We start from the raw sequence: 72,089 nt of genomic DNA on the forward strand, positions 1-72,089 counted from the left end.
GAAGACTATGATCTAAAAGATAATGGCATGAATGCTAAAACGTTTCCATGATCACTAAATCACTGACTTATTGTGACAGTCAATTGTTGACAATATTCTGTTCATCCACTTTCGAGCCACTCTGTTCGTCAGTTGTCCCTCATCACACCTGCTGTGTATATATGCCGCTGTTCGGGTCGAAATATATTGCTCTTTCTGTGAGTCAGTATGTGTGTATGCATGTGTTGAACATGGTATCAGAGTGATGTTGAGATGGCTTGAGAGAAGTCCAGATCTATCTGTATAATCTATTGCACAAGTCGAGCAATCATGACAAAGGATAGTATTGTTCCAGATGAGGCCAAGCTTCCAGGATCATCAAACATTCACCTGTGGAGGTACTTGATTACTTGTATTGCAAAATGAGAAAAACTTTGGATTCTTCTATTTGAGTCTCCAAGTGCCTTTTCATCTTCCAAGGAAGTTGATAAAGGCAAAAAACAAGAGTTGATAGAAGAGGAGTTGGATGACAATAAGATAGAACACATGACATATATCTTCACAATGTCAATTAAGTCCAGTTTCTTAGAAGAGATCACTAAATATTAGGATCCAATGAGTCTTTGAGGTTTTCTATGTCAATCTTTTGAGATCAATAACAATTGTAGAAAGTTTGACTTAAAAAATAGATTGTTGTCCATTTCTTTCTTTGAGAGCACATGTGTTGAAGAATACTTTCTTGTCATATCTATCTATAATAGATCTTGTCATAACTATCTATAATAGATGTCAAGATCAATGATGCAGATCTAGTTTAAATTGTTGTAAAAGTACTTCCTGAGAGTTTTGACTACTTTGTGCAAAACTTTACTAATGTAGGGAGATATCCAACTTTGGAATAACTCCATAAAAGGTTACTATTAGAAGGGAGTCACCAACAAAACAAAAGAAGAGGAAAGTCAATTAATAACAAAGTCTTATACTTTTGTGGAAGAAATTAACATCATTGTAATAGAGGCCTCCAAACTTATTATGGAAGAATAAATTCTCAACAAGAATATTCACTACAGAGCTTCTCATCTCAAAATTATTCACTATAAGAAAATATAGTGTAGTGCTTTTATTGTGGCAAATACGATCATCCTCTTCACATGTGTTTAAAATATTTACTTGATATTTGGAGATTTGAAGTAGATAGGAGAACCAAACTTGGAATCAAATCAATCAATCCATTTGATTCAATCAATGAAGTATAAGAAGAGTGATCTCAGCTTAAAATAAACAATTATGTCATTGTAGTCACTATTGAGAGTCTAATCAATAGTAACCTTCAAATCTTTAAAGCTCTCTATGAAGTAAAATAAACCCCCACTAGTTAGAAGTCTATTCTAATCCACAATGATTTAATTATCTAACTATTTGAACAATTGTGATTAGCATTTGATTTAATGTCCAAGAAGTCTTATAACATTCCAATTGTGATTTAAAATAAACCACTCTAGTAAGTAATTTATTCCACTTCACAACTATTAATTAGCTTCTAATTTAATTGCTTAAGTTGCCTTTCACTTTGTCTTAAATTCTTAATTCACCGGCCAATTACACTTTACATTCAAACCTCCACAACAACATCACACAAGCCACTTAAACAACTCAAAAACCACACACTTAAAAGAGAAATTTTAAAAATGTATTAATTAATTTTTAAATTAATTTTTATTTTATTTTTTATATGATATTGATTATCATCAAAAACTAAAAATTCATCCAATTATAATTTCTCATCCGTGAATGAATTTTCATCTAGAAATAAGAAATCATCCAACTTTAAGCAACCTTCATCTACAACTTATCATCTAATCGATTGAAGTTTATCTTTGATTAAAGTTCATCCGATATTTTTCATCCAAATTAACCTAATCCAAACCTAACCTAATTTAACTTCCTACTCAAGATCACACAAAGATGATTTGTGGATGAAGATAGGTTGTCGTTGTTGCCACAGGGATTGTCGCAGCAGATCAGAGCTTCAGGGTAAATGCTTCATGCGACCAACTCCAAGGCAGCACTGGTTTCTTCCATTTTCTTCCCGTGATGAGAGCTTCAGCAACAAATTTTGGTTCACTGCAATTGAGAATCCACCAACCAAATTCCTCTTCAACTTAGTTGGTAACAACCTCAATCTTTTTAGTCTTGCACTTTGACAGTGGATCAAGGAGGACAACAATGTCGCGACCTTTTGATCAGCACCGCTGCAAGAATTGATAATAATGCTAATTACAATTCATTAGTTCCTACCCCCTCGCTGCATCGCAAGCTCACTCTGTACTTCGACGATTGTCGGACTCACCACTTAATCTTCTTTGAATGTAGCACCCAGTTTGTGTACTTCACCGCAGCCACTAGGTTCAAGCACCACCAGAATTCGCCACTTGAGCGGAGAAGAGATCGATCCCAGTCGCCGCTGCCTCCTTACTTTTGTTGCAAATCCACAAGTCTTTGATTTGATTGTTGTGGAAGTCCGCAACCACACTAGTAGGCCGCTAACGTCAGCAGGTCCAAGATCAATCCCAATTCTGATCAAAAAGACTTGTGAATGTTAATATGGGAAATGGAACCACGCTCACTTGAACTCTTTACATGTGCGCTACTTCCCTTCACTTCTCCAGTCGAACTATATTATAGGCGCCACAACGTAAAGCTATATGACACCTTACGGCTAAAGTAGAGCCCCACTTTCATACCATAATCTCCTATGGCGGCTGACTTTGCGACGATGGCAAAGACGCACCCGATGTCAAGACACAAGCGGTTCAAGAACCGCCTCTCAACGACCGGATGTCGATAGCTTGGCCTCCACCCGAATCCGGATAACCGTATGGCATAGTATCTAGTGCTGTATTGTATATTGTATTTCAGTTGTATTTTCTACTATAGGGCTATTATATTTTTTACTATGTAGCTAACATATATAGAACGGTATACTATCTGTATAACTATTATATTTTGATCCGTACACTATGGTATTTTGATTATATCCCATATAAAATCTACTATTATGTCTACTACATATTTAAGTTATATTTATATCATATATGGCCATCTAATATTATAATTTAGAATATTCTAGATTCTTTTGAGATGCCCTTAAGATACTAAAAATATATTCAATTAATGCTCTCTAAGATCTTTTTAAAAATTAGAATTTTTTGCTAGAATGTCTATATATAGCTATATTTCATCAACTAACTCTATTTTGCTTATATTTAGAATTTTTCTACTTTTCTTTAATTAACACTTGACAATTGATCCTTCTATTATAAGTTTTTGTTCTAATACAACACGTGAGTTGATTTAATAACCTATATTCTCATTTCATTCTTAAATTTGAAAAATTTGAATTCAAGTTGGTATCATAGACATAAATATTTACTTCAATAATTATTTATATAATTAGATAGAAGTAGATAAATATGGATTGATTTCATAATATTTTTTAGAAAAGCTTCTTAAAAGTTTTATCTACACGGTTTTGACTTTACACATATTTATAATTGATTGATAAGTTTGAAACTTGGTCAACAAATTAACCACATACTATATATATTGGTAGCTTGTAGAATAAATTAACTATGTGGCACACATATAGATAACTTACCTTGCAAGTTAAGACATATGTCTTGCAAAGTAAATACATGTTGGAAGTCCTATAGAAGATCACCACATAGCTTTTAATTAAAGAGTATATATAGAGGCAAAAATGAAGCATTCTTCATTCTTGTTAATATCTTTCTAGTCCTAAGTCTTGTTTTAAGACTTTCTAATCTTTTTATCTTTGGAAATAGCCATTCTAATTTAATACTATATCATCTATAAGTGATTTTTAAATCTTTTTGAGTGACATAAGAATGTATTGAAGATTTCTTTCTTTGAGATTCATATCTTTAATAGTTTGATAAAAATGCTAATTCATTATTCTTGTCTTGTTTTAGAAGTGAGTGGATTATTCCACTTCTATTGTTGTATTTTGAAGGTTACGAATTATCTACCTTTAAATAAATTATTTAATTTTCTAACATTGATTTTTTTATCTTAAAGAAAGCAAGTTATTCCTCTTTTGACATTAGAGGTTACGGATTATCTTCCTCTAATTTGACTTGTGGATTTGTTAAGTTGCTTGAAATGAAAGAAAAAATTATAGATACTTCACTTGATGGAAGTAAGAATAGATTTGCAACTTTTGCAGATCTTCAAGAACTTGTCAATACTTCTAGGGTAGAAATTTCATGCATCACTAATGCTAACCATGGAAACACTAATTCTATGCCTATGAAAGAAGTTCAGAGTTTGTATCAAGAAATTGTGCAATTGAAAGAAATAAGTAGATTAACCTTACAACCAAATCTAGGAAATTTTGCTTCTACAAGTATAACTAAGATAAGAATTAATATGCCCAAAAAATTTGATGGAACAAATTCAAAATTTTGAGGATTTCTACGACAAGTCAAGCTCTAATTAATGTTGAATTCCTTCTAATATCTTAATAGATTTACTCAAGTTGGATTCATAAATGCATTTCTATTTGAAAGTGCTTTCTTTTGATTTATACTTTTGATGAAAAAAGATTCATAACTCCTTTATGATTTGAATTCTTTCCTAGAAAAGTTTATAGCCACATTTGAAGAAAGTGATGAAGAAAGAGTAACAAATATTAAGCTCTTATTTTTTTAAAAAAAATCACAATCAACCACCATATATGTTGCTAAATTCTAAAACTTTGCTTGTAATGTAGACTAGAATGACAAAGTCCTTATCAATCAATGTGGATATGGATTGAAGGACAACATCAAAGTTTTATTATTGATAATGTCAAAAGTAAAAACTTTGAAAGAATTTATTGCTCAAGCCATATCATATAATAATTGATTATTTGAAAGGTATCTAGAACAAAGATTTGGTTGTAGAGGAACAAATCAAGTAATGATGGTAGCTCCTATGTTTTCAAAAACTTATTTATCAATGTCAAAATCAATAAAAATTAATATAGTATATTTTAAACGTCTTATTGAGCAAAAAATGACTCATCATCATCAAAAAGGTTTGTACCTATATTGTGGAGAATCCAAGCATATTGCTTAATATTGTCTAAAGAAACAATGCAATCACAAAATAAGGAATATGGTTACCAAAGAAGATAATGTGTCAAAAAACAAGTTTTTCTAGCTATAATAGAGAATGTATAGTTAAAATCTTATATAATTCTTAATACAGGTCCTATTCTATCTTTAAATTCCTCATCTTGTTTTATAATAGAAGTTTGTTTAGAACTAAAAAATTACAAAGTCTTAGCTTTGTTGGATTCAAGAGTCTCAATTTTTTTTTATAAACAAAGATTTTATCAAAAAATAAGATATATCCTTTGTTAAAAAAAATCAAATTTATACATATAAAAGAAATAATTGATCATTTATTATCTTTTGGAGATGTAATACGTACTTTTTTTTGCAAAAATATCAATTAATGGTTATAAAATTTTAATAATATTTAATGTGATTAGATCTCTTTTTAATCCAATTATTTTAGGATTATCATGGTTAAGAGGATATAATCTTCAAGTAGACTAGATTTCTTGAAATCTTGATTTTTTCTATAGTTTAGCTCAAGATTCTGCTAGGCAAGTAGAAATCCATAAGACTAGTACATCCAAACTATTATTGTTCGGTGCAAGAGCTTTTATGCATGTTGCAAAAGAAAGACCAACTTTTGTTATATATGCCACACCTATTGTTAATAGAGAAAAGATTTTAAGTAGCATTTAAAAGCAATACCAAGATTATTGAGATGTTTTTGAAAAAAAAAATAGATATTCTTTTAGAGTATTGTTTTTATGTTTATTCCATCGATCTTTAAGAAAAAGCTCAACTACCATATGGACCAATCTATAGCCTATTACAAAATATATTGGCTATATTTAAGAAATATATTGATGAAAATTTGGCTAAGAACTTCATATGCCATTCTAAATCTCTAGCTAAGGCTAATATTTTTTTTTGTGAAGGAAATAATTAGATCTCTATGGATGTGTGTGAAGTATTAAGAACTCCACAAGTTCACCATCAAGAATGAATACCTTCTATTCTTGATTTTAGGACTTTTTGATCAATAAAGTTAAGCAAACATCTATACAAAAATAAATCTATGAAGAATATATAATCTAATATTATTAAAAAAAAGAGATAAATAAAAAATTATATTTTGAACCAAGTATGGATATTTTGAATATAATATCATCTATTTTGGACTCATAAATGCATCAACTATTTTTCAACATCTAATAAATGATATTTTTTATAAGTTTCTTGATGATTTTTTCATCTATTATTTAAACAATATCTTGATTTACTCTAATAATATAGAAGAGCATGAATTTCATAGTTTTCATGACTTATAATATTAAAAAAAGCTTTGTGAAGAAGTCAATCCTATTACTTATTGATTATATCTATTAAAGTCTATGTAAATTCATCTTGTATTTTACATATCTTTTTTAAAGCCAAATAAGACATTAAATATCTCAAGAAGAAGACAAATGTCATATTCTTCTATAGAAGTAGATAATAATTAAGAATTTGAGATAGAAGAAGTTTTAGATTCAAGAAAATACCAAAATAAGTTAAAATATCTTATTTATTGGCTCAAATATGATAACAGTAAATGCACATAGGAGCCAACAAAGAATCTTGGAAATGTAGCAAAGAAGGTTGAGGCTTTTCATCAAAAACATCCATCTAAATGAAGATGAAGAATTACAAGATCGATGAAAGATGATGACCACTCGTAATAAAACTTATGCCTGAAAGAGAGATAATATCACAAATATAAATATTTATTCCAATAATTATTTATATGATTAAAAAGAAGTAAATAAATGTAGATTAATTTCATAGTATCTTTTAAAAAAACTTCTTAGAAGCTATATAGATATGATTTTGACTTTATACATGTTTGTAGTTGATTGATAGGTTAAAAACTTAGTCAACAAATTAACCACGTACCACATGTATTAGTAGTTTGTGGAATAAGCTAATTATATAGTACACATATAGTTAACTTGCCTTAAAAGTGAAAACATATATTTAGCAAAGTCAACACATGTTGGAGGTCCTATAAAAGATTGTCTTATAGCTTTTAATTAGAGAGTATATATGGAGGCAAGAGTGAAGTCTTTTTTACTCTTATCAATGCCTTTCTAGTCCTTAGTCTTGTTATAAGACTTTCTAGTCTTCTTATCTTTGACAATAGTCATTTTAGTTTTATATTATATCATCTTTGAGTGATTTTAAAGTCATTTTGAGTGACATAAGAGTGTATTGAAGATTTCATTCTTTAAGATTCATGTTCTTGACAATTAGTACTTAGATTTGGGAGCTATTGAGAATATTAGTTGACATCATCATAGTTTTTTTATTTTTGACAATTGCAACAAAAATATTAAAATTATAAGTGGTAAAAGTCATTCAATCTCAAGTTGAAAGATTATGCATTTTATTCTTTTTTTTGGTGAATTAAAGAATATTCTTGATTTTATGTATGTCTTTAGATTATAAAAGAATCTATTATGAATATGTTTATTTACAAATAAAAGATTTATAGCTGATTTCAATAACAAAAAATATATTTTCTACAACAAAGAATAAAAATACATAATAGGTGAGGAAGTTTGAAACAAGAAAAATGGCATGTACTAATTATTAGCTTAAAATCTAAATATTTTGGTAAGCTTGGCTCAAACCAATATTAATACCAGAAGACTTTGGCATCAAAGACTTAGACATATCAATTATAATAGATTACAAGAATTCTATGCTATAGGGATGGTAATAGGAATTCTATTTATTGCCATGCACAAGAAAATATGTAACCAATGACAAGCAATAAAATAATGCAAAGAATCTCTTCTACAATCTAATAATTTTAGGGCAACCAAATTTCTTGAGTTACTTCACTTGGATTTGTAGAGATCTTTTCTAGTTGTATCTTTAAGAGATTCATAAAATTTCTTTACTATAGTTAATGACTATAATTGATGCATTTGATACAATTAAAACCTTTAGGATTATAATTGAATTATAAATGAAGAAAAATATTGAATTTTTAAAAGTGACTAGGAAGGTAATTTTTTATCAAATAAATTTATTGACATATGTGAAGATATTATAATGAAAAAAAATTTAAAAATTTAAAAATATCAAAATAAAATGGTATTATAGAGAGATCAAATAGAAAGTTATTAAAAACATTAAAAAATATAATGGCACAAGCTATAGTACTGAAATTCTTATAAAAAAAGTCAATTAATACCATAATTTTCTTATTAAATAGATTATCTATAAGTTCCAATTTAAAAATAATACCTTTTGAATATTTCTTTAAAAAAATCAAATATATATTTATTTTTAATATTTATATATATATAAATATTAAAAATAATAAATATTTAAATAGATATAGATAAATAGAACAAATTGATGCCATATATAAAGATTAGCATGTTTGTAGGATATGATGATGTAATAAAGAGATTTAGAATATGGATATTTAGTGATCATAAGTTGGAAATAATTAGAAATATTAAATTTAATAAATCAAGTGCCTTACACAAAATAGCTCTATTAAATCACATTTTCACACCTATTTTGTCTTCACCTAAGGCATTATTGCTACAAAATCCACCAAAATCCTCATAGTTGTGTCAAAGTCCATCATTACTTACTCATCCTTCAAATGAAAGAATACACTAAGATCTTCCAATATCAAATTTTTTAAACTTGTTACTTTTATTGCCTTTCATTATATTACCTTCTAGCATATTCAAAAGAATATAAACTCAACTATAGCCTAGTGTACTTCAAAAAAGGTTTTAAGAATCTTCAATGTATTTAAAAGATAGTATCACATTTGCTACAAAATCATATGAAGATCAAATAATTATTGCATCAATAGATTGTTTAGACTTTTTTCATCTAATTGAACTTGATTACTTTTTATGGAATCACAAATGAACCGTCAAAGCATATATTATTTTATAAAGCTAATTTACATCCTAGGTAGTTTGAAGCAATGCAATCAAAAAAAGATTTTATTTTCAAAAATAATACATGAAAATTATATGAAGCACTTTTAAAAATTGTATAAGTGATAATATAATGGATCTACAAGACAAAAAAAGGGATTGGTAGAAAACCTACAAAATTAAAAGCTAGACTTATGGCAAGAGGTTTTTTAATAAACTAAAGGCATTGACTTTAATGAATTATTTGTCCTAGTAATAAAATCAAAAGTTATACAATCTATAGAAGCACTTTTTGTAAGCAATAACTAGCCATTGATGCATCTTAATATAAAAATAATATTTTTAAATAAAGATTTAAAAAGAATTGGTTTATATGAAAGTATCAAAAGGATTTTGTAATTCTATTTCAATGAATAAAGTATGTTGCCTCAAAAAATCATTGTATAGGTTCTAAGAAGCTCTATAAGCATGGTTTGAAAAAATAAATGAAATTTTTTAGTGAACACAAATTTTCTTGTATAAAAACAAATTAAAACTTATTTTATATTAAAAATATTGTGAGAATTATAATATTATTACTTTATATGGATGAATAATTATTAATAGGCTTAAATAAAAAATACCTAAGATATATTAAAAGCTAATTTATATAAAGATTTGATATAATAGATCTTAAAAATGTAATGTTCTACTAAGGTGTGGAGTTCCTTTGAACCAAAAAATAGATATTTTTTTTATATAGAACTTATGCTCTATAAATTCTTAAGGAATTTAGAATGAAATAATGCATTCTTGCATCAATAAAAAAAAAAGATTGAAGTTAAGCTTGGAAGAAGATTCTTCTATAATAGATACAAAAAGATTTCATTGACTAATTGGAATGCTCATTTATCTAATCAATATCAAAATTAAAATCCTGTTTTTCACAAGATTACTTAGTCATTTCATGTATAGTTCAAAAATACTAGATTTGAAAGCTGGAGAATAAGTTTTGAGATATATCAAAAGATCATTTGACTTTAGAATTTTCTATAGAAGCAATAAAAGTTTTACTATTATTGAATATACAAATACAAATTAGGCTACTTGTAGGATTAATAGAAAATCAATTATAAGATAGGTATTTAAATTTTTAGAATGAACAATTTCTTAGTCTTTTAAAAATCAAGACTCAATTGTAATATCACCAATAGATGTAGAAACAAATGCCATAAAAAATGGAATTTGAGAGGCTATTTGGTTGAAAACCTTATTAACAAGGATTCATAGAATAATTTCTAATCTTATTACCTTCTTTTGTGACAACTAAAGTTTATTGAAAGCTGCCAAAATCAAGTATGTCATGAATAAATGAGACACACTAAATTATGATTGCATTACATCCATGAAAATACTCTCATAAGGATTGTAGATATTCTTCACATTCCCACACTAGGTTATGTCATAGACCTTCCTACAAAAAGTTTAAAAAAACTTAGATTTATAAAACTCTAAGAAATTGGAATACAACATTTAAATATTTTAAAAGAGAATTAAGTTAGTAATATACTTTGATATTCTTCATATTTCTTAACTTCTCTAAAAATATTGCTTTATTTCTTCTAATACCTTAAAACTTCTAAATTAAATATTACTAAATTCTTGAATTTGAATCTTATAATTTAGCCAATTGAAATATAAGCTTATATGGTATGGTAGCTTCATATCACAATATAGAACTTTCTTATCCTAAAACTTGAAATAGCCTTATAATTAAGCCAATTGAAATAAAATCTTGGATGATAGCTTTGTCTCACAATATAGAAATTTCTTCTCCTAAAACTTGAAATATGTAGTGAAGGTTCTTATACAACATATGATGAAGGTTCTCTTCCACTCTCAATCTCAGTGATAAGTTGATAAAGTTCATTGCATTGAATTGGTTGATAAATTTGAACAATTCAAATCCTTGCAAAGATATTACAAAGCCATATAAATAAAGAATCAAGTAAAAAATTAAGTATGTGCTATAAAACCATCACAAATAAAGCCAACAAGAAGACATTCACCTACAAGGAAAACTAGAATAAGGTACAAATAGTCGTTTTTTTGAATATGCCTTATTAGTTGTTTAATACAAATAGATCATATGCTAGAAAATAGATCACTAATCAATTGAGTCATCGAACCTCAGATAGATTCTAAAAACTGTAAGCACTTGTAGTCTTTGAGTATAGAATGTGATAGGTTTATGATAGTCTCTCAGGGGGGGGGGGGAGGGGGGGGAGTGTTGATAATATTCTATTCATTAGCCACTCTGTTTGTCAGTTATTTCTCATCACACTTGTTGTGTATATATGTCGTTGTTCACATTGGAATAAATTACTTTTTTTGTGAGTTAGTATATGTATATGTATGTGTTGAACATCAACTGTGCTACTAACCAAAGCTTCAATACCTACTTTCTATCTATAATGTTCTTGATCTCTATAATAACTCTCTTCTAAGAGATTCTATATTATGATTCTTTTCAAAAAAAAAAAAAATTAACATAATGAAGTTTATCCCCTAGACAAAAAATGGTGAAAAGAAACCAAAGGTAGAAATTTGACAGCAAGATTACAGAGTGCAAAGACTTGATTACAAAATGATCAACAAGATAATTACTACATCTCCAGTTTTCATATATTTTAGTAATTCATGTGCCACATGACATATGTCTCTCACAATACTAGTCAAACTTACGAACTTGGAGTGATTTTGCAAATTAAAATACGATTTACTTTTTGATAATGTAGGAGTTGCAGATCTCAATCCACATTCAATAGTTTATTATGCTTCCGAGACATCGTACCTTGTTCAACTAAGATTGCATGAGCTAGAAATGAAAGCAAAGAAAAATTTCTTGTTAGTACTTATCCAACTGACAAAAATAGTCTAGACATGCCAATTCTCATTGAACTCGAAACAAAATTTACCTTTCAAGTACTCTTGACTTTGTTCAATGGTATCACATTCTTAATCAATGGAAACAAAATATGAAAAAACTCTAATCCAGATTTCATTTTTGCATTCAAGAAGGATTGTGATCAAGGGCAAAAATAGTCAATGAAAAGCATGTGATTTTGTGCAACTTAATGAGCTTGATACTGTAACTTTATATGTCATATAAATCAACAACCTAAGAGGCATAATTGATTACCTTGATAATACAAAATGTCACAAAAGCAAGCCAAAGACAATGTACCAACATCACTAAAATGCCTCTAAAATGAGGGGCAAATTCATAGAAGTAGTCGAAGTAAACAAACTATTTCAACCAACAGCTCCAACCAATTTTATAAATCATTAGACCATATGGTGGCTTGGTTATTTACATGTACTATAAAATATCAAATTTTTGCTACACGGATGAAACTTTTGAGTAGGTAAAGAAGGCACGCTTTGTAGTTTCTAGGGCTTGATTCGGACAAAGGTTATATTATCTCAAATATTGTATCTTATGTCTTTATTCATCAATAGGAAGTCCTCTTGCAATTATTAGCTATATCATAGTTGAAATTTTTTGTGGCATCCATCGGTGCCAAAGTTGGGCGAAATATTAATTTCTTTATACTCTAGAGAAACCTTTGAGCTTTATAGTCTTGTCAAAGCTCATTTGTTTGGTTTGTTGCTAGAAGATGATTCTGTACTCTCATTTCGTTGTGTAGTTATAGAAGGAGGTCTCTGGCATTGTTCTCTATTTTTGCCATTTTGACTCTTGTGCATCTACCTCCATATATTGTATGTCACCCTTTGTTGTTGTCAAGATTATCTACGTAGAGTCCGGATTTTTAGGGAGGTTGAAGCTGATTACTTTTTCAAGGACGCATTTGTACTTCATGAAGTGCATCGAGGGGTATTGATATCTGAGTGTTTGTTTTAGAAAGGTGGTTGGAGCCCTTTGTATGTTGGTACTAATAGCCAATTCATCCCTATGGTGCATTTCTTGTGATGAAAGAAAGCGGGGCTTGCTTATTTGTGGTAGTCCAATCTCCAATGGTAGATTCGTTAGTTTGGATGAGATTCCACTTCATAGTGTTCTATACTGTGGCAAAAAGATGTCCAACCTGCCATGGTTTTGTCATTTATCATATGTTATGATTGAATATGAATTGCTATTGTATTTGTTTATAGAAAACATCCACTTGGTTGGTTCTTTTGTTGGATTAGTTCTTGAATCTTAAGTTCTTCTTTGGTCTAATATTGATATTATTATTTGTTATAATTTTGGTATTTAGGTACAAAGGTTGGTGCATCTTTTGAGCCGATGAAGAGGCGGGGCTTTTAGTGAGTCCATTTTGGATTGCTATCTATGTTGTTCAAATAGCCTTCCAGAAGTTTGATTCTTAAGGTTTGATTTTTGTTGCAGCAAATAACCATCTTAAATCTCGGCTCCAATTGCCATCTTTATAAAGTTGGATATTGCAAACTCTATAGAGAAGGAGTGTTTTCCATGGCTTTAGTCCTAGCACAAGGGCATAAAAGAGCATCTTTATAAGAAATACTTGTGTTTGAGCCATTGGATCAAATATTTTGAGCTTGTTTCTAAATATAGGTATATTTGATTGCAGTGTTCTATCCAATCCTAGCTCTTGTCTTTTTGTCTAGGTCGTTGGATTAGATAAAGTTCCAAATAAGTGCTTTGATACAAATTAGTACTTGTTATTGGACATCATTGTATAAAATGAGGTACCAAATGGTTTTCAATATAATCTTGTTAGAAATTAATACTTGAGCGGATAATAATAGTTTCTTATTTGTGTAAGTAGTACAATTCTTATGAATTTGATGCATAATAGCCTTGTCGTTGGCTGGTTGGGCAATGTCATTGCCAAATAAAAAGCTGAGATATTTTATGGATGTTCTTCAAGAGAGCCATATGAGCCCTTTGTCTTTTCTCCACTGCCATTGTCTTGAATCTTTGCTAATCCATATTGCTCTTATTTTATTCTATTTGATGAGGGATCTCGAGACTTCACAAAATAGTTTCAAGACTTTGAAGGTACACTAGAAGTTTTCTAGAGGTGCTTCTAAGGTGAAGGGCTATTTCATCAATAAAACATTGGTCTTAAAACATGATGTTAGAGAGTAAGAGGCCTTTGATCTTATAGCAAAGATTGTTGATCATGTAAGAGAGTATATTACATATGAATAGGCAGAGGTAAGGTACTAATGGACACCCTTGCGTCATGGACTATTGGAGAGAGAATTTTTGGCTTTTGTATCCATTGATTAAAATTGTAGAATGAGCTTCTTGATACAATGATACCATTTACTTGATCCATTCTAATGAAAACCTCATTTTGACATTGTTTGTTGTAAGAATATCTAGTTCACATAGTCATATGCCTTTTTTAAGTCAAAGAGTAATATTACAAGATTATGGTTGGTTTTTTGAGTCCAGTGGATTGATTTTTGTGTTAATAGAATATTACCTAATATGTATCTGTCTTTTACAGATCCTATTTGTGTGGATCTGATATAATTGAATAAGATTGGTTGTAGACACTTAGCTAGTACTTTTGCAGTTAACATGTAGGTTGCAGAGAATATCGCGATCAAGTGGTAATTGCAAATGTTGGAAGTTGAGCCCTCTTTAGAGATTAAGCTGATAAAGCCTTGTTTCAAGGAGTTATGAAGATGGTTGTCTTGCTAAGATATGTTGATCAAGTAGGTGATGTCATTGCCTACAATGTCCCACATTTTGGTAAAGAATTTGGTGAATATAGTGTCCTCTCTTTTTGCCTTGAATTTTGGTAAGAATTTTGTGGTCTAATGGATTTCTTCTTTTGTAATTGTGATTGTCAGTGAGTAGTTTTGTGGGTGTTTGACCCAAGTCAAAACACTGAGTATGCATAGGTTTCAATGTTCTTAGTTGTTTTTTACTATTAGATCATATGTGTAGAGTATCTTGTAAAAGTTGCGGACGTGCTAAGCTATGTTAGCATGAGTTGATAAGTAGTGGCCTCTCTCAAAGAGTTTATTAATGCTTGACTAATTCTTTTTATTAGTATGGAATTCAAAAAATTCTTTGGAGTACCTATCGCCTACTAGGGTCTATTTGGCCATGATCTTATTTTTGGTGGCTTCAAGTTTGTTTCTTCTAAGTTTTTCTAGTGTAGCATATGCTTTGTTGAGTCAGTTTCACGTATGTAGGTTTGACCAATTTGTGATGTAGCGCTCTTTTTGCTTTTTTAATTTTTTAAAATTGCTCTTAATATGTGGTTTGATTTTTTTGTTTCCCCTCTTCGCGGATTAATACGCTCATGCAATGTACTTATTCTAATATTGTGGCTATCTTATCCTTGGATGTAGCAAGCATTATATCGTTGATACTACCTAGCCATGCTATTGTAAATCTCTACTTGGCCTCAAAGTTGTATATATATTTTTTTGTCAAAGTGGAAGTTCAGCTTCTGTCATATTAATAGGAATCATATAATTAGGAAGGTAGCAGAGTGATCCAATATGTGCGATATGGGTGGCTAAATGTCATGGATGCCATTGCGATTGTGGAGAGCTTGACTAATGTAGAAGCAATCTATCTTTGACCAACTGAGAGTTAAATTTTGACCTTGCCATGTGAAGCGTTTATATCCCATACTTGGCAATGTTGAATCTAGCATTGCAATCAACAAAGTCTTCAATCTTGTTTAAGTCTCTCATCATTATCTAGGAGATAGAGGGGAATGGGTGGTAGTATATTCTAAAATTGGATGCTTTGACTAATGAAATTTGGTAAGTAAAGGTTTAGAATGCTCATGGAGTTACTGTTGAGTTCTAAGATCAAAAAATTAAACAGTGAATTTGACGATGACTCCATAAGCGAGGATGTAGGATGCTAGCTTGGAGAAGATTAATATGGCTATTCCTCTCAAGTATCAACCTCTTGTTGTAAATGTAGCTTTGTTCCAATAGCTCTTGCTTTTCTTGAATTATAGTTTGTTTGTTTGTTTGTTTGTTTGTTTTTTTTTTTGGAGACAATCATCAATGTTTTTGTAATAAAATAGCTTCTAATTATGGATGTATCTTCAAAAATAAGTAGCATATTTTGGAAATTTTTCTTACTCCTTGGATGTCCTATCCAAAGAATCGGACATTCAATGAGGCTACGGCCATTGATTCTAGTATAATTTAAGAAGTAGAGAAAGAAAGAAAGTCCGATTAATATACTTCTTTGAGATATGATGTCTTTATGGTTGGAATAGTTTAGCATTGTATTTGAATTGGCTTTGGTTTTTTTTTTCATTAAATTTGAAGGAGGATAGATCTTCATTATATATGCTTTTATTTAATAGTAATTGTAGTGTAAAATTTGCATATATTGCGAGTTATTGTAGAGTCTTCTTACATGGTGAAGAGACAAATTCTTTGATGGTAGTGATGAATAGGATTTAGATATGGTAATTGGATTTTTAGAGTTTGATGTTGTTTAGTGGGAGGGAGATGAAGGCCATGCATATGTAATAGGTGATCTTGTTGTTGGTTTCCTCCCATTGATAGCACCATGTCTTATCATCCCATTGTTTTATTGGATTTTTATTGTTGTTGGTATTTACTATTACTTTCAATAGAGCAAGTGCCATCTCTTAGAAAAGGAGTATCTTGGCTTAGAGGTCTAACCATTCTATTTGGTCTTTAAAGACTAAAATTTGGCAAAATCCACTTGATTGATAACTTGTCAAGCTAAGTTTGGTGAGTTCACAATGGTAGCTGATTTTTGAAGAGTCTTTTATTTTTGTATAAAGTATTGGAAATACCATGCATCTCTATGTTAATATAGGAATTGAAAAAAATGGCTTGGATGAATACCTTAAGAAGCAATGTAGTTTGATATCTACAATTATTGGAGTCACTATCTTAAAAACTTATTCTTTATATGGATAGAATTGTATGTTGGAGATAATTTCTTAAGGATTGCTTTTGCCATACAAATTAAAATTCTTCTTCTTATGTGGATTGGTCAATAATCTCTATGTTCATGTATAATATGATGTCTTATGTTGTTTCCATATGTCGAAATTAGATCTCTTGTTGCAATAGATTGAGGAGCTTCATATTGGTGTCTTTGTAATGACTTAATTTTATAGAAGTTGGAGTATTTTCTTGTCCTTGTGATATTATTAGGAGATGTATTGTTGATGCAGGTTGTTTGGCCCTAAATATCATAGGTTGTAATGATGGTTGTAAGAGCTCAGATTGTAGAGAAGATAGCACTTGAGTTATAATCAACTTTAGCTTCAATAGAATCAATATATATTAAATGTGTAAAGGTTCTCTATTTTCTTATATTTGTTATATGATCTATTGTCTTTGTTGGCAAGGGGAGTTGTATTGAGAGATTATTTTGAAGTAATTGGAGTTGTATTTTGAGATTTTTCAAATGTTTTTGATTTGAATCTATTTTTTTGGGCTTTGGTGGCTTTGTCTTCATTGTTGTAGGTGGTGATTGTTTTTTGATGTATCAACATTATATTTGGCTTGTATTAATTGTCTTGCGTGTTGATTGTAAGGTGTTAGAGCCTCATATGTCCTTGTATTGCATCAATAAATAAGTAATAGTTTATCTTTTAGGGGTACGTATCTAAATCCACGATATTTGGTGCATTGATTTATATGTCTAGTTACAATAATCTTATGAACAAGAGATAAGTCTAGTATTGGTCCTAAGAGATTAATTTTATTTAGTAGTTTGGTAATGTCTTAAATCCTAAGTTTTATTCTAAATATAGCTATTTTAGTAACATATGATATAACTTCTTTATTAAATAGGACTTCATTAAGTGGTGAGGCAATTATTCAGAGGCAACTTTCGTATTAGAGATATTGGCTCAAACTCAAGAATTGGATTTAGATCGAGCATGAGAGAAATCTATATGAATCTTTATTTTCAACCAAAAAAAAGGTTCTCAGAGATAAATAATATTTCTTTACCATTGAATTTGAGAGACAAGTGGAGGGCATTGTTGTCATAGAAAGTAGAATAATATGTAAAAATAAGGTAAAATATTATGAAAATTTGGATTATGATTAAAAAATAAAAATAAAAAGATAAAATAAAATACTTATCTAATATATTTAAATTTATAGTTTAAATTTAGTAATTAAAGATAAGAATTGTAGAATTTATTAGTAAGAAGTTAAAAGGGGCTTTGGAATCAAAGATATAGTATTTTGACTCCTAGATCATCCCATGTAAGTTGATAAGATATGTGACAAAGGACTTCATTCCTATTGGTTGGAAGACATGTACAATGGACTTTGAGATGTTAACTGAGACCATATTAGAATTTAAGACCACTTTAGTGCGATCCATTCTAGGCAAGGCAGACCATTCAAAGAAAGACAATTCATTCAAAATGTGGAGGCTAGATTTGAAAAGCTTGTATTTAGGACTAGAGTTTGGATAAAAAAAAAATATATAATTTGGAGTGGTAATGAGAGAGTTATGGTTGTTTGAAGTTAGGATGTGTTGTTGGTACCTATTGTTATTCTTTTAAGAATCTAGAGAGTTATAGGAAAGCTTTGAGGAATTGAAAAAAGAGATTAGAAAACTAACTTAAAGAGCTATATTTTATATAAAAACATTGATATATTCCAATCCAAAAAAAAATGAAAGAGAGTTTTTGGAAGTTAGTATTAAAAATTGGAGTTTGTAAGTGAGTTGTTTTTAATAGAGGTTTTGATTTTTTCCATATCTTGAGTTTTTAGACGAATTTTTAGCTAAAAATTTCTACAAATATAGATGATAATGTTAAAAAGTTTTATATGAAAAATTCATAGTATTTGAACTTTGGGCTTTTGACATATGAAGGAATTAGTGTATAGGTGCTTAGAAATTGATATGTTTAGTACTTACTAGACATTAGGCGATATCCAAAGACTTGTAATGAATTATAGTTGATTTTTTGTGTAGAGGTAGTCATAGATACAAGTTAACTTGTGAAAAATTTTAAATCCAATTGGATGGTTAGATTACAAGTTATTGAGTGATATATATACAGAAGGGATTTTCATTGGAGTAGAAGTGATTTTAGGATATCTAGTCACATCTTAGATACTCTTGTGCATTCTAAACTTATGTATTTGATGTAATTATCTTCTTGAAGATAAGTTATAAATTATATTTTTGTTTTATAATCTTGCAACTTTTTTGAGTATTTAATGGTAGCCAGAGGCCCAACGCTTTCTTGAGGCAACTCTGTCTACTATGATAGCTTATTATACTTCTTCTAGTGTTGAAAATGCGATCTGAAAGAAGCTACTGCCTACTAGTGAATATGTCTCCATCGATTGGTATAAGTAGGTGACTATCCATTCATTTAGGGCTAGTTGGCATGGATTCTTGCTCACAATATATCCAATCATTGTAAATTACATGGCTTTATTTTGGATGTTTTCAATAATGGTGAGCTTCTTGTTGAAATATATCATATATAAAGTATCAAATTTATCTTTCAACTATACTACATTATCTTTTGCCAAAGAACTTTTGGTTTTTAAGTGCACAAGCATTTGGCCAATGGCACTAGCTTCTAGACCATACCTATTGGAAAAGAAAACTCATGTTTGTTTTGAATCTCTGAGAGTGTGGAGATTAGACTAGTGACTCGGGTGCTATTCCCACAAAGGGAGAGCATTACTTAGTTTTGGATTTATTTGAGATTCTAGATCTCAATTTTAGAGGCTTGAGCTTATTATTGTTTCTTGAAGTGTTGATCTTATGTACTAGCCAAAAAAATAGTCCAAAAAACTAAGCTTCTTCAAGTGACAACAAAATCTAATAGTAGGTAAAAGAAATTTAAGTTATATAATGTGACATACTAAACCCGACTTAATTAAAAACATATTATTACCATCACTCATACTCTCATTGCTTATGCTCTAAAGCTTTGCTCTACCTTATTCTTATTCTTCTATTCTATCAATTGCTAATTGTGGTAGCGCAATAGACGTATCTTATAGGTGTGTTATTATTGTTCAAATTGTATTTTGATTCAAAAAAATGGTAAATTAAGTAGATAGTTGAGTTGGAAGTTCTTAAGGGACAAACTAAACAAACATTCAAACACATGGAATGCTCCTTCTAAAAATATGAAATGTATCATAGATAGCAAAACAAATACCAGGTTGTAGAATATATAAGGTGATTAAATAGAATCTTTATATTATCTTAACTGGTCTAATAATACATAAAAGTGTAGTGCTTTAAGAATTATTTTTACTTACTTTAGTTTGTACACTTAATTTTGCCTAATTGGGTATTAGGTGTTAAGGTGTCTTATATAACACTTTATTATGTCAATGCACTTGGTACACCTTTTTTTTGTGTCAAAAAAAGAATAAAAAAGAAGAGGATGATAGACATAGAGCTTTACAAAATGGAATCACCTTATCTTCACGTTCATAATTGTATCAAGATAAGAAAAGTAACTTTGGTATTATCTGGTTCTCCTCCAATTATATCAAAATTATTTAAATCTTGAAAATTTCAATAATTGAATAACTAAAATTTACTTGTGAAAATTTAAACTTAATAAAAAAATCATTATGTAATCCACATGAATAATCTGGATTTTTTTATTTCCAAGGATAAGCGATTTTAATTTAATTTTTAATTTTTAATTTTTAAATTCAAGTCAGAAATATTGAAATAATTTACACGATGTATGTAATAAATTTTGAGCTGAATCGTTCGATACAGAACTCTGGTGGTTCACGTAATGATGTTCTCCAGCGCGGGAACGTATTCCTCTTTCGTTTCAAGGGAAATTAGTCATGGGCTGACGTGTTCAATATTTAATTCGGCTCTCAAAATGGCCAGCTGCCCAAATGAACTACGCTGATGAATGAATAGATGGATGGATGATAGTTCGTTAAGTCTGTCTTTGCGATCGGAACCGAAAGCCCTAATCCCAAGCCCTAGAACCTCGTCGTTCAGTTGGGGTGAGCGTCAATGGATCCATCGAACGTCTCCGCCTCGGGAGGCGTTTGAATTCCTTGATCGCGCCACTAACAGACTAGCGGGATTTCTTTTGTAATTCCTCCTTTGCTAGGGTTTAGATAGTCGGACATAGTCATGCTGAGTCCCGCGCTTTGTCCGTCAATTGTTATCGCACTGCTCGCCATTCCGTCTCGCTGGATTGCAGATCGTGGAGAGTGGAGATTATGGGGATGTTTTTATGGTTGGCGGTCGAGTTAAGGTTTTACGAGGGTAGAAATGTAGCGTGGTGGAATCGATGTCTATATTTGCTGGTGCCGGGCACAGAAGGTATTTTTTCGGGTGTTTGAGGTGCTGCCGTCAATGGTAACGGTACGGTAATGGAAGGAGGTATGCCGTCGATGGCGAAAAATGTAGGGGTAGGTGGTATTCATGTGGAGCAGGTTGGAGGATATGAAGCATTGGACAATGTGGATGGCAGGAACGATAGGAACGAGTTAAATGAACGTCAGTTGGCGGAGAAGCTTGGGAAGAGCGAGGCTGGAAGGAAGAAGCTGCGGCAGGCGATTGTATTGCTCAAGGAAAAATTGGAAGCTACCTCCGCGACTTTGGGAGTCAATGACGTTCTCCGCCAGGAGGTGGAGAGAGAGCGGTTGAATGTAGACGCGGAACGGAAGAGGGCAGGAGCGGAGAAATTGTTGCGAGAGAAAGTTGAGAAGGAGAATTTGACAATCAAAGAGCAGTTTTTGGACGTTTTACACAGGTTGGATTTTCTGGAGAGTAGTTATAAGGTAGACCGGAATGAATTTAGTCGGATCCATTCTGAGGTAAAGGAGGTAGTAGGTGGCATTGGTGCTGCTTTACAAGCTGTTGAAGCAACTAAGAGTCTATATCAGTCATTGGAGCGGAGTATTCACGCCAAGATTAATGGAGTCGTTCAATCCTCATCGAGAGCTTTGGCAATTGCTCAGAGTGGGCGAGCGACCGCGTCTAGAGCACAAGCTACGGCTGAGGCAGCTCAATCTTTGTCCAAAGCTGTGCAGATGGAGGTGCGGTTGGTATCGTCTCAAGTTTCCACGTTACAAAAGCAGACCTCAAATCTTGTGGCAGTAGAGGCTTCATTGCAACAAGAATCGCAACTTAAAGGTCCAGGGACTCCTCTGAATAGTCCGGACTCTGGGGAAACCAATATTTGTCTATCTGTTCTGAAACAGAAGGTTTCAGCTGACGTTTTTTCTCCGAGTAGCTCAGGTTTTCCTGCTCAAGTGACTGTAGCTTCAAAGAATCAAACTCAGGAACGGAAAAGCTCACAGGAAAAAGTTGATCCTACCAAAGTAGATATACTTAACATGCTGGTTGCTTCTAAAGAGAAGTCTCGGAATAATCAGTTGTCTTCTAACGCTACATTACCTCGAGGGGGAATGATTCTGAGTAGGAGCCAGCTTCCTGATGGAGGGTCGAAGTCGCAGACTGTAATCCCACAGGTTCTTTCAGGGGTTAGCAATCCCAGAAAAGGTCAATCAGAATCGGTGAACAGGGAGGAATTCACTCCAATCGTTCCCTTCAAGAAATGCTCAGTGTCAATAATTACAGGAGTTGATTCTGTTTTGAGTCCTGCCGTACGTGTTCCCGCTCCGTTGGACTCTGCTACAAAATCCGCTCAATCGTTATACATTACTCCGTTAAATGCAAGCGCTAATCCCGTGGAGAAAGTAAACGAATTACAGTCTCAATTGGTTTCAAGCGTTTCTAAAGGATGTTCTAACAAGCGTCCTGCTGTGAAGAGAGGCGGAAGGGATCTCAATGATACAAGACCTGTTAAGGCGATGAATCTGAGCGAGGGTAACCTTTTGAGAGGTGCGCTACGGAGTAAAAGTGCCGCTGATGTGATTAGAAAGAAAACTACCACTGCATCCAATCCTGCTGTATGCAATGAAATTAAGGGTGATGGTATATCCTCTGAAGGCGTGTCCCAGTCAAACGATAAGCCTTATCCCAACACAGCAACTAAACTGCTGAAGTCTATAATGAAGACATTAGAGAAGGAGAGTAAGAGTCGTAGAATCGTCGAGGACAAGCTTATGGCTTTGCGGGAGACATTGGAGAGTGGTGGTAGGTCTGAACCGATGGCGCAAATAGGTTCGAAGCGGAAACGAGAATCGAAGAAAGATAACCGTGATGGAACTTCAGAAGATAAGGAGAAGAAACGGAATCGTCAGAGGGAAGAATCTAGGAAAAAAATAATCAATTCAAGCCGTAATGACATTGTGACATCACCGGTTGAGCGACGCTGTACCATTGAGGACAAGTGTATTCTGCAGGAAGAGACACAGCAACGTGATAACCTGATAACCGGAGATCGTCAACCTATTGAGGACAGGCTTTCGGAGATGATGTCCACTCTCCTAGACAGATGCAGAAGGGAAGGATTTTTCAAGACTCCTGGAGATTGCCAGGGAAGGCGAGATGTACCTGGTGCCGAGGAATGCAAGGATGTTTCTGGTGTAGATATTTGCTATGAAGATGTATCTGGAGAAGGAACGGACACGAATACAGACCTGGAGAGTACTGATGATGACTTGGGAGACGACTGGTGGACCGGAATAGAGCTGTTATCACCACTTTCGGGAAATGATATTGCTTCTTAATCAGCCTTATTATAAGATTTGGGAACAACATGCTGATATGTTCACAAGCCCGTAGTGGTGAAAGCAATCAGATCGTAAGTCCAGACTAGATGTGCTCTGAGAGGATCATTCTACAGACGAAGCACACAGGGTTATGGATATCAAGTTTCTATCCTGCTGGAAACCTGGCATTCAGTAGACACTACTGGACACATACAATGAATCTCTCTTCGACTCTCTATGGATCTGGTTGTAATCCTTTGGAAAGTTTTGTGTCTATCACATCACTAACTCTAGAGAGCGTCCCATGAAAATTTATGCTTGTGCGACATTCAATCATCAGGTCCGTCTTTTCAGACCCTCCATGTACGGACATTTCGTGCTGTAGAGACGGATATTTGTCCAGGTTGTACTCATTTTTCAGTGACAAGATTTGCATATGCATATTTTATTTCTGCTGGTTGCAGTTACAAGTTTTCCTCTTTTTTCTGTTAGTTTGAACATTTTAGTGGTTAAGTAGGATAATTTTGCTTCTACTTCTGGCGCGGTAGACATGTTTTCATATTTTGGGAATGAACATGGGCCACTAGTTTAATGCTGTTTCGTGTTGGCTTGTCCCTGCTTTGCATCAGTTTTTTTCCACGAAATAGATGTAAGATGTCAAATTGGCTCGAGTGTATGGAATAGTGCAGCAAATCTACAATGGGTAGTAATGAATTACTAATCTCTTATCGTTTTTCAGGCCGTGCGGCACATGAGACTTAAAGATATATGACCGAGTTGACATTGGGGTAGAGAATTTCACACGTAGAACGAGATTCTTTGCTGTGAATCTTTTTCAAAAAATGAATGAAGATTTGCAGTCCTTTCGACAGACCACAGGGCCGCTGGTAATTCTCTTAACTAAAGTTTGAAATGTAGCTCAAGCCTAGAAAATGCGTAGGTTGAGTTCATTAGGGAGTAGGTATATGTGGAAGATAAACATCTATTCTACCTCTATCATTAATCAATCGCGTATACTTTTGATCATGATGCAGGTTGAGAATGAAAGAGCCAGAAATAATGTGAGCATAGATAAAAATCATACCATCAGCTGTGCTTCAGTAAAAAGACTCAATTGCAATTTGCCTTCGGGTACGCATATTTACTTTAACAGGTACCAAGGAGACGGTGTCAATCAGCTTGGTAGCTGGTTTCGTAAAGAGACACTATCCATTGCCCTGGAAGTCAGCATCAACCGATAGACTATATCAGAAATCGGCGATTGAGATACTAGCTTTGCTGCACATAGTATCTGTTTGAATTACAACGCGCGGTCTGTTTGTCTCAGCTAGAGCTGTCGTGTGAAGTGATCGAGTGTCAGCTTCACGATTCCATATGCGCCTATCAAGATTCAAGTCCATTTATTCACATTCTGCCCTCTTGCAATACAGAATGACATCCGATTAGCGTTTCGACCTGTTTGCCCAGTCTCGGATCCGAACTATGCTAACACTGTGGAACAAAATATAGAGATGCGAGTTGTAGCGACCATCTGACAAGTTCTGCAGCACTTCTAATTGAAGTTGTTCTGCTTGTGATTGTGTCGCAGCAGCGGACAGCCTGCATGTCCCCTGCTTATTTTTGTTCCGCAAATGGTGTGTGACCCAATTGGATTTCGAATAGCCTAATCTTGGGGCCAAATAACCTTGAGACTCGAAATTTTCAAATGGAGAACACACATTTCAAAGATCCACAGGTAGGATATAATTTTCACCAAGGAGTATTATCAATGTTAATAAATACCCCACATGCATCAATGGTTTCAATCGACGTAAGAAAATATAATCACTAACATCGTAATGGTTTGATATTACAGAGTTCTAGAAAATAAACCCCGATGCGGATCAGTAGAAACTCTGATTCGTCCAGTTTCTCAATCTGATAATCGGTATCGAATGAACCATCCAAGGAACTCTGGTTTCTTCTCTCACCCGAATCATTGAACGAAATTGTTACGCCCAAGCCTATCTCAAATGACAGACAAAGGAACGGTTTGCTGTTTAGTTGGACTTGTGAGTACGGTTATCAGTGAAGGCAACGCCCGCACCCACGGTCGTTAAGTGAACAGAGTGCACGAATGCATGAACTGCTGTAGCTGTGTTAGACGTTGTGCTCCGCTGGAGTACGGCGAAGTTTCTTTCTTCGTGGAGATATGGAAAGTGAACTCAACTTGCGATTACCAGTTGCAAGTAGTCACACCCTTCAATTCCTGTGGGACGTACCTACACCGCTAGCACTTCAACACGCATCAAGCGATTCATATTTTGGATCAACCACTTGGAAACGTGCATTGTGCAATGCGTAAAAACTCAGAAATTTAAATTTCTGTATAAAAAGTACATGAATTAGATTATTATGTAACAGAGTGTTCTGAAAACCACTGGGTCCACTTCCATTGAATTTCATGGAAGACATGTCAGAGTTTTATCCTAGAACAATCGATCAGGCTTCTAGCACTTGCCGGTGTACATGGCCAAGAGCTGCCCATCTTCCACCAGATTGTTGGGCAGCTGCTTGTGCGCCTGCACATCTAGCAACCACCACCCGTCGCCGAGAACATCCTCCGCCATGATCACACCCGATGACTCCTCATCAGTCGTCTTTACAGCGGGAAAAGAGAAGAACGCGGGGTTGTGTTGTCCGATCGGAATCAAGCTCTCAGTCTTCAAGTTGTATTCCCAGACGCGGCCCAAGTGTCTCTGATTCCCAACGTCCTCCTGAATGATCATGATATCGCCTTTCTCGTTCATGCCCACGTTGTCCATCATCTTGGGTCCCGAGATGTCAGCTCCGTCGGGGCCGTTGATGAGGACAGTAGCTTGTCCATGGTTGGACGTGGTGAGGGTGGGATCCTCAAAATTCAACTTCCAGATCCGTGAGTGTCGCCCGGGGACGCTGAAGGCGGCGGTCACAGCGAAGTAGAAGATGTGAGGATTCTTGGGATCCCAGGCACCGTCCTCGGGACGGTCGAACTTGGTGTTCTTGGGGTCGGCGGGTGGGTTTGGGTTGTTCACAGGAAGGAAGCGACTCCTCAATGCAGCGCCTGATCCGTCGGCACCAGAGAGATCCTCACCCAGAAGCACGGCCGTGAAGGGCACTGTGTCACCTGCAACCAGGCTACCACCGTTGTTGATTTCATCGCTGATGTTCTCGAGGTAGATCACGTACAGCTTGCCACCGAAGAGTCCAGCCTTCTCCACTGGCGTGCCAGTTGTGCTCTTGTCGCCCACGTAGACGAACACGCGGTTGTGGCCATTGTCGTCGAGCGCCATCACCACTGTTTTATCGGCCGCACCCTCTTCATTCAAAAAATTTGCACAAATGCTTGTTCATGTCAGCTGAATTGTGATTGATGTCATGCGATGGTATCACCAGAGGTTCAAAGCAAAGACACGTACCGATATCTTCCAGCTTTTTCAAGTTGGGATGAGGGACAATATTCTCGAATCCAGCATTGCTGAAATGCGGAAGCTCGAAGGTGTTACCGGCGTAAGGACCCGTGACGATGTGGGCGAAGGCGCGGCCATCGGTGCCATCTTCCTCGCCGTTGAGGAAAATCATGTCCTTCGTACCTTTTCCAGACTCGCGATTATACAATGCGGACTGCTCGGCCAAAGTGGCACTGCAGAAACGTGCCATAGCCACGGGTGTGCTGCCGGCGGCGTTGGGGTCGCGGTACGACTTGGAGGTACGATTCCAAGCCCATACCTTCTTTATCAAATCCTCTCCCTTGAGTACAGCCAGCGTGCTCCTTTCAGTGGTCCACTTGGAAACGAAAGCTCCTGGCGCTCCATGAGATCTCACAGCTCCAACTGTATCACCATTTTCGTGGTTCATGAGCAGGTTGAAGGTGTTCTGGTCTGCATCCTCGTCGACGTAGGCGCCAAGTCCATCGGGAATGCCCACCAACTGGTAGCCATTGGCTGCAGTGTCGCCCACGGAGAGGATCGCCACAAAGGACGCATCGCTGGTATTAGGATAAGGCAGCAAGTATGCATCTTGGGTGCTGCTCGGACCACGCCTGCTGCCGGCTGCGAGATTCCAAAAAAAGGGTCTTAGTTCAATGTCAATCGACACGCAAGAATTACAAACTAGCAGATCGGTCGGTAATCATTGCTGAGGATTTATGAACTAAACAGTGAACCATTTCTAATTCGTTTTACATCGCTCAAATCAGACACAGACACATGACAATTTTATAAGAAAGCTTGGAGGAACTGAACACGGTCAGTACAAACACAGTTGTACTCCCCGTACGGGAAGACACTAGAACTGTGGGCAAGGTCGTTACCGGCGCAAGGAGGTTGCAAGCCGCTTTGATCGAGTCTACGAGCCTCAGCAGGGATCACACTGGAGGCAAGTACAACGCAGAGGAAGAGTACCACGCTGAGACGGTTCATCGTGGCCATTTTGTCGGGTGATATCTATGGGCACGTTCTGCATGCTTTAATCCTCCTTGACTCGGAGAATATGCCGATGGACATTCGACCAGCAGCTCTATCCAGTTAAAATTAGGAGGCCACATGCTTAAAACAATCTGACAACAGACCTCGGATCTGCTTTTTGGTCACTGCACTGAAACTATGCTTGCATCCATGGGGTTGTGCAAAGATCCTGGGATCATTCCTCCCCAAAATCGGGTCTCACTCTGTATGGCACCACCTTTGGGGCCTAAATCATCAACCCCGCGCTCGAAGCCAACACAACAAAAAGAATCACCCTTACACTGACGTGCATGTGAGAGTTGGCGTATCTTCTAAACTCCGGAGCTAATACAGCGTTTGGACGGAGCGAGAACCGAAGCGCACCGCGACCAGTGATTAACTTAATTGGCTGGTGACGCAGCGCAGGGTTTGGCCCTCGTCTAGCGTGGCGACGTCGCGGCGTCAATGTCACACGTCATCTGCCCTTGTCGCCCCCGCCGCCAAGCCTGCGTGCAGGATTTGCGCAGGTCCAGACCCTCACATCGATAGGGTTCTAGAAGGGCATGATGTGCAAAGGAAGCAACACACAGCCCTCTGGAGCATCACTGAAGCATCTTTGGTGCTGACTTTTTCTTCGAGATTGTCGGAGCCAGGATCTCAGGTTTGTCTTCGTTCCGGTTCGTCGTGGAGCCCTTCTGAGTTGTGAGTGTCGGCACTCTCACACACACACACACCCACACATCAATATGGATGCTGCTTTAGAAAAAGTAGAAGCAGAACCCACATCCTGCACATTCCTGTGAAACGGCCAAACTTTGTCTAAAACAGAATGTGATCTCGCCTTCCACATCGTGGGCATCCACTTCTCATGCGGCAACTTCTCATTGTGCATCTGCTTGTCGGTACAGGAGTTGAATTTATATATGTACACACCAGTAATGCCTATTGCTTTGTTTTGGGAGTAACATGTTATAATTAATCAACAAGGTGTAACAAGGAACAATATAAATTGGATGAACGTATGGATGGATGTTTGAAGATATTCATATATATATATATATATATATAGCAAATGTTGTTTTTGTGTTTTTTTTCTAATGCGGGATGTGAATTTATTTACACACTATTGTTTGAAGAAACACTATGTGTATTATTTTATTATTATTATTTTATGTGTATTATTTACAAAACAACATTTTTATTGTATACAATTCTATTTTGGATTTTGTCATTTCTATAAATTTTGAATTAATAAATCAAATAATGTCTCCATTCACATATTAAAGTATCCTTTCACATGTTCTGTATTGATTCTACAAATTAAAATAAGATCGAATCTACAATAATATTTGTTTAATTTTCATTTAATAGCACATGTTTCAATAATTATTTCTTGTAGTTTTAGAATTTATATATTCATTTTAGCTCAAAACTTACTTCTGCATGTTTTAGTTTTATTGATTTTTTTTATTTTTTATTTTCCAAAAAACAAATAAAAATAGTGAAAGATTCTTAAAACACTTGGTTTGATTTTTAGATGAAAAACGTATATGATAATTTAAAGAATTTAAGAATATAATAAATATCAATCTCTCATTTAGGAATGAATCCCTCTCTTAAATAGATAGTGAGGGATTTGAAACTCCATAGAAACTATTTACATTTGAAGCTACTCTTAATTGGGCTATAACATTCTATTAGCTCTAAAGTTAGAAGTTATTTTTTATTTTTAGTATAAATAATACTACAAATAAAAAATAAACACACTTCTTTTCATAAATAAAAAGATTACTTCTAACTTTAGAGCTAATAGAAGTTATTGTTTATAATTTGCCATAGTTTTTTATGTTTCATCATTGCAAAAAAAAACTGTGGCAAATTTTGTATGAAAAGAAGTGTATTTAAAATGGAAAGTGTCGAGGGTGAGGAAAAATTACCAATGGATATTAAAGATGTGATTTGTTTGGAGTTGTCATAATCAAAGATTTGATTGATAGATGAATATTTAGGTGCATGAATAGATGTAATTTTTTTTGAATAAATACATAGAGATAAATACTATTTTTAATATATAATTTTTTTGACAGTAAAATATTGTAAGTAGGAAAGAACTTGATAGTCTGACGTCAGAGACAAACATCACATTAGTATAAAAATCAAATGGGTTTTTATTGTTTAAACATAAAGTACATATTTTGTTGTTCAATAAAAAATTGAGTACAATATATGAGCGGAATATGTGGCTCTAACTTTAGCTAGGTCATATATATATATATATATATATCTCTCTTTGAAGGTAGGATATTGTTTCATGTTTTATTCTTTTGAAATTTGGCAATTTAAACCTACTTTCTATAACACAAGTTTTTTAAAAAAATTTAGATGATTTATTATATTTTAATTTTTTTTAACATGTAGTATCTTTTTTCAAAAGAACTCTTTTAAAACCTATTGGTCTAAACTATATCTTTATTTAATTTTTATGTCTACATTTATTGTCTAAAAATAAACAAATAAAAAAATAAAAATTCTTATATTTTGTAAAAATAGATGCTATTATTAGAAGCCATAATACATTTATAACTTCAATGTAACTCAAGTTTTTGCTAAGTTTAACCTAATAGAAGTTTATATCACATAATGTAGATTTTGTTTATTAAGACAATATATATATATATATATATATATATTTATATTTCAGTTCAAAATCTAATATTTTAAATATTTATTTATTTATTTATTTTATTTAATAGTGCTAAAGCAAAAATCCACAAAAAATTAAATCACATGTTGAAGTTAAGAGAAAATATTCTATTCTATTTAATGATTTGGATAAGAATAGGATAGTTTTTGAAAGAGTTACTTCCTATTTTTGTCATTAAATAATTTGAAGAGATAATCATCACTCTACAAACTGTCTTTAGAATCAAATTCTAATTTATCTACAAGTCCAAAAGCAAATGGAAGAGTTTTGTTAAATTTAATAGAAGAATTGTTCTTTTATTATCTTGTAAGATAATATGTAAGCACATTCTACTTAATTCAAGTCCAATGGTCTTTAACAAATGTTAAATTAGTTTAATATTAAGACTTAATTTAAAAATAAGTATATATATATATATATATATATATATATAATTTTAAAATATTTTACTAATTATTAAAAATTAATCACCATCTATGCTTCTTGCTTTGATTTAAGAAAACCCAACAATTAAAGATCAGCCAATTGATATTATTATGTATACGGTGTATTTTAATTGTTTATTTGAACTTCTTCACGATCTTGTAGTAATGTTTGAATGTAATGTGGAAGGACGTGGAGTAAAATAAATTCCAAATTTAGCTTAATAGAAATAACATTTTAAATTTGGTGTTGGTTGATTTCTATTATAATCAGTAATTAAATTCTTAATACTAAAGATTTATGACTTAGTGCATGCCAAATTTAAATAAAAAAAATAGTGGTTGCTTATGGAATAATGGTATTTATTAAATTAAAATATAGTTTTGTTTCAAAGAAGAAAATTAAATATGCAATAATTTTTTTGAGTAATATATATTTAAGATCTTTTGTTATGACTTTCTTAGCCACATATATTCTTTTCTATATCTTTGAATTTACAAAGTATTCTAAGAAATATTAATCATCTAGTGGATATTGAAAGTCTATCTGTTAATATCATTAATAATTTTACAGGTTATAATTTGTTTTATAATTTTTAGTAGGAAGCAGTTTATGAGAAAGATAATTCTTAGCATCCACCTTACTGTCAAAGAATTTCAAAGCTAATTTAAGATTGAGTAAATTGAGGCCCCTATTATAGATTCACCATCAATCTTCTATGAAACTTTAGCTATAGTATTGGTCTCATTTTTTCCCTATAGAAAAGTTTTGGCCAATTTATTTATAAAATTTTATTGCATGAAAATTTTCTTTCTATTTTATTAAAAAAAATACATAATAGACTTCATAAGACATAATTGAAAATTAAAATTCTACCAAAAAATTGATTATAAAATAATATCTCTGTTTTAATTCTTTTTGAGATATAAAATCGAATAAATTAGATTAAAATATTAATTAATTTTATAAAATTAGAATAAATTAAAATAATAAATATAAGAAGTAAATATTAAAAAACTATTCTTTTAAATTTAATGTACAATTTTTTTTATAGTTTCTTTTAAATAAGAAACTACTTAATATTATTAGTTTTTTATTTAAATTTTTTTTTAATATTTTGTATTCTAAAAAAATTATTATTTGAATATAAGATTTAAATTAAAATAAATCTCATTATATTCCAATTAAATTATATAAAATTATACTATTCTATTAATTGGAAATTTATATTACAAACTTTAGAGATTTTTTTTGATGTATCTCAATTTACTTTTATATATTTCTTTTGATTTAATATATTAAATTACATGTACATATTGATAGATACATGTTTTAAAAATTTCTCATCCAACTAAAAATTTGGCAAGGATGGTTAGTAATTTTACAATTTATTTTATAGGTAATATATTTAAACTTAATATCACAATTCAATTAATTCAAAAAAATATTATACGACTTATGTAATTTTTGAAATAAAATAATAAATCTTTAAATAATTCTTTGATAAATTTATGAATTAACAAAATAATTTTTTATCAAAGAATCTTAAAGGAATTGTAGATAGAAGATATTGATAATGTATAAGTAGATTCCAAAATAATTCAATGCTAACTCCATTATACCAAAATGTTTTTTATTTAGCTAATTCTTTAATTTATTTGTATAATTTTGATAATAAAATATAAAACATAAAATTCCTAAAGATATATTTTCTTAAACTTTTTGAAATCAAAGGTGAGTAATAACATCAATGTGAATTTGAAAGAACATATTTCATTTATGTAAACTACAAAAATTCTGTTATCTTTTTTGGATCAAATTTCTTTCTTTTTTCCTTAAATTTTTTATACTTATTTTTATGATGTAAATTAGTATTTATTCCTTATTTTCTCTCAAAATCCAAAAACTTTTGTAAGAATTTTTTTTAATATCAATTTATTTAATCTTAATTCTTATTTATTAAAATCTAGCTTTATAAATTTCATAATTAAAAAAGAATAAAATTTTATATTTAGAAAATTATATGAGTTTTATAGCAAATCTATAAAAAAAAAATTAAATTTTTGTTTATATACTTGTGTTGAAATTTCGTCATAAATTTGAGCTCAATTGATTGGTTAAATTTAAAATCTATAGAATTAAGGTAGATTAGAATATTAATAATTGGTAGTTTTAAGGTTATTAAAGATTTTAAGGATTTGCAGCAATCCGCTCATTTGATTCAAGTGAATTTTGGTTGAATAGTAATCAAATGAATTCTAATATCTACAAAAAAATTTGGAGAAAACTAAAAAATGGAAACAAGAGATTATATTACTAGAAGATCCATATTAAGGTTGAAAAAAGTTGTCACCTGTCATCCAAGCAAATGATGTGTCTTTTTTTAAAAAAATTAATTACAATTTTTTTTCAATATTCTTAAGCATGTTATTGATCTGGAAGTTGATAGATGTCCAAACTTTAAAATAACATCAATAATTAATTTAAAAATTATAAAGCTTTTAATATGCCATTATATTTAAGAATAATTAAAATTTGATTAAAATTTCATTAGGATTTGGTTAGAATTTTTTGAAGTTAGTTTAAGTTTGTTTATAATTGATGAAAGTTTAATTAGGATCTTATAGGATTTAATTAAATTTTGGTTATGATTTGATTAGAATAGTTTTAATATTAAATTAAAATTATTTAATAATTTATTAAAATTTGATGGAATTATTTTAGGATTTTATTCAAATTATTTAAAATAGATTAGAATTTTCTTAAAGATTGTTTGAAATTAGATTAAGCTTTGATAAGATGTATCTAGAGTTTTTGTAGGATTTAAAGGATATACTTAAAGTATTTCAAAACTTACTTTGGGCCTTATTTAGATTCTTTATGATTGTATCAAATATAATTTAAAATTGATAGAAGTTAGAATTGATGGAAGTTAAAATTAAGGATTCTAAGAGGATCAATATTATAAAGACAAGTGTATCATAGATATATATAATTATTTCAATAAGAAGTGTTAGTTAGAAGATAAATATAGGTGGATTCGATAATCTTGTAGAAAATCTTCTTAGAGGTTTTATAAACACATATTTGACTTTGTTTGTATTTGTAGTTGATTAATAGGTTAAAAACTTGGCCAAAAAGTTGACCATGTATTGTACATGTTGACAACTTGTAATATAAGTTAGTCATGTGGTACACATGTAAGAAACTTATTTTACAAGTCATATGTCTTGCAAGTTAGACATGTATTGAAGATCCTATAGAATATCGTCACATACCTTCTAATTAAATAGTATATATGGAGGCAAGAATAAAGATGTCTTCACTCTTGATAATATCTTTCTTGTTCTTGATCTTGCTTCAAGAATTTGTAGTCTTTTTATCATTATTAATAACCATTATAGTTTAATATTATATCATTTTTAAGTGATTATCTATTTATTTTTATTGACATAAGAGAATATTGAGGATTTAATTATTTATGATTTATGTCCTTGATAGTTTCAAAAGAATTCTAATTTATTATTCTTACTTTTGTTTTAGAAGTGAGTGGATCACTTTATTTTTTTTATTATATTTTAAAGTTGTTTGTTTTAGAGTTGGAAGAAAAAATTATGGATGCTATACTTAACAAAAATAAAAATAGATTTGAAACTACTATGGATCTTCACAACCTTATCAATTTTCTTAGAATAAAAATCATATGTATTTCTAATGTCAACTATAAAGATACTATTCCTACACCTATGAAAGAAATTAATAATGAAGTATAATATCTGTACTAAGAAGTTGTATAATTGAGAGAAGAAAATACATCTATCTAATAATTGAATCCAAAAAATCTTATTACTAGAAGAATGAGAGAGACAAAGATTAATATATCAAAGAATTTTGATAGAAGAAGATCAAAATTTCAAAAATTTCTACAATAAGTTATTTTATTTAAGATGGCATATTTTTTAATATTCTTACGGATTTACTCATGTTGAATTAATAAGTGTACTTCTATCTAAAAGTATTCTATCTTGATTTGTACCTTTAATTAAAAAAAAAGACTTTATAACTCTTATATGATTTCATTTCATTTTTAGAAGTGTTTATAATCAGATTTGAACAAAGTGATCCAAAAAAGATATTAGAGATCAAATTCTTATCTTTACAACAAAGATCATATTTAATAACTACATATGTTGCTAAATTCTATTTTTTAATTTTAAAATATCAATTGGAATAATAAAGCCCTTATTAATCAATTTTGATATATATTAAAATATAATATTAAAGATTTATTATTAATAATACTAAAAATAGAATCTTTAAAATAATTTATTTTAAAAGTTATTACATAAAATAATTAACTTTTTGAAAGATACTAAGAATAATTATCTAATTAAAGAAGTACAAATCAAGTCATGACTAGAATTTTTAAGCTTTCAAATTCTTATTTAATAAGGTCAAAACTTATGCAAATTGATATAGTATATTTCAAATTTTTTATTGAATAAAAAAAAAATTGAGATTTTCAATAAGGTTGTACTTATATTATAGAGAACCTAAACATGCTTAATTTTTTTGTAGGCTTGATCTACTTAATTCTTTCAATTGCACAACTTCTTAGCATAGACTTTGTACTTTACAATTAATTTCTTTAATGGATGTAGGAATAGTACTTCCATGATTTATATTAAAAATATATGAGATTTTTATTCTAAGAATGTTGATAAGCTTGTGAAGATTTGCAATAGTTGCAAATTGATTTCTCACTTCTATCAATAGCTGCTTTTATAATTTTTCTTTCTATAAATATTTTGAAGAAATTCAAAAGTCAAATTAAAAAAGAATAATCTTCAATCTTAAATATCAATTAAAAATTTTCTTAAAGAGGGATAATCTTTTTTATTTAAAATAAATAAATAAACAAAATATTAAAAAACTAAATATTAGTTGAAAGGTAGATAGTTTACAACCTTTAAAATACAACAATAGAAGAGGAGTAATCTATTCACTTCTAAAAAAAAATTAAAAATAATGAGTTAATATTCTTGTCAAATTATCAAGGACATAAATCTCAAAGAACTAATAGTTTAATAAATTCTTTTGTCACTTAAAAAAACTAGAAAATTACTCAAAGATGATACAATATTAATTAAAATAGCTATTGCCAAAAATAAGAAGTTTAGAAAGACTTGAAATAAAACTAAGGACAAGAAAGGCATTGACAATAGAAAAGAAGGCTTCATTCTTGTCTCTATATATGTATTATATAAGTAGGAGCTATGTAACAACACGTCACGGATATACACATATAAGCCAATAATTACCTATACAAATAGGTAGAAATAAGTAGAAGTAGATAAAAGTAAGTTAATTCTATAATATCTTTTATAGGAGCTTCATAGAGGTTGTTTTGACTTTATAGATGTCTTTAATTGACTTTTTGGATTAGAAACGTAGTTAATAAGTTGACCATGTGCCACGCATGTTATTAGCTTGAAGACCAAGCTAACTTTGTAGCCCACATATAGAAAAACTTGCCTTATAAGTCAAGGCATGTATCTTACAAAGTCAACATATATTAGATGTCCTATAGAATATTGCCACATAGCCCCTACTTAGATAATATATATAGAGACAAGAGTGAAGTCCTCTTCACTCTTGTCAACTCATTTATTGCTTCTAGTCTAGTTTCAAGAGTCTCAAGTTTTCTTATCTTTTGGTAATAAGCCATTTCAGTTTCTTTTTAATGTATGCATTTACTTATTTCTATTTTGTCACTCTTTCTTTGACACAGATTTCATTCATTTATACATCATCTTTGAGTTCATATCCTTGATAGATTGACAAGAATACACTTACAATATCAGAGCTTTGTCTTGTCTTGATTAAGAGTGGATTACTCCTTTCTCATGATAAGACATAAGCATATTAGAATTTATGGATTATCCTCTTCTAAACTGATATTGTTATAAGTATTTTTTTTGTCCTCAAGTCCTTTCCTCTACTTGTCTTGAGTGGTATTAGATATTTTTTTGAGTGTTATTATGGCAAAACTTGTTGAAATGAAGAGTGCAATGGCACAAATATAAGAGCAAATGAAGGAGTTAATACTTACAATACATCAACTTAGATTACTGCCACAAGGATCAATAAGAATGGCAAAAAATGAGGATATAGAGATGATTAGAGCTGCTTCAACATCTACACCAAATCATGTCCTTCTACCTATAGTGGAACATCCTTCAAGTGTTAGAGAACCAAGAGTTATCCTGCTTGAGAAGTTTGATGGTATAAGATCCAAATTTTGAGGATTTATCAATCAAGTACAACTTGTGATTGAACTTCAACCTCAAAGCTATTCAACTCCAGGATCACAAGTTAGATTCATTAGTACACTTCTTTCAGGTTTAGCTCTATCATAGTTTTCATCTTTTTTTGAATGACGAGATCCAATACTGGATAATCTAGAGGTATTTTTGGCAGAATTTTGGTCCATGTATGGAAAACATGATGCAACTCATGTTGCAACCAACAAGATCCATATTTTGTGACAAGGCAATTGATCTGTAATGTTATATGCTTTACAATTTTGACAACTTGCAATTGATATCAAGTGTGATGATATTGCACTTATTAGCCAATTTTTCTATAGATTACAATATGAAGTAAAGAAATTGATGTTCAACTTACCTGATCCTCAAACATTGAGTCAAACAATTGACTTTGCTATGAAATACAACAATCAAATTTTTAAATTTCAATTTGAGAGTCGTACTAATGAGCCTTAATATTACTATAATATGATAGCAATACTAACATCTCTTCAATACAAACATTTAGAAGCAAAGGATATGCAAATTAATGCGGTACATTTTAAAACACTTACCGAGCAAGAAAAGACTCGTTGTCGTTAAGAAGAATTATACTTATATTGTATAGAACCTAAACATACTATTCAACATTATCCAAAGAAGCAACAAAATCACAAAATGAGGAGTACATTTGTCAAAGGAGACAATGTGTCAGAAAATGAATTTATCCAACTACAATAGGAAACGTGCCGCTAGAATCTTGTACAATTTTTTAATGAAGGTCCTATCTTCTCCTCAAAACCCTCTCTTTGTTTTATAATAGATTTCCATTTAAGATCTAATAATTATAAAGCCTCTGCCTTGATAGATTCACGAGCCTCAGCTTATTTCTTAGACGTAGAATTTGTTAAAAGTCATAAAATATTGTTAGTACAAAAAACCAAACCTATTCATGTAGAAGTCATAGATGGTCGTCTATTATCTTCTGAAGATATTATTCATGAAACACTTCCTATAGATGTAGCAATGAATGGTCATAGTAGTTGCATAATCTTTAATATAATTAGATCTATTTCTCTAATCCAATCATTTTAGATTTATCATGGTTAGAAAAGTATAATCCTTACATAGATTGGATTTTTTGTATCCTTAACTTTTCTAAAAGCATAATTAAGAGTGAAATTAATCCAATAGAAAGTCATAAGTTTAGTGCAATTAAACCTATGTTTATAGGTGTAAGAGCTTTCTTGCATATTGTAAAAGAAGGATCACCTTGTGTCATTTATACCACACCTGTTTCTAATGATGCGAAGACTTCAAGTGGCATTCTTAGTCAATATCAAGAATTTCAAGATATATTTGAGAAGAAAAATGTAAATACTCTTTCAAAACATTGTCCCTATGACTGCTCAATTGACCTTCAAGAAGGAGCACAACTACCATTTGGACCAATCTATAGTTTAACAAAAAATAAATTGGTTTAACTCAAGGAATATATTGAAGAGAATCTCGCCAAGAATTTCATACGCCATTTCAAATCACCAATAGGAGCTCCAATCTTATTCATGAAGAAGAAAGATGGATTATTACGGATGTGTCTTGATTATCAAGGATTCAACAAGATTACCATCAAGAATAGGTATCCTCTACCTTTGATATCTGGACTTCTTGATCAATTGAATCAAGCTAAGATCTACACAAAAATAGATCTATGGAGAGTATACAATCTACTATACATTAAAGAAAGAGATAAATGGATGACTACATTTTGAACTAGATATGGATATTTTGAATACAATGTCATGCCTTTTGGACTTACAAATACATCGACAGCTTTTCAACATCTAATGAATGATATTTTTTGAGAGTTTTTGGACAATTTTATTGAATGTTATCTGAATGACAACTTGATCTATTCTAAGAACATAGATGAATATGAACTTCATATTTGTGGTGTGTTACAAAAATTAAGAGATGCAGGACTCTATGCCAACATAAAAATAAAATAAAATAAAATAAAATAAAATGTATATTCTATACTACTCAAGTCGACTTTTTAGTATATATCATTTCAAATGATGGACTTATAATGGATCCTAAAAAAGTTCAAATGATTTTAGATTGAAAGATTCTAAAAACAATAAAAGATATTCAATACTTTTTGAGCTTTGCAAACTATTATCGGATCTTCATCAAAGACTTCTTTTGAATTGTAGCTCCACTTATACGTTTGACTTGCAAAGAAAAACTTAAGTAGAATAAAGAAGTTGAAGCATCTTTTGAAACTTTGAAGTCAACCTTTATTTTTGCACCAATCTTGTATCGCGTCAACTTTTCTAAAGCATTTTTTATGGAAACAGGCGCATTAAACTTTGCTTTAGGTATCGTATTATCAAAAATGAGAACTTATAATAAACTTTATCTATTAGCTTTTCATTCCAAATAAAGTTTAGCAGCCGAGATTAACTATGAAATCCACAATAAAGAACTTTTTGCAATCGTGGATTCATTTCAAGAATGGCATCATCATCTAGAAGGCACTTCTAATCCAATCACCATGTACATGGATCACAAGAATCTCAAGTACTTCATGTCAGTACGGATTTTAAATTATCGCCAAGCTTGTTAGAGCATGTCTTTATCAAGATTTGATTTCAAGATCACATATCAATCCAAAAAATAACAAGGTTTATCACACGTCATTTCTAGACATTCTAATCTTACAGCAAAAGATGGACATGAATCTTTTGATTGGCCAATTTTCTTGAAGCCAAAGAAATTTCATCTTCAAGTAATGAAATCAATATTGATTGTTGATTTGATCCTTGTAAAACAAATCCAATCAAGTATGTCTTCTGATCCTCTTGTTAATAATATCAAGAATCCTTCTAAGTCTTAAGATACTTCTAAGTTTGAATTCAAAAACAACCTATTCTATTTTGAAGATTGATTATATGTTCCAAAAAGAGAATCATGATTATGTATTCTTCAAGCATATCATGACTTTCCAACAACATGATATTTTGGATACAACAAGACTTTAGAGCTTATATTTAGAGATTTTTGGTGGCCACAAATGAATAAGGGTGTAAAAGACTTTATTCAATTATGTGATATTTGTTCAAGATCAAAAATTCTTCATCATCGACCTTACAGACTTCTTCAACCATTACCTATTTGAGAACAACCATGGTCTTTTGTTTCTATGGATTTTATCACGGATCTTCCAATCTCAGATTCTTATGATTCTATATTTGTGATAGTAAATCATTTTATCAAGGTGGTACATTTTGTACCATGTATAAAATCTATCACAGGTGAAGAAATAGCTAAACTCTTTCTTGGTAATATCTATTGCTATCACGGATTATCCAAAGATATTACATTAAATAGAAGAACTTAATTTGTATCAAGATTTTAGCAGATTCTTTTCAAGATTTTAAAAGTGGATATAAAACTATCTTCAACATTCCATCCTCAAATTGATAGACAAACAGAGCGTGTTAATCAAGTTTTGAAGTAGTATTTAAGATGTACCATCAACTACCAATAAGATGATTGGAAAAATCTTTTGTCATTGGCAAATTTTGCTTATAATAACATAATACATTCTTCTATAAAATAAACATCTTTTTTTTTCAATTATGGTTATCATCCATGACTTAATACTTTTAACTTTTCAAAAGCTGATAATCCTATGGCAAAAGATTAGGCAAATCATTTATCAGAGCTACATGCAATAATAAAGGCACAATTAAAAGAAGCTCAAAAATAACAAAAGTTCAATGCAAATGTTTATTAAAAGAAACAACCACCATTCCACATGGGTGACAAGGTATGGTTACTTTGTTGTAATATCAAGATCACTTATCCTAGTGACAAGTTGGACTATCGTAGGCTTAGAAAATTTCTAATTTCTATACAAATCAATCCAATTACATATCATTTACACATATTAGAGTCAATAAAAATCCATCTAATATTCCATGTGTCTCTTCTTCAACCATATAAGATATTGGACATACCAAGAAGAAGACAAGCTCTACCTCATCTTTTACAAGTGAATAATAATGAAGAGTTCAAAGTGGAAAAAGTCTTAGATTCAAAGCAATGCCGAAATAAATTAGAATTTCTTATCCATTGACATGGATATGATATTAGTGAAGACATATGGAAGCCAATAAAGAATCTTGCAAATACAGCAAAGGTAGTGAAAGCTTTTCATTGATAATATCCATCAAAATCAAGATAAAGATCTTTTCCATAAAAGAAACAAAATCTAGACAAAATAACATTCTACTTTCAATCCTTGTTTGTAGTTTTTTTGTAGTTGTGATGCTAAGGAGATGGAGAATCAACAACCAGCAGATTCGACTAAAGAGCCTTCTTTGCTAACTTATCGGATAAGATATTATGATTTTTACAACCTTCAAGATGACGCAATCAAGGTGAAGATCCTCAAGAACAACATATTTTTCCTCAAATAGATGGCGAGATACAATATGCTTGATATCATGACCTTGGAAGAAACTCCCGATGTTTGATAATTTTATTAGAGGTAGAAACAACTCTTGATGGTGTTCCAAATATATTATTTGAAAGAAGTTATGAAGGCCTTAACAATGATCAGATAATAGGGTGGTCTTTCTGCCCTGGTATGGAACACTATCCATGGTTGAGAGGCCTTATTAACCATCTTTGAAGAGAACAAAGATTTGAGTATATCACGAATATAATTTGTCGCATCATAGATTTTCTCAACATATGATGATCGCTCTTCATGGAACCCATCCCTAGAAAAAAGAATAATGTCACAGACTTACACATGTAAGTCAATAATTATCTATATAAATAAATAGAAGTAAATAGAAGTAAGTAAAAGTAAGTTAATTCTATAATATCTACTATGAAAGCTTCCTAGAAGCTTTATAGGTGCTACTTGGACTTTATAGGTGTCTTTAATTGACTTTTTGGATTAGAAACACAGTTAATAAGTTGACCATATACCACACATATTATTAACTTGAAGACCAAGCTAACTTTTTGGCCCACATGTAGAAAAATTTGCCTTGTAAGTCAAGGCATGTGTCTTATAAAGTCAACACATATTGGAAGTCCTATAGAACATCACCACATAGCCCCTACTTAGATAATATATATAGAGACAAGAGTGAAGCCTTCTTCACTCTTATCAACTTATTTATTGCTTCTAGTCTAGTTTCAAGAGTCTCAAGTTTTCTTATCTTTTGGTAATAAGCCATTCTAGTTTCTTTTGGATATACATATTTACTTATTTCTATTTTGTCACTCTTTCTTTGATATGGATTTCATTGATTTATACATCATCTTTTAATTCATGTCCTTGACACAATGTTCTATAGGACCTCCAATATGTGTCCAACTTATAAAATACATGTCTTAACTTATAAGATTAGTTTTTTATCTATATACTATATAGTTAGCTTGTACAACAAATTACTAAGATGTACAACATGTATCTAACTTATTAACTAAATTTTTAATATATAAATCAATTAAATACATATATAAAGTCAAAGTCGTATCTATAAAGCTTTCAAAAAGCTATTCTATAAGATATTATTAAATTAACTTATTTTAATCTATTTCTATTTAATTATATTATATAGATAATTATTAAAATATATATGTATATTTGTAATACTATCCTTCTTTATAGAAATTTTTATAAGATATAAGAAGTTGCGGATTATTTTTTTAATCTGACTTATGAATTTATTGAATTTTCTATAGAAGAAAAAATTATGGAAGCTACTCTCAATAGAAGTGAGAATATATTTATAACTACTACAAATTTTTTCGAGTTTATTAACATTCTTAGGATCAAAGCTTCATATACTTTTAATGTGAACCATAGAGATACAATTCCTACACTTATAGAAAAAATCAACAATAAGATTTAAATTCTATACTAAAAAGTTGTGCAATTGAGTGAAGCAAGTAAATTAAGTTTATAATAAAATCCAAAAAGCCTTGCTATTATAATTATGAGAGATGCAAGAATAAATATGCCATAGAATTTTGATGGAGTAAGATCTAAGTATTGAAGATTTTTATAATAAGTGAAGTTTTATCTAAGGTTGCATCCTTTCTAATATCTTGACAAATTTAATTAAGTTGGATTCATAGATGTACTATTATCTGAGAGTATTTTTTTATTTGTATCTTTTATAGAAAATAATTTACAACCCCTTTATGATTTGAATTCATTTTTAAAAGTCTTTATAGCCACATTTAGAAAAAATGATCAAAAAAAGATTAAAAAAATCAAATTTATATTTTTACAATAAAAATCACTTGTAACTACTATATATGTTGCTAGATTCCAAAACCTTATTTGTGATGTGGATTGAAATGAAAAAGCCATTATCAATTAATTTAAATATGGATTAAAAGACAATGATAAAGATTTATTATTAAAAATACCAAGAATAGACTCATTGGAGTAATTTATTACTCAAGCCATTACATGCAATAATTGATTCTTAAAAGGTACCAAAAATAAAAATATGGTTGAAGTGGTATAAGTTAAATAGTGACAAAACCTTAGAAGCTTTCTAGAAGCTTATTCATCTAGGCCAAAACTTATGCAAATTGACATAGTACGTTTTGAATCTCTAATTGAACAAAAAAAATCTTAACATCATTAAGATGGATTATATTTATATGATATAAAATCTAAATAAACTATTCAATATTATTCAAAGAAATAAGATAATTATAAAATGTGAAGCATAGTTTCCAAAAAAGATAATATATCAAAAAATAAGTTGTTTCATGTACAATAGGAATTACATAGTTGAAATATTTTAGAATATTTAATAAAAGTCCTATACTTTCTTCAAATTCTTCACCTTGTTTTACAATAGAAGTTTGTTTGTGGTAAAAAAATTAGAAAGTTTTTTTTTTATTAGATTCAAGAGCCTCAACTTATTTTATAGATGAAGCCTTTATTAAAAAATAAAAACTATCTTTAATTAATAATAAATAAACCTCTATATGTAGAAGTCGTAGATGATTATTTTTTGTCCTTTAGAGGCATTATTCATAAAATAGTTCTAGAATATATAGTAACTAAAGATCATAATAACTTAATAATATTTAATATAGTTAGATCTTCTTCTAATTCTAATATTTTTAGATTTTTTTCGCTAGAAAAATATAATCTTCAAGTAGACTAGATTTTTTATAACCTTGATTTTTTTCATAGTTTTTTTTAAGATTCTATTGATCAAATAGAATCCATAAGTCCAATACAACCAAATTTTTATTAGTAGATAGAAGAACTTTCATGCATGCTATAAAAGAAGGATCATCTTTTGTCATATACATCACACCAATTTTTAATGATGAAAAGGCTATAAGGAATATTTCAAACTAATACCAAGATTATTAAGATTTTTTTAAAAAGAAAAATGCAGATATTTTTTCAAAAAATTATCCTTATGACTATTCTATTGATCTTTCAGAAGCAGCTCAATTACCAGTTAGAGCAATCTATAGCTTATCAGAAAACAAGTTTACTATACTTAAAGAATATTTTAACAAGAACTTAGTTAAAAACTTCATATATCATTCTAAATCTCTAATAAGAACTTCTATTATATTTGTAAAGAAGAAAGATGGATCATTGTAAATATATATAAACTATTAGATACTCAATAAGATCACCATCAAGAATAGGTATCCTTTACTTATGATTTTAAGTCTTATTGATCAACTTAATCAAGAGAAGATCTATAAAAAAATAGATCTATAAGAAGCATATAATTTAATATACATTATAAAAGAAAATAAATAAATAAAACTACATTTTGAAATAGGTATGGATATTTTGAATATAATATCATGTCTTTAAGATTTACAAATATATCAAATATTTTTTAACATCTAATGAATGATATTTTTTGTGAGTTTCTTGGTAATTTTGTCATCTATTATTTCAACAATATCTTAATCTATTCTAAAAACATAGAAGAATATGAACTTCATGTCCATCATGTATTACAAAAACTAAAAGATGCAAGAATATATGCTAAGGTCAAAAAATATATATTTCACACTACTTAAGTTGATTTTTTAGGATACATCATTTCAAATAATGGTCTTATGATTGATTCTAAGAAGATCCAAACTATCATAGATTAGAAGGTTTCAAAAACAATCAAAGCTACACAATACTTTTTTAAAAAATTTAATTATTATCAGACCTTTATTAAAAACTTTCTTTGGGTTGCAACTCCTCTTATACCTTTGGTTTTTAAAGACAAACTTAAGTGAAGCAAAGAAGCCAAAGCATCTTTTGAAGCTTTGAAGACAATATTTATTTCTACACCAATTGTGTATTATATCGACTTTTTTAAAATATTCTTTATAAAAAAAAGATGTATCAAATTTTGCCATAAGTACAATATTATTACAAATACAAGTAGATAACAAGTTCTATCTAATAGCTTTTTATTCTAAGAATTTTTCAATGGTAAAGATTAATTATAAGATTCATAATAAAGATCTTCTTACAATTATGAATTTATTTCAAGAATGGTGTTATTACTTAAAAGGCCCTTCTAGTCTAGTCATTATACATACAAATCATAAGAACCTTAAGAATTTCATAGAAATACTTTTTTTGAATTGTCATTAATCCATTGAAGCATGTCTTTTTTTAAATTTTATTTTAAGATCACTTATCAATCCAAAAAACTACAAGATCTATTAGATGCTCTTTTTGAATATTTTTATCTTGCATCAAAAGAAAAAGATGCAGCTTTGATGAATAAAGAATTATTCGTTTGAAGCCAAAGCATTTATATCTTTAAATAATGAAATCAATATTGATTCTTGATTCAACATTTTTTAAGCAAGTTCAATCAAGTATGTCCTTTGATCTTTTTATTCGTGATATTAAAAGGAATCCTTTTAAGTTTCATGATATTTCTAAATTTAAGTTTAAAAATAAACTATTCTATTTTTAAAAATACTTGTATATTCTAAAATGTAAAACACAATTACTTATTCTTCAAGCTTATTAGGACTTCTCCATAGCAAGATATTATGGAAACAATAAGTCTTTGGAGCTTATATCTAGAGATTTTTGGTGATCTCAAATATAGAAGGCAATCAAAGATTTTTTACAATCATGTAATATTTATTTAAGATCAAAAATTCCTTGTCAATGATTCTATGGACTATTTCAACCATTACTTATTCCAAAACAATTATAGTCTTTTATTTTTGTGGATTTTATCACAAATCTTTTATTTTCAAGTTCTTATGATTTTATATTTATAATGGTAGATCATTTTATTAAGATGGTATATTTTATAGCATATACAAAATTTGTCATAATTAAAAAAATAACTTAACTTTTCCTTGACAATATTAATCTTTATTATGAATTACCTAAGAATATTATATTGAATAAGGAGACTCAATTTGTATCAAAAAATTTTAAAATTCTTTTCAAGATTTTAAAGATGAATATATAACTATGTTTGACTTTTCAACTTCAAATTGATAAACAAACAGAATATATAAATTAAGTTTTAAAATAGTATTTAAAGTATATCATCAACTACCAACAAAATGATTGGACAATACTTTTATTGTTAGTAGACTTTGTTTATAATAACAAGGTACATTCTTCTATTCAACAAATATCTTTCTTTGTTAATTATGGTTATTATCTACAATTTATTGGCTTTTCAAAAGTTGATAATCATATGACAAAAGATTTGGCAAATTGTACATTTGAGTTATATATAATAATAAAGGCTTAATTAAAAGAATTTCAAGAATGAAAAAAGACTAATGCAAATGCTTATTGTAAAGAACAACCTCAATTCTAGATTGTCGACAAGGTATGGTTACTTCATTGTAATATCAAGACTACTTGTCCTTGTGACAAATTGAACTACCGCAAGCTTAATCTGTTTTTTATTTATAAAAAAAAAACAATCTAATTGCTTATTGATTACATTTATCAAATTTTATGAAGATCTATTTTGTATTTCACGTATCTCTTTTTGAACCTTATAAGACAATGAATATCTTGAGAAAAAGACACATGTCACCATTATTGTATTGTGTAAGTTCTTACTTGAAAATACACGAGGTACCTAGCTATGGAAGGTAAGTAGAAATGCAAGAACAATTCTACCAAGTCTAATAGAATCTTAAATAATCTTAAATAAATCTTAATAATTCTTATCAAATTTTGATCAATTCCAAATAAATTTAAAAAAAGTTATAAAAGAAATATAAAGCATTTAATAAAATATTAAAAATAAAATATTATATAATTTTAATTAAAATCCTAATTAAAACTTAACTAAATTCTAAGTCAAATTTTAGTTTAAATTCTAATTAAAACCTTAATTAAATCTTAATCAAATCTTAATCGAATCTTAATTGAAATCTTAATTGAACCTTAATCAAATCTTAGGTCGAACTCTAATAAAGCCCTAAACTTTAGAAAAATCCTAGATAAGTTCTAAACCAAATTCTAAGCAAACCTTACACCAAATCCGAAACCAAATTCTAATTAAATCCTAAATCTTAAACAAACTCTTAACTAATCTAAAGCAAATAAAACCTCAATAATTAATAATCAAACCTTTGATATCTACTAAAAATTTGCATACTTCTTCATGTCTTACTAAGCAACAAGCACAAGAAAGATGAAATCAATCATATTTACCAATTGAGAGAAATACAAGATAATCCAATTAGGTATTAAGAGGCATCCTACTCCAATCTAAATGTTGAACTTTTAGTGTTAATATCTCCTTTTTGAACTATTGAATTGCTTCCAAATTTCATCTCAAATGTTGAAATTTGAATCTAGTATATATATATATATATATATATATATATATATATATATATATAAATCACTTCAATTTAATTGACAAATTGTTGAAGATCCTAAAAATACTCACTAATCTTCAAATTTCAATTCCTAAGATGTCAGCCTATAATAATCTTTACACACTTTGATTTAACTATTTGATTCACCTCAAAAATTTTACACACATTTATAACTAATACACCAACACATTATCCAAAATTCATCTATACACAGACTAAGAAATCTTCAAATTTGTAGACATATTTTATTTTTCAAAATCTAAATCAGTTAAAAATATGATCAACTTTGAAAAATCCTCCAAAATTCAATATTGACTCAATTGACATAAAACTAATACCTAAAAACCTCCTTTCAAGTTTATTCTTAAGTTCCACTCTCCAATCTATCCAAGAATTCTAGAGCCACCATAGATGTGCAATTTTGTGCATCATGGTTTGATTTTGATCCAAGTTGATAACTAGTATCACGGACATATACATAAATTCCAATAGTTGCTTATATGATTAGATAGAAGTAGTGAAGTATAGATTAATTTCATAAAGTCTTCTAAAAAAGCTTCCTAGAAGCTTTATAGATGCAGTTTTAACTTTAAATGTGTTTGTAGGTTAGAAACTTGGCCAACACGTTCATCACATGTTGGTAGCTTGTAGAATAAGTGAATTTTGTATAGTAGCTTGTGAAACAAACTAACTATGTGGCGCATACATACATAAATTGCCTTGCAAGTTAAGACTTGTAGCTAGCAAAGTCAATACATGTTGGAGGTCCTATAGAATATCGCCATGTAGTTCCCACTTAGAGAGTATATATAGAGGCAAGAGTGAAGCCTTCTTCATTCTTGTCAATGCCTTTGTAGACCTGACTCTTGTTCCAAGACTTTCTAGACTTTTTATTTTTGGCAATAGCCATTCTAGTTCAATATCATATCATCTTTGAGTGACTTTTTAGTTCCTTTCAGTGATACAAGAGTGTATTAAGGATTTTCTTCCCTCGAGGTTCATGTCTTTGACAACTAGTCTTCTTTGGATATCAATTCTTGGCTTTTTGAAGTAAATTTTGCTAAATTCTACTTTTAATTTCCTCCTATACATGCCTATATTATTTAATTTTTCAATCTACTTTCTTTTGCCATGTTTATGATCCTACAAAGTAAGTAGAAGCCTATTTTGCAAAAAGACATCATTAGCATCCTTTAGTTTTACTATCTTTTTTACTACTATCTATATTTCTAAGATAATTTGCTCTAATATTTCAAAATAAGATCTTCTATAATATAATATTTTCTTCACCTTCATTTATTAGCTGTATTACATCACAACATTGCCTCCTATAAAAAAAGATAATAATCAAGAATTTGATGTAAAAGAAGTTTTACACTCAAGGTAGTACCAAAATAGGTTGGAATACCTTATTCATTGGCGCAAATATGATATTAATTAATACACATAAGAGCTAGCCAAGAATCTTGAAAACACAATAAAGAAGGTTAATACTTTTTATTGACAACATTCATTAAATCCAAAATAAAGAATAGCAAATTTTTTTGTAAAAGAATATTATTAACAATATAAAATATAAATCCAATTCTTTTTTGAAAATCTCATTTGTAGTTGTTTGAAAATTTAAATAATTTAATATTTTAAATTTCTTCAAAATAAATTTCTTGTTTAGAATTTTATAATATTAGCTAATTAAAATTACTAATCATTTCAAATATTTCTTTTCTATCATTTGCATCTATAAAATATTTAAAATTTATAGATTAAATAAATAGCTATATATATATATATATATATATATATATTAAATCAAATTAAATTAAATTTATCATTCTAAAATAATCTTTTTTTTTCTTTTAGTAATTGTTATAATACAAAAAAGATATTTTAAATTTAAATTTATTTTCAATCTTGTCAATAATTTTCTATTATTATAGTCATAGTTTAAGATTAATTGTTTTTCTTATATTAACAATAGTTATTCTAATACTTCTACATTTCATATGCATTTCTTTTTTTCTTTTTCTTTTTTTTTTAATCATGTGTGAGTAAATTGTCTTTTCAAAGTTTTATTTATATTTATATTAATAAAATCCATTTTTATATACTAAATTCTAATATTTATTTAAGTTGATATATTAATATTTTAAAAAATATTTCAAAAATAAAAAAATAAATTTTAAAAAATAAATTATTATTAAATATATCCAAAAAAAAACATTATTATTAACAAGAAAATTCAAGTTCTAACTGTGACAATTAGACTTATTAAAATATCATGGTCCCATTGTCCTTTGAAAATATTAGCATATAATCTTGAATTTAATAAATCAAAGCAAATAAACAAAAAAGAATTAGTTACTAATAAAAATTATTTGTAATTATACATTTCTTTCTTTTATTATTTATTTTTATATTTTTATATTTTTAATATTAATAAATTTATTGCATACATAAAGCTAATATAGTAGTGTGATTAATCTTACAAATATGTTTTTAAATATATTTTAAAAAAATATAAATATATGTAAAATTAATTTTTATGATGAAATATTTAATTTTAAAAAATTCTAATAAGTATTTATAGATATTTAGATGAGTTGGGGTTTTATTTCAGTTTTAAAATAGATGCTAAAAAACATTTATTAACACCTAAAATAAATGAAATAAATGAATAAAAAGAAAATAAAAGAAGAAAAAGAAGATAATAGTAAATCATAAAGAAGAAATCTATTCCAAAAAAAAGAAAAAAGTGCAATGTAGATCAAATCACTTATTAAGGATGTATACATTACTTAAAGTGGACCAAACATGTTGTTAAATAAGATCATCAAAATGTATTTCATATTAATATAAAAAAATTTAAAAATCAAAATCTATAAGCCTTATATAGTTTAGAATATTTCTTTCTTCATTTACTTTCAATGAATTTTTTAGCAAAAAATTAAAATAAAAAGACATAATTTAAATTTTGTAAAGATATGATTTTTTTAATATATATATATATATATAAATGTATATAATTTATTTTTATTATGAAATATACATTTTAATCTTTACGAACAGCAATTTAATAATACAACATCGTGATTTTGTTACTATCAAACAATAATAACACAAAGTCCACAAAAAATTATTTTAAGAAGTCAAGTAATTTAATCAATCAATCCTTCCAATATATATATATATATATATATATATATATAGACTTTTATTTTGCATTGCTTATAAGACTTCCTTGTATTAATATACATAAATATATATATATATATATATATATATTAATGTCAAAAGTCATGAAGATTGGATATATATTAATAATACACAACATTATAGAAATGAAAAGAAGAGTTTACAAAATAGTTTTAAATATAATTATCTCAAACAATGATTTTATTCAAATTCTACAAATAAGAAAATGTCTATTATTTTTATTATTGTTATTATTATATCACATAAAGTAAAAATATGTTACATTTATTAACATTAATTTAAAAGTTGAACTTGTATGCAAACAAAATATAGAGAACAGAATCTGAATAATATTAATATTAACAAACACAAGGCATATAACTCTTAAGAAAATTTTATTAAGAAAAAAATATAATAATGATCTTATTTTGATTTATTTATCAATTAACTAATTTCAAGACAAGTCTTATTAGTTGGTATCAGAAGTGAAATGTATGTACTTTGAATGCAATATTTACCCATAGTTAGATCAACTGACATGAAGCAACATCAGGTCAATTGAAGATATAGAAAAGCAACCTCCAATCTTCATGAATTTTGATATTTTAGGTACATTAGGAAGCGAAAAACAATGAAGTTTGAGTGAAGAAAGTTCATTCTAGAAAATCAAATAGTTCTATCCATCTGAGCATAGTGACACCAATGTTATGCTCTAAACATGTTAGATCGAAGTGAAGAAAGCGCTGTGAACAATTCAAGAATTCGTGTTCCTGTTCCATTCTCACCACCCATGTGTACTACATAATATCATGCTTATATTTTATTGCCAAAAATCACATTGAAAGAATCAATTTCTATCTCTTATAAGTTAGATGCCCCCAAAGATTACATGTGCTTATTTTCCCAAAACGTGCAAAACCTTCTAGCAGCTCCGTTTCCTTCATCTACTACTTTTTATTGTTTTGGAAAGATAACCTCATGTTCACAATTCCGACCCTCAAAACAGAAGAGAACCCCAATTTTGACGATGGAGCAATAGAATCTCCCGCAGAAACCCTTTCAGATTCCAGATTATAAGAGCTTGAAGCGATAAAGCTTAGAGAACAAGTGCATACTGGAAAGGTGGGGTCAATACCTTGGATCTTCAGTTGCAGTTTCTCGTAGCTGACGAATACCTGATAATCGGCAACTTTACATGATTCATTCACATTGACTATCATTACGTACTAGCACTTACGGAGGCGTCAACTGTATTATTCATCAGGCGTATTAGTGTCTGTTAACATCAAAGGTAATGTACAGAGTGGATATTGGACCAAGATATAGTACTCAGTGTTTGTCTGCTCTATCCTTCTTATCAATTGTTGTCTGGTATGCCATGGAAATCTCAGGTCTAGTGTAGCCCACACGTTTGAATGTGAAGGACGCATGACTTCCGCAAATCCAGTATGAAAGACTCTAGTACTATTTAAAATACTGGCTGCCAGGGGATGCCCAAGATCTTGCCGGACCACGAGAGATGTTGAGATGTCCCAACTTTTATGTACCCAGCGTGTTCTTTGGAAATTTAACATGAAAGTCGAGGATGAGGGTGACGTCACCTGTGAGCTTCGTTTCGACTTCCAAGCCATCCTTCCGCAGGTATGAGTCTGATTATCTTGTAAAAATTGGAAACGGCATTGAAATCCTAACTCACCAGTCCGGTCAAAGTCAAAGCTTCTCGTCAACTTCTCTGCACCACAATCTACCATCCCTCGTGGGGCAGCCATGTCACGAGAACCAGTTGCTTACATACAATGAAACTCATGCTGCACACCGTATTTCCAGATCCAAGTTTGTCAACATAAACGCCTCCAACTCGCCGCAGCAAAATCCCAACTCCCAATCTACATAACTCCCAACCAATAATAAAAAAAGAGTTGTGCTAGAAGGTTAACTCAGTTAACCTGAGCCAATAATTTATATTATATGGGGCTGTCCAAAAAACACCCGGCTCTTCCTAAACTAACTCAACAAAACTATAGAACAAAGAGACTGCTGGAGGTAACCGGAATTTAAAAAGTTTCTATACTACCAGTGTAACACCCTTAACCGCATCTGGCCAAATCACCCTTCTACCTCACACGTACACAAGCTTCTCCAAAACCACAAGTGGAGCCTGGACTTCTTGAAAATTCAAAAGCGCTAGATGATCTCCACCCAACAGCAACTTCGTCAACCAAGAAAGTCATCTTCAAATAGATGCTTGTACACTGCATCTTCAACATTGAATCATTCTTGGAGTTAACTCGAAGAACACAGTGACCATCATTTGGTCCTCAGAAATACTTCCCTGGAATCTCAAAGAGTTGGTGCAGTAAAACTATCCACAGATGGAAGTGAAAACGCAAAGGAAACTCACTTCATTTAACTACACCGTCCAATCTTGAATACACCATCATTTAACCTCCTAATATCTAACCCAATTTTAGATGACAACCTGCCCCGTCGCTCTAACTGCTACCCTACATTGCACATACGAACTCCCCACTGCTATCGATATCGGGGTCCACATCGTTCTCCACATCCATGTCATCTAACGGATCACCAAAATAATTTCCTGGTGCACCTGCTCCTGGCTCTCTAGCTTCGCCAATGATGCGCATGATCTCTTCGATGCTCTGTGGGGGATGATTCGGGTCCTCAAAGTCGTAACTCCTATCAGCCAGGTCTACTAAGTCTGCAGGTAAATTTTTCAAAAACCACTCGTGGTTCTTAATTTCTTGGATGTTGATTCTCTGCACACAAACGACCCTAAAATTAGTATTTTTCGCCACGACATAATACGAACTCTCCAGTTCCATATTGCATTAAAGCCAATAGTAACTTTATTCAACAAATCAAAAATATACATATTATACTTTAAAAATAAAAAGGCTCGAGATGCACAGTTTACTGCGATCTCAATTGTCTAGATGTACCTTGGCTGGGTTAGCAACAAATATCCTAGACAGCAAATGCCTGCACTCCACGGAAATGTGCACATAGTCGGGGATGGAGTACTGCACGCTCAAGATACGCTGCAAACCAAGGCAACAACAGCTTCATCATTCCGTAAGCAACCATTCATTAAAATCGACAACAGGATTGGTAGTGTTGTGCAATACAAAACTTTACAATTAAAATTTACATGAACTCACCCCAATGGTTTTCCTGAAATTCCTTGGGTCATCGGGATCCTCAAACGGATATGCCCCCACTAACATCACGTACAAGGTCACTCCACACGACCACACATCGGCAATCTGCGATTCACAAGAAGTAGGCATATCTCAGTTCCCTGATAACTTGATGCCACATGCCCTAAAAAATTTCGATAGTACACTGAGCTCCGCAGAGATACCAGAAATCCAATCACCTCACAAAAACGAATCCTCGTCTGAGCAGCATACCTTGCCATCGTACTCTTTCTTCGACAGGACCTCTGGAGCAATGTAGGCAGGTGTTCCCACGGTCGACTTGGGTTGCGAGTGCAACAAAGACGACTGCAATCAACAGAAACCCGTCAAAAAACAATTAATAAAAAAACTGTAAGATTTAAAAGGACCAGTGAAACATGTGTTATAGCCTCAGCAATGGTAAACCTATCCACTTCCTCGAGCTGCTTCAACGCAATGAAACGACAAGAAACGAGTAAATCTCACCTTTGAATACCCAAAATCACAGATTTTCAGCCTAGGCGCAGGACTTCCATCCAACAAAGTGTTTTCCAATTTCAAATCACGATGGCAAATTTGCTGCAATTGAACCGGCACATTCGGGATCAGGCAGGAGGGAAAACTAATCACAACTCAAAAAATCCAATCTCAAAATTGAAACAACACACAAGATTCAAGGTTCAGAAACATTACCATGGAGTGGCAGTAGCTCACTCCAGAAATAAGCTGCTGAAAGAAAAATCTGGCCTATAACAGAGGAAAAAGAAGATAAACCTTTCATTAAGAATAGAAACAAAAGTTAACGATGAGAAGATAAATAAATAAATATAAAAAAAAATGCGCAGAGCAGAAACTTACACGCACAGCACTTAAGTACTCACCTCATCTTCACTGAACCGACCTGCATTACAAATTCGCTCGAACAGTTCTCCACCAGCAGCATACTCCATCACGATGGCTAAATGAGTTGGTGTCAACAGAACCTGAGGTAGTTGAAGTACAAGATTTAGTACTCCAAAATGTTCAAAAAATTCCAGTATTACCAATCCAATCGATACATTCATATATCCAAAGTTCTCAAACCCGTGAAAGCAAAAACAACCGCCTAGAAAAATCACCTCCTTGAACCGCACTATGTTGGGATGCCGCAACGACCGATGATTAATAATCTCCCGCTGAACATTCTCGTCAATCTGCAACAATTCAAACAATTTCACATTAGCTAACTTCTGTCCACTCAAAACCTCCCGCTACTACCAGTACTCACGTAGAATCCCAAGATATAATCTCGCTATAGCCTAAATGCATGCAACGCACGTATCCCCAAAATCACCATTCCCACTACCTCGTCATATCGCCTCCCAAATCAAACAACGGAGAGAGCAGAAACAAAACACATATACACTCACCCAAAATAGGAAAAACTTGCAAAAAATCAAAAACCACCAAAGCAACCTCACGTACCTTCTCCCCACGCTCGATGTACTTCACCGCAACGAGCTCTCGCGTCTTCTTGTCACGCATGAGCCTGGCGACCCCAAAATTGCCCGACCCAATGTCCTTCACGAGTTCGTACCGGTCGTGGTCGTGCATGCCGGGAATGTCCAGATGATCCATCGCAACTTCCCCCACTCACTCCTTCTGTCCCACACACACTCTCACTCTCTCGCTCTCACTCTCCGCACCCAACTCAAACTTGTCCACTCTATCTTCAACCAAAAACCTGTCTCACCCCCAACGCAAACAAACCCAAACCCAACCCAGAGACACTACAAACTCACTCACACAAAGCAAACCACCTCACCACACTCAGCGAACACGGGGATCAAACCCTGGCAAAGAAGCAACCAATTGCAAGGCACGAGGTGGAAGTTCCCAAAGGAGGAAGAGGAAGAGGGAAGAGATGACCAACGCAAGCCCACACACGGTGTGCCTCCCTCCCTCCCTTCCTCCCTCCCTTGCTTACTTGCTTGGTTGTGGGGTGCTGTCTCACGGCAATGGGACGCGTCGCGCCGCGGCCTCGCCTTGCCTCGCCTGGCCTTGCCCTGCCCTGCGCGTGGGGCGCCAAGCACACAGCAATGGATGCGATACGGTACGACACGACGCGACGCGAGGGTGCGGAGCACACACACACACACTCACACACACTCACTCTCACTCTCTCTTTCACTACAACTGAAAATTACAGGCAGAGTGGAAGAAGAAGAAGAAGCCCGATCACTCCAACGAGAGCAGCCTGCTGCTGATACTGCGATAAACGCTGACACCCAAGGACACCTGCTCGCAAGCAAGCTTGCAAGAGCAACCAGCGCACCCAGGCGAAGGAGGAGGAGGGGTAGGGAGGCAGGGCAGTACCAGTAGCGGTACCACTACGAGTTGCAGCAAGGGAACAGGAACGGGAAAGGGGACGAGGAACTGCGAGGGGACGGGAGGGAGGGGGAGAACGGGACGAGACGGCGGGAGGGTGAGGCGGAGTGGAGGCCCCGGAGGACAGCGAGAGCACCCACCCCGAGATCGGACCCCGTTGCCGACGTCATGGTCACCGCACAATCCCCATTCAAAGGAAAGAAAGAGAAGTTGGAAGGGAAGGGAATACCTTCCCATATGTTCATTCATTCATTCATTCATTCATTCCTTACATAGGGTCTTGGTTGTGGTCGTGGTGCCCCAGGGCGTAGCGGTGCGTGGCGTGCGAGAGCCGGGATTGTCGTGATCTCCATAGGCAGCATCTACACTATTGCCCTGCGCGGGGCAGGCTTTCTTTTGGCCCGGGTCCCCCCCCTCCCGCGCCCGCGATTCCTTGCCCCCGCTCTCATTCATTCCTCGCTCCCTCTCTATCTTTCCGTTTTTCTTTCTTTTTCTTTTTCTTACGCCACTAGAGTTTACTTTTGAAGCAGTTCAGAAGGCATCTTTGCTCTCTCCCTGTTGACCTGGCAAATTGAATGCGGATCTTTTCTTTTATTATTTCAGATATCTGTACCATGTGCATGCGTTTTGGGGAATTTTGTGGATTGGTTGGCATCTATAGTTGCTTCATGCCTTTTGGTCCTTTGTTTTTCCTTTTGAAAAAAACTTATATTTATGTATATATACATACAATTCTGATAGGAAAACTACAGAAAAATGTGGGGAAAAGATTCGATTTAACTATGGCTGTGGTATTTATGATTTTGAAAATTGCAAGATAGACATGTTTTAAATGAGAAAATTCATTCAACCTCTGCAGTGCGATTTTTTATAAATGTATAATTCATATGTATATATGTATATGTATATATATAACTACCCTGTACATCACCTGTGAGAAAAATTCTCTCATGTATTGCATTTTATGAAAGTACTGTAGATACGAAAATTATGTGCATTCTTTACAGTTGATGAAGTTTAGACTGTAATCATTCAAGTAATAACTTATTTCTACCTCAAAAAAGTTGACTTACATGTATGAACATTCAAGGTAAACAAGTCAATACTTCAAGCAATACTTTGTTTACCAAATAAGTTTAAATTCAGAGTTTCTAAATTAACACATTTTTCAAGAGAGATTTTTTTTTAATGAATATTTACAACAAAAATAGATACAAGTTAGTTAATTTTGAGATCTTTTAAAATCTGAGGCAGAATACAATATGCTATTGAAAATTGGAAAATTGAATGAATGAATTAAAAGTTTGTATATATATATATATATATATATATGTGTGTGTGTGTGTGTGTGTGTGTATGTATATAAACAAAATGTGTTACAGAATCAATACATGTTCTGGTTTATTTTCAAAGCATGAGGTACTTTGGAGGTCTTGTAACCTAAATGACTCAAGGAAGTTGACAAGGATGTCTAAAAACAGCTTCAACCTTGCATTTATATGAACAATTAAACTACAGTTTTAAAATTTAAAAATCAAATAACACAGTGTAACACAGCTTCAACCTTGCATTTATATGAACAATTAAACTACAGTTTTAAAATTTAAAAATCAAATAACACAGTGTAATCTCAGATCAATAGAAATGTCAATATTAATGCATCTATATGCACTAATACATATATATATATATATATAGGTGTGTTTGTGTGTATGTATATGTATTGTCTTTTGGAAAAAAAAAAAAAAAAAAAAAAAAAAAATTGTGTTGTATTTAATGAAATGGGAGTGCATTCACAATGAAGATCCCAAAATATAGTTCCCACCAAAGTGTGAAAAACACATCCTCCAATTTCAGAAAGCAAGTTACAATCCCTATGTTCACAGGGTCTGTGAGATAAGAAATATCTAGAGGAGGGAGGAATGGAATCCAGTGTGGGTTCAGTGGACAGGACTGTTTCCATGCAGAATTTGTAGTAGTAGGTTCCCCAGTTCTACATGTGAACCACACTTGTTCACACTCATCTCACACACATCAGTGACATCACCCTCAACATGCCTTGCACCTCCTCTCTATGGTATTAAAAATAAATAAATAACCAGTGTGCATCATCAAATGTTGGGTAAAGGATGAATTTTCTTTTAATTTTCTCTCTTAATTGTCACTAGTAGTTTGCTAATAAGATGCTGTAATATACTGCATGTGTGTTCACTTCTTTGGAAGTATCACTGCCACCATCTTTGTTCAGGAATGGAAACTCAATGATAAACATTTTTTTTTGTATTTGTATGCATATATATATATATATATATATATTTAATGTGGGATTTTTAATTCATGGATAACCATATACTGTAACCATATAGCCTCCATACAAGAACTTTTGTTATGATATATTAAACAAGGAACTTTACCATTTTGATGTAATTTTACTATATGTTGTAAAACAGGTGGTAAGCTTTAAATTATACGAATGGAATCATCACTGATACAGTGGACAGAAGATCATTGTTCCAATGGAAGGTCAAAAGCATCATACAATGTGGACTTGAAGAATATTTACAGAGTTAAGTTTCATGGATTTGACCGTAACAAAATATGGTGAAAGCATTGTTGTTTTTCAATATATCAGTATAACAGCAAATATCAATATAAATAAATAAATAAATAAATAAAAGTAAATCTTACCAACACAAAGACACACGCACGCATACAGATGTATATATATATATATATACCAAGTTAAAATCCAGAGAATTCAGCACAATTTCTCAAGTTCCTCCGGAATCCAGAAGCTTCTCAACTCCGATGCATGCCAGCTCATCACTCAGAAAGAGCGAAAGAAATGTCGAAGACGCTGTGAAAAGGTCAATAGGGAAGTGGGCAATTCAGCAACATGCGGTGGGGGGGGATGCCACGTCATCCACGTGGCTGGGGGGGGGGGGCAAGTGGTGACATGGCAGGATGTGCGGAAGAGGTCAGCCATTCATTGGAGGCCTCCCCCACCCCCCTCACAAAGCCCACACCTATTCCTCTCATACCTATTTCTATTCCTACTAGTCTCAGCTAAGTCGCTGCTATTTGATCCACTAACTTATATCTCCTTCCTTCCTGTTCATTCCCCCTGTTTCAAATGTTGTGTGTTGCCCTATTTGCTATGGAGCCTATGATAGCCTTGCAAACCCCATCTGGGTAAGCAATGGAGTAAGCATGCCATCCACTGTATTCTTCCTGTATACATTTCCAACATGAAAAGAAAAAAAAAAAGAAAAAAAAGAAAGAAAAGAAGAAAAAAACACACACACACACGGGTTTTGTTTCCTATTCTCTGACTTCAAAAGTGGTCACATTATTCAAACAATTCTTGTTTTTTTGCTAATTTCTTGTGATTTGGTTGTTATTAATCTGCCTTTTGCTTATTTCATCTCCTGGAAGAACAGTCTTAGTCTCTCTCTAAATTCTACTAAGTTCCATTGACATCGTTATCAAAATTTGCATTCTTTTTTGTTGTAGGTGTAATTTTTTTTATGTGATAAATAAAGATTCATAAGTAGCTTGAAGCCATTTTTAAATTTTTTAAAATTATTTCTATTATTTCTATTAATTAAAAACTTTGCATACCAAATCTTATTAAAAAATTATATAAGAAATTATTATTATAATTTTTTTTAATATATTTTTTTATGTTTGGCCATGCATTTAAAAGTAATTTTTTAAAAAAGTGACAAATTAGAACAATTGATTTAATAGAAATCTATTGAAATTGAATTAAATATATAATTATATATTTAGTCATTAAAAATACATCTTAATTTGATTAAAAAACATCTTAATTTGATTAAATAACTCAAAAGCTCTATTTTAATTTAATACTAAGTCCTAAAAATCATTAATTAGATTTTAAGCAATCTTATTGATATATAAATTTAATAACACTATAAACATCATATATATTTATAAAATTAGAATATTAAAAAATTATATAAATATATATAATTTAATCAAATTGAGATCTATGTTATAATATCATTGATTTGCATCAAAGATAAGAATCTAAAAGAAGATATATAAGTAAATGAGATAAGTATCAAAGAGAGATAACAAAATGATAGTAAAAAAATATATATATTCAAAAAGAAACTGAAATGGCTATTACTGAAGACTAGAAATGTAGAGACTCTTGAAACTTGAGTAGAAGCAAGAAAAGAATTGATAAGAGTAAAAAAGGCTTCATTCTTGTCTCTCTATATATACTATCTAACTAAGAGCTATAAAGCAATGTTTTGAAGGACCTCTAATACATGTTGACTTTGTTAAAGACATGTCTTAACTTGTAAGACAAGTTTTCTTTATATACTCTATATAATTAGCTTCTTCCACAAGCTACCAATATATGTGACACATGACTAACTTGTTGATCAAGTTTCTAACCTATCAATTAACTACAAACATGTGTAAAGTCAAAGCAGCATCTATGAAGCTTTTAAGAAGCTTTTTTAGAAGATATTATGAAATTAATTTATTTTTACCTATTTTAATCTAATTATAAAGATAATTATTCACACACACACACACACACACACACACACATATATATATAAATTATGAAGAGACCAAAACGGATGTTTGACGCTAGGAACTAACTCAATTCCATATTGGTGACAAAATATGATTATTTTGTGGCAATATTAAGATTAATTGCACTTGAGACAAGTTGGATAGTTGTAAGCCTGCACTATTTCTTTCTAATAAATAAATGAATTCAATTACTTATTGATTATATTTACTCAATTTTATAAAGATCTATTATGTATTCTATGTATTTTTTTTAAGCCTTATAAGACAAAGAATATCTTGAAAAAAAGACAAATGCCACCGCTTCCTATAGAAGTAGATAATAATCAAGAGTGTGAGGTAGAAGAAGTCTTAGACTCAAGGCAATGCGAAAATAGATTGAAATATCTTATTATAAAGATAAGAAATATAATGCAATTTTTTAAATTTTTTTCAAGATATTCTAATCTAATTCAATGCATCTAGTTGTATAAAGAATGTCTTAAAAATGTCGACATAATGTAAGATTGGTACAAAAATAAATATTGACTTTAGGGCTTCAAAAGAAATATTTTGTTTCTTTACTTTGCTTAAGATTGTCTTTAAATGTCAAATGTATAAAAAAAAACATATTTTGAAAAAAGTTATTAATAAAGATTTGATAGTTATTGGCAAATGTCAAAAAATATTATACATTTTTTATTATTTTTGAAATCTTCCAATCTATGATAGTCTTGACCTTCTTAGAATCCATCATATAGCCAACATTTGAATGATGTATCCTAAGAAATCAATCTTAGTAGTATATAATATACACTTTTTCATCTTAGCATATAGTCTTACATTTCTAAGTTTTTGTAACAAGCAACAAATATAAAATTCCAGCTCTTCTATTTTTTTAGGATAAACTAGAATATTTTCTAAATAAAAAAATAAAAAATCATCAAGAAACTTCCAAAAGAACATCATTCATTAGATGTTGAAAAGTAGTTGGTATATTCATGAGTTCAAAAGACATGACAGTATATTTGAAAAGCTCATACTTGGTACAAAATCATGTCTTTCATTCATCTCTTTCTTTGATACATATTAGGTTGTATGCTCCTTATAGATCTATTTTTTGTATAGATCTTTGATTGATTGAATTGATCAAGAAGTCTTGAAATTAAAGGTAAAAGATATCAACTTGATAGTGATTTTATTGAGCTCTTAATAGTCCACACATATCCATAATAATCCATCTTTCTTCTTCACAAATAAAGTAAGTGCATATGTTGGAGATTCTAAATGACATATGAAGTTTTTAGCTAAAGAATACATTGACAAAATTTTTGTTAAAAACTTATTTTGTGATAAGCTATACATTGGTATAAATAGAAATTAAATCCTTTCTCAAAGATCAATAGAATAATCATATGAAAAATGCTTGAGAAAGATATTTATATATTTTTTTTCAAAAACATCTTAATAAACTTGATATTGACTTAGAATAGTAATTATATTCTTTCCACTATCAAAAGTAAATGTGGCCTATATGACAGAAGGTGACTATTTTTTTTTATAACATCCATGAAAGCTTTTATATCCATCAATAAAGGTTTGGTTGTATTCGACTTATGGATTTCTATTAGATTAATAGAATCTTAGGATAAACTACAAATATATATATATATATATATATATATATATATATATATATATATATATATAAAATCTAATCTATTTAAAAATTATATTTCTCTAGCCACGATAATCCTTAAATGATTACATTGGAAGGAGATTTGATCATGTCAAATATTATTAAGCTATTAAGACCATTAATTGTTATATCTAAATGAATAATTTTATAGATAACATCTTTTTAAGATAAAAAATGACCATCTATTATTTTTACATGTAGGGGTTTGATTTTCTTGACTATAAATATTTCTTGTTTTTTTAACAAAGTCTTTGTTTATAAAACAAATTGAGACTCTTAAATCTAGTAAGGCAATGACTTTATGATTTTTTGGCTTTAAATAAAATTTCTTTAATACATCAAGGTGAGGGATCTAATGAAAGAATTAAACTTTTACTAAGTGTTGTACATGATTTTAATTACAAGGTCTTTATTGTAGCTAGAGAAATTCATTTGTTAATATATTGTCCTCTTTGGCAACCATGCTCCTCATTTTGTAGTTGTATTGCTTCTTTGAACAATATTGAGTAGTATACTTAGATTCTCTATAATATATAAACAAACCTTCTTAATGGTGTAGAATCTTTTCTTACTTAATAAGAGATTTGAAACGTATTATGTCAATTTACATAGGTTTTGATCTTAATGAACAAGTTTCTATAAATTTAGAAATTATTATTATAATTTGATTTGTACTTCTCCAATCAAATCTTTATTCTTACCATCTTTCAAAGAATTGATTGTCATATGCAATGGCTTGAGCAATAACTTGTTCCAATGAGTCTACTCTTGATATTGTAAATAGTAAAACTTTGATGTTATCTTTTAATCCATATCAAAATTAATGATAAGGATTTTATCATTTCTATCCATGTCGCAAGTGAGGTTTTAGAATTTGACAACATATATGGTATCTAAATATGATTCTTTTCATAAAAATATGAATATAGACTCTACTATCTTTTCTTGATTACTTTCTCTAAATAAGACTATGAATACTTTTAGAAATGAATTCAGATTGTAAAAGAATTGTCAATCTTTTTCTATCAAAGGTACAAACTAAGTAAAAATACTTTTAAAGAGAAGTGCACCTACAAATCCAACTTGAAGAAATCCATTATAATATTGAAAATGATACAAACTTAGATAAAGCTTTACTTATTGTAGAAATTCTCAAAATTTTGATTTTGTTCCATCAAATTTCTCTTGCATACTTATCTTTGCATCCCTCATACTTGAAGTAATAAGAATTTTTGGATTAGTTGTAAATTTAATCTACTTATTTCTTTCAATTGTACAAATTTTTGACATAGACTTTGAACTTTATTCTTGATCTCTTCTATACGCATCACAATACTATCTCTATCATTAACATAAGATATTAATGAGATTTCTATCCTAAGAATGTTGAAAAACTTGTAAGGATTTATAATAATTGTAAATTTATTCTTACTTCCATTGAGAATAGCTGTCATGAATATATATTTATTGTAATTATTATCTAAGTGATATGAATAAATAGAAGTAAATAAAAATAGATTAATTTAAAAATATCTTATAGAAAAGCTTCTTAAAAGCTTCATAGATGCTACTTTGACTTCATAGGTGTTTGTAGTTGATTAACAAGTTAAAAACTTGGTCAACAAATTAACCACATACCATACATCTTGGTAGCTTGCATAATAAATTAACTATATGGCGCGCATACAAAAAACTTGTTTTGCAAGTTAAGATACAAGTTGTATAAATTTTTTATATTTTAGAGGTCCTATAGATCATTGTCACATAGCTCATAGGTAGATAGTATGTATAGAGGTAAGATTAAAGCCTTCTTCACTCTTGTCAATTACTTTCTTGCTTCTAATCTAGTTTCAAGAATCTCTAATTTTTTGTTTTTTGACAATAGCCATTTCAATTTTTTTAAATATACATACTTCTTTTTTCTATTTTATTATACTTCTTTGAAAAAATCTCACTTATTTATTTGTTTTCATCTAATTCTTGTCTTTGACAAATTGATAAGTGTATACTTACAATATTAGATTTTTTTAATAAAGAGTAGATTATCTTTTTTTCTTGATAAGATATAAGCGTATCAAATTATGTTTATATGTTTTTTCAATATATTTTGTCTATATATTTTGTATACAAAATATATAGGTATAATCAAGAATTACTTTATTTGAGAATTTTGGTGGTATAAAATCAAAGTTTGGAGGATTCATCAATCAAGTACAAATAGCTATTAAATTTTAACCTTAAAGATATCCAACTTCAAGATCACAAGTCATATTTATTAGAATACTATTTTTTGGTTTTATATCATTATAGTTTTTATCTTTTTTAAAAAAATATGATCTAATATTAGATAATTTAAAAACTTTCTTGATGGAGTTTTGATCTATGTATAAAAAATATAATGTAATTCATGTTGCAACAAACAAAATTTATATTTTGCAATAATAAAATCAATCTGTAACATTATATACTTTACAATTTTAACAACATGCAATTGATATCAAGTTGGATGATGTTGCATTTATTAGTCAATTTTTTTATGGATTATAATATGATATAAAGAAATTGATGCTCAATTTACTTGATCTTCAAATATTGAATCAAATAATTAATTTTTCTGTAAAATATGACGATTAAATTTTTAAATTTTGATCTAAAAATCACATAATTAGACAAAATATTATTCTAATTCAATAGTAACAACAATATCTTTTTAAGACATACCTTTGAAAGTAGATGATATGCAAATTGATGCAATACATATTATTAAGGAAGAAAAGACTTATCATTGTCAAAAAAGTCTATGCTTATATTGAAAAGAACCAAAGTATACTTCTTAATATTATCCAAAGAAATGATGCAATCATAAAATGAGAAGTACAATTATCAAAGAAGATAATATGTTGAAAAATAAGTTTATTTAGCTATAATAGAGATTGTGTACTTAGAACCTTGTACAATACTTAATGAAGGTTCTATTTTTTCTTCAAAATCTTCTTCGTGTTTTATAATAATTATTAGTTTAGGACCTAAATATCACAAAGCCTTTAGCTTGTTAAATTTAAGAGCTTCAACTTATTTTTTAAATATATTCATATAAAAGACATAGGTAGTCGTCTAATGAATTTTAGACATATTATTTATAAAATATTTCCTTTAGAAGTAGTAACTAATGGTTGTAGTAGCTTTGTAGTATTTAATATCATTAGATCTCCTTTTAATCTAATCATTTTAGATTTATTATAGTTAAAAAAAATATAATCTTCAAATATATTAGATTATTTGTAGCTTAATTTTTTTGAAAGTATAATTAAGAGTGCTGTTAATTAAATAAAAAGTGATAAGTCTAGTATAACCAAACTTATACTTGTTTTGCATAGAAAAAAACTTCAAATGGCATTTTCAGCAAATATTAGGATTTTTAAGATATATTTAAGAAGAAAAATGTGGATTCTCTTTCCAAACATCGTTTCTATGACTACTCAATTCACCTTCAAGAAAGAGCTCAATTGCCATTTGGACCAATCTATAGTTTATCACAAAATGAGTTAGTGAAATTCAAAGAGTATATTGAAGAAAATTTAGCCCAAAACTTCATATACCATTTTAAATCTCCAGCAAGAGTTTCAATTTTAATTTTTGAAGAAAAAAGATGGATCATTGCCGTATCATGTTGTAATATGACTATATGATGAAAATATAATCAAAAATAAAAATTTAATTAATATCTAATTATCTTGTTTCAATAATAATAAAAGATATTTAAACATGGCTTTTATAATAGCTTCTTAGTTTATTTTCTTATTTTAATAGTTACTAGGTTAAAGATTAATAAATAATTTTATCGTCTAGGATGTAGGGATTCTTTTATTACTTTAAAAAAACCATAAATTGATAAAATTAGATTAGAAGAGATAAATAATTAACATGTTTGATACCAAGATTAAGTTGAAGATAGTATTGGGCTAAAAAATTCTTAGAATAGATTAAATTGATATTTGGGGGTTGACCGTTTGTGACACAGGATTGAAATTAGACCTCCAGCTACTAAAAAGACTGCCTAAAGTTAAATAAGGATTTATTCAAAGATCAATAATTAGGATTGAAGAACTAGCTTGGAACTTATTTCAAAGATATAAGGATTGTTTTTGTAGTGTTTAGTTTGACTTTGCAATTGTTATTCAAAGTTAGGGTTTGTATTAGTGACTTAAAATTTATGCAATATAATTAGGGCTAGCACTCTCAACTAAGTTGTAAAATTGGTATCACATCTATAGCTCAAAATCTGATAATACTTGGTTAATTGGATGTACTAAGTATATGTGAACTTTTATAATAATCTAATAGTGTAATTGAAAGATATCTAGGTTTAGATTTAAGAAAGTATTGAAAGTTAGTAATTTGGAATTGAGTAGAATATCTATGATATCTGAAGATCTATTTGTTGGATCAAAGTGATATTTGATATGATATTAGAAGACTTGAAAATCAAGATATACACCAATTTTGACTTGAAGTTAACAATTAAAGAAGGAAAAATCACTACTAGAATATTTGTATGAACTTTCAAGTTGGTGGTCAAATAACATCAATGTGGTTTTTGGGCGTTTTCTCACAATTTGTAAGTTAGATTGGAGTAAATTGTTTTGAGCACATAAAAGACTTATAGTTGCATTTATATATAATTTTTTTTTCTAAGTGGATAGTTAGATTAAAAGCTATAGTTCACTAAAGCTTGCTAATTATGATTATAGCTTACAAAGAAAAATAAAAAATTACCTAATTATGAAAGTAATAAAGTAATTAGAGTTTATATATGATTGAAATTATTAAAAAGAATGTTTTTGAAAACTTTTTATTAAATTTAAGTATTTTTGAATTAAAATTCAAATTTCATTCTTGTAATAAAGATGAAACATATTAGGATTTTTAGATATTTATAAAACACAACCTCACTTTTTTTAGTTGAATACTCGATGCATTCTCAAACATGACAACACATAATATAATAGTAGATGTGTGTCAATTATCAAAAATTCAAGAAGATCACCATCAAAAATAAGTACCCACTATCTTTGATATTTAGACTTCTTGATCAGTTGAATTAAGCTAAGATCTATACAAAAATAGATCTATAAGGGGCATACAATTTAATATGCATTAAAGAAAGAGATAAATAGAAGATTATATTTTTAATTAGATACAAATATTTTGAATATAATATCATGCCTTTTGAACTTACAAATGTACAAATAGATATTTAACATCTGATAAATAATATCTTTTGAATTTTTTTGGATAATTTTGTTGTTTGTTATCTAGAAGCATTTTTAATCTATTTTAAAAATAAAAAAGAATATGAACTTCATAATTATTGTATATTATAAAAATTAAGAGATGCAAGACTCTATGCTAAGATTGAAAAGTATATATTTTATACTATCCAAATTGACTTCTTAAGATATATTATTTTAAATGATAGATTTATGATGGATCCTGAGAAAGTTCAAATTATATTAGATTGAAAGGTTTTAGAAACGATAAGAGATGTCTAATGCTTTTTGAGTTTTGAAAACTACTATTGAATCTTCATTAAGGATTTTTTTTAAGTTGCAACTCTACTTATACATTTAATTCATAAAAACAAATTTTAATGGAATCAAAAAGCAAAAGTAATATTTGAAGCTTTAAAAATAATCTTTATTTTTGTACCAATTTTATATTGTATCAACTTTCTAAGCCAATTTTTATAGAAACAAATACATCAAACTTTGCTTTGAGTGCCATATTATCACAAATAGAAAAAATTCATAAATTTCACCTATTAGCTTTTTATTCCATTTTTTTTTGTTGTCAAGATCAATTATAAGATTAATGACAAAGAATTACTTATAATTATAGATTTTTTTAAAAAATAGCTCCATCATTTAAAAGGTGCTCCTAATCCAATTACAATACACATAAATCATAATAACCTTAAGTATTATATATTAGCATGTATTTTAAATCATTGCCAAATTTGTTAGAGCATGTTTCTATCAAGATTCAAATTGAACATCACTTATTGACTAGAAAAACAACAAGGTTTGTCAAATGCTTTTTCTAGACAATCTTATCTTGGACCAAAGGAAGAAGATGTTACTTTTGATTAATAACAAATAATTCTCTTAAAGTTAGAGCATCTTTATCTTTAAGCAATGAAATTAAATTTAACTACTAATTTAACTTTCATTAAATAAGTTCAATTAAGTATGTCTTTTAATTCTCTTATTTGTACTATTAAGAAAAATTCTTAAATGTCTTATGATATTTTTAAGTTTGAATTCAAGAACAATCTGTTATATTTTGAAGGACACTTATATATTTTAGAAGGTAATGATTGATTACGTGTTCTTTAAGTTCCTCACGACTTTCCAAGAGCATGACGTTTTAGATACAATAGGACTTTGAAATTAATATCTAATAATTTTTAGTGGCCTCAAATGTAAAAAGTGGTCAAAGATTTTGTACAATCCTATGATATTTGCTTAAGATCAAAAATTCTTCATCATCAATCTTATGAACTTCAACAATTACATAATCTAAAATAACTATAGTTTTCTAGTTCTATGGATTTTATCACGGATCTTTTAGTCTTGTATTCTTATGACTCCATATTCATGATAATAGATTTTTTTACAAAGATGGCACATTTTGTACCATGTACAAAATTTATCACATGTGAAAAAATAATTATATTTTTTTTAACAATATCTATTATTATTGTAGATTATTTAAGGATATTATATTAAATAAGAAGACTCAATTTATATCAAGATTTTAAAGAATGCTTTTTAAGATTTTAAAGATGGAAATAAAACTATCTTTGGCTTTCTATTTTCAAATTGTTGGACAAATAGAGCTCTTAAATCAAGTTTTGAAGCAGTATTTGATGTCTACTATCAACTATCAATAAGATGATTAGAAAACTCTTTTTCCATTGATAGAATTTATTTATGATAATATGGTACATTTATTTATGAAAGAAAAATATTTTTTTTACTAATTATGGTTATCATCCATAATATGATATTTTTGACTTTTCAAAAGCTGATAATCCTACATCAAAAGATTTGACAAATTATTTATCTGATCTACATAAAATAATAAAGATACGACTAAAAGAGACTCAAGAATAATAAAAAAAAATGTGGATGCCTATTTCAAAGAATAACTTCATTTTCACATTGATGATAAGATATAATTACTATGTTATAATATTAAAATTATTTTTTGCTTGAGACAAGTTGGATTACTGTAGACTCAAACCATTTCCTATTTGTGAACAAGTCAATTTGGTTGCTTATCAATTGTTTCTACCAAAGTCTATGAAAATCCATTCAATATTTCATGTATCTCTTTTGGAGCCATATAAGATAGTGAATATCTCAAGAAAAAGATAAATACTACCACCTTTTACAGAAGTGGATAATAATAAAAAAATTGAGGTGAAAGAAGTATTGAACTTGAGGCAATGTTAACTTAGGTTGGAATATCTTATACATTGGCACCAATATAATACCAGCAAATGTACATGAAAACTAGTAAAAAATCTTACAAATGCAGTATAGAAGGTCAAAGCTTTTCATCAATAACATCCATCAAAATCAAAATAAATGATAGAAAACCTTTATTATAAAAGAAGCATAAGTTAGGAAAGATTACATTCTACTTTCTATCCTTCTTTATAATTTTTTTTTTTATAATTGTAGCATTAACGAGATAGAAAATCAATAGCTAGTAAATTCAATTCAATGGCCATTATTTGATGACTTATTAGACAAGATGTTATAATTATTATAACCTTTAAGATGACGTAATAGAGATGAAGTCTTTTAAGAGCAACATTTTTTTTTATTTATTTTTTTTAAATACATAGCAAAATACAATGTATTTTGTATGACTACCTAAAAAGAAAGTTTCAATGCTTAATGATTTTATTGGAGGTAAAAACGACTCTTGAGGATGTTACAAATATTATATTTGATAAAAGTTACAAAGATTTCAACAAATATGAAGTAATAAGGTGGTCTTTATGCCCTCAAATAGAACATTATTAATGACAAAGAGGACCTATTAACTACCTACAAAAAGAACAAAGATCAAAATATATAGCAAATAAAATTTGCTGCATCTAAGACTTCTTCGATATGTAATCACCACTCCTTATAGAACTTATGTCTAGAAATAGAGATATTGTTACGGACATATATTTATTGTGATTATTTTATATGAATAGATAGAAGTAGATAAAATAAATTAATTTCATAAAACCTTCTAAAAAAGCTTCGTAGAAGCTTTGTAGATACTACTTTGACTTTGCATGTATTTATAATAGATTGATAGGTTAGAAACTTGATTAATAAGTTAATCATATATCACATATATTGGTAGCTTGATGAACAAGCTAACTACGTAGCGCTCATATAAAAAACTTGACTTATAAGTTAAAATATGTGTTATAGAAAGTTAATATATTTTAGAAATCTTATGGAATATTGCCATATAGCTGCTAAGTAAATAATATATATAGAAGCAAGAATAAGCCTTCTTCATTCTTGTCAATTCTTTTCTTGCTTTTAATCTAGTTTCAA

The 72,089-nt window shown here is 30.2% G+C and overlaps 3 protein-coding genes across 3 annotated transcripts; 1 reads left to right on the forward strand and 2 right to left on the reverse strand.

Moving 5' to 3' along the window:
• The first annotated feature begins 21,014 nt into the window (after positions 1–21,014).
• Positions 21,015–25,276, forward strand: LOC112283139 (uncharacterized). The gene is made up of 3 exons (XM_024521499.3): positions 21,015–23,984; positions 24,384–24,531; positions 24,679–25,276. Exon 1 carries the CDS (start codon positions 21,395–21,397, stop codon positions 23,660–23,662), a length of 2,268 nt encoding a protein of 755 aa, XP_024377267.3. The 5' UTR covers positions 21,015–21,394; the 3' UTR covers positions 23,663–23,984; positions 24,384–24,531; positions 24,679–25,276.
• A 432-nt stretch (positions 25,277–25,708) lies between these two features.
• On the reverse strand, positions 25,709–27,855 carry LOC112283140 (uncharacterized). The gene is made up of 2 exons (XM_024521500.3): positions 27,082–27,855; positions 25,709–26,981 (listed from the first exon to the last, which is right to left on the reverse strand). The coding sequence occupies exons 1-2, from the start codon at positions 27,518–27,520 to the stop codon at positions 26,134–26,136; spliced, it is 1,287 nt and encodes a 428-aa protein (XP_024377268.3). The 5' UTR covers positions 27,521–27,855; the 3' UTR covers positions 25,709–26,133.
• A 25,706-nt stretch (positions 27,856–53,561) lies between these two features.
• On the reverse strand, positions 53,562–56,547 carry LOC112283749 (serine/threonine-protein kinase SRK2A-like). Its single transcript, XM_024522840.3, has 9 exons — positions 56,304–56,547; positions 55,958–56,032; positions 55,721–55,822; positions 55,533–55,586; positions 55,326–55,418; positions 55,074–55,166; positions 54,822–54,926; positions 54,603–54,701; positions 53,562–54,419 (listed from the first exon to the last, which is right to left on the reverse strand). Exons 1-9 carry the CDS (start codon positions 56,454–56,456, stop codon positions 54,147–54,149), a joined length of 1,047 nt encoding a protein of 348 aa, XP_024378608.1. The 5' UTR covers positions 56,457–56,547; the 3' UTR covers positions 53,562–54,146.
• Positions 56,548–72,089: the final 15,542 nt, after the last annotated feature.

The sequence above is a fragment of the Physcomitrium patens genome, chromosome 6, assembly GCF_059467195.1.
Source record: "Physcomitrium patens ecotype Gransden chromosome 6, ASM5946719v1, whole genome shotgun sequence".
Classification (NCBI taxonomy): domain Eukaryota; kingdom Viridiplantae; phylum Streptophyta; class Bryopsida; order Funariales; family Funariaceae; genus Physcomitrium; species Physcomitrium patens.

What these genes read in the sequence shown, in the direction of transcription:
- LOC112283749 (XM_024522840.3), bottom strand. Translation starts at nt 56,456, where the DNA reads ATGGATCATCTGGACATTCCCGGCATGCACGACCACGACCGGTACGAA. An exon ending in TGAGCTACTGCCACTCCATG is followed by an intron (nt 55,419 to 55,532) that starts GTAATGTTTCTG and finishes GTTCAATTGCAG; the next exon opens with CAAATTTGCCATCGTGATTT. An exon ending in ATTTCAGGAAAACCATTGGG is followed by an intron (nt 54,702 to 54,821) that starts GTGAGTTCATGT and finishes CTTGGTTTGCAG; the next exon opens with CGTATCTTGAGCGTGCAGTA.
- LOC112283140 (XM_024521500.3), bottom strand. Translation starts at nt 27,520, where the DNA reads ATGAACCACGAAAATGGTGATACAGTTGGAGCTGTGAGATCTCATGGA. An exon ending in GAAAAAGCTGGAAGATATCG is followed by an intron (nt 26,982 to 27,081) that starts GTACGTGTCTTT and finishes TTTTGAATGAAG; the next exon opens with AGGGTGCGGCCGATAAAACA.
- LOC112283139 (XM_024521499.3), top strand. Translation starts at nt 21,395, where the DNA reads ATGGAAGGAGGTATGCCGTCGATGGCGAAAAATGTAGGGGTAGGTGGT.